The sequence below is a fragment of the Zingiber officinale genome, chromosome 1B (assembly GCF_018446385.1).
Source record: "Zingiber officinale cultivar Zhangliang chromosome 1B, Zo_v1.1, whole genome shotgun sequence".
NCBI lineage: Eukaryota > Viridiplantae > Streptophyta > Magnoliopsida > Zingiberales > Zingiberaceae > Zingiber > Zingiber officinale.
The window spans coordinates 51,997,967-52,070,055 of NC_055986.1; the positions used below are offsets into that span (position 1 = coordinate 51,997,967).

General features: G+C 40.5%; 1 protein-coding gene across 1 annotated transcript; it reads right to left on the reverse strand.

The window, feature by feature from the left end:
* Positions 1–26,233: 26,233 nt before the first annotated feature.
* On the reverse strand, positions 26,234–50,734 carry LOC122056501 (ubiquitin-conjugating enzyme E2 variant 1D-like). The gene is made up of 4 exons (XM_042618482.1): positions 50,537–50,734; positions 26,894–27,033; positions 26,691–26,816; positions 26,234–26,604 (listed from the first exon to the last, which is right to left on the reverse strand). The coding sequence occupies exons 1-4, from the start codon at positions 50,571–50,573 to the stop codon at positions 26,464–26,466; spliced, it is 444 nt and encodes a 147-aa protein (XP_042474416.1). The 5' UTR covers positions 50,574–50,734; the 3' UTR covers positions 26,234–26,463.
* Between the last annotated feature and the right edge of the window lie 21,355 nt (positions 50,735–72,089).

Sequence of the window (72,089 nt, forward strand, 5' to 3'; positions counted from 1 at the left end):
AAGGATGAGTGCATGAGAGATTGTACTCGGGATAAAATTCTAAGTTAAGGGGTCTACGGCAACAATTACTGTAGCAGTTACTGTAGCAGTTACTGTAGCAATCGACTGGTATTTTCATCAGTCGACTGCTAGCGAACAGAATATCTCTGTTCGCTCAATCCATATGGAGCAATCGACTGGTAGTTTTACCAATCAACTGTTATCGAGTCGTTGGTCTGTAACGGTCGAATTCCACTTAGTACTAGTCGACTTGTGGTGGGAAACACAGCTACGTGTTTCCTCCCAAGCTCTATTTAATAGAGCTTGGGATGTTTGGCCAAGGTTGACGAAAATAGAGGTGGTTAACCCCTATTAGAGTCTCCAAGGTCTTCTTGAGTGATCAAGAGCTTGTGCGAGTTTGTGGCAAGGTTTCTCCACCCACAAGGAGCTACTCGAGCTAGCCAGAGGTTTTTCGGGGAGTCATCTACCGATAGATCGGGATCGTCCACCTTAAGGACAGCCGTGGAGTAAGAGCCTCATCTCCGAACCACGTTAAACAACGTGTTAGGTTTGATTTCTTTTATTAGTATTTGTCTTGTATTTCCTCTGTGCACATTAACCATTATAGGAAGTTTTGGGTGAGAAGCTATTCACCCCCCCCCCCCCCCTCTAGCGGATGTCAAGGTCCCAAAAAACTTCCCATAAACAAGTTAGTTGATAATACTAGAAGAAAAGTAGCTTAATGGTGGTAGGACCCTTGGCGGCCAGCTCGGCCAGCTAGAGGGGGGGGGGGGGGGTGAATAGCCCCTGCACAAAATTAAACAAAAATACTTTCCTCAACTTATAACTTAAACAAACACTTGCATAAAAAAGAATAAGGAAACCAAAAAGATAGAGGCACAGAAGTTTTTACTTGGTTATAACCGGGGAAGTTGTTAATCCAAGGAAGTGGAGCACACTAATATCTCTTTCAGGCGGAGAAGCTTCTTTACAGCAATGATCGCACAAAAAGATGAAACTAAACGAAACTAGAAGCGTACAAGAGTTGTTATTTTTAACTTCTTGGACCAAGGTTGTATGTATAGCTTTGGTCGAGGTGCCTGGAAGGGTTCAAGGTGCCTGGAGGGTTCAAGGTTCCTGGAGGGGGATAAAATTTTATCCCCTTCGTAAAGAATCATGGTCAAACGTGATCCGGATAAAACTCCATTCTGGGTGCCCGGAAGGGTTCCGAGCGTTCGGACCAGGAAAGTCAACCATATTGACTTTTCCAGTCCAGGCCTTTCACTCCGATTCCACTTGCTTCGATTTGGGTCTTCCGCTCCGGCTCCACTCGCTTGGGTGATTTCGATCATCCGGAATAGGGCTCACCAGAACCCAACTTCCGACCTTCTCCTCGAGCAAGCTTCCGCTTCAACTTCTTGTCCCTCGGAAATGTCGCATGCCTCCTTCTCGTTTGCTCGCGTACTCTTCCGCAGTACCTCGTCCCTCAGACGCACCGAGCCCATCGTCTCTCTCCCGTGCTGTCCTTCTCACTAGCTTCATCTTTTGCTCGACATCCTATGCTCCTAAGTTCCTGCACACTTAAACACAGGATTAAACATAATAAAATCTAACTTAACTTGTTTGATCACATTAAAACAACCTTGGGGTACCAACAATCTCCCCCTTTTTGATATGAGCAACCTGAGTTAAGTTAGGGTAAACTAACATAAAGTAAAAGCTTTAAATTTGCAATTAAAGTGCAACAATTGAAAAAGGTTAAACTACCTCCTCCTAGACTTAATCTTCCCTTCTTCCCCTTTGATCACATAAAAAAATGAGATACCAAAAAAAATCTAAGGGTTAAATTTTTCAAAAAAAAATAGGAAAGTTTTTAGTAAAAAAAAACTAATTTTCAACATTTTGAAAAACTCTGAAACTTTTGAAAATTATTTTGATAGCACTTAAAATAATTTTTTTAAAAAAATCTAAGTAAAAAATAAATTGATATCATAAAAAAATATCAGTAATTTCCTAAGTTTACAAAAATTAATTTTGTAGAAATAATTTTGGAAAAGTAAAGTTGATACTTCCAAAAAAAATTTTAAGTTAAAATTTCTATGTTTAAAAAGAAAAAAAAATGAGTAACTATTTAAAGCATTTTTAATTATAATTAAATGTTTTATCAGTTAGTCAATTAAATATTTTATTTCATTAATCGACTTCCAGGCTATGGCGAGGCACTAGACCTTCTTGGTTATTGGAGCAACAACCACTTTCTAGACAAAGCCTCTTAAGGAAATTCAAACATTTAATTTTCTCGCTGAAAGCGCTAAGTCTAATTAAAATTCAAGTTAGATAAGACTTTAGAACTCAATATAAGTTTCAACTAACTGGATTAATTAAGAAATTTTTAGAAACATATTTCTTTGAAATTTTTCTAATTTGTCTCTTATGAAATCTAAGATGTCAGCTTAGTCTATTATAATTTTGGGTTCTAACATTCAAGCATGCATGATTTTTCAAGTTCTTTATTTCATTTTGTAAATTGTCATTTTTAATTTTATTTTATCAAATTCTTCTAATGGATAAGATTTTGCCAGAATTAATTTTAACTCTTTAATTTCTTTTTATATCTTGCAACAATTCTTTGATAAATATTTTATAAACTTAAATGACTTATCAGGAGGAAGATATCGTACCTGACTTACCTTGTCGATCCCGTTATCCGTAGCTCCCCCTGAAATGATGCTTTCTTCCAATGTCGCTCCCCCTTCATCTATGCTCTCGATGCTCATTTCGGATGAGCTTGCTTCGTTTTCATCGTCTTGATAGCTTGCCATTAACGCGGGTCCGGAGAAAGCCTCAATATCTGATTTGGATGACGTTTCGTCCCACGTCGCCTTCAGGTTTTTGTGTTTGTTCATTTGGACGGGTTTCTTATTCTTGCCTTTATCCTTGTTCTTCAATTTAGGGAAGTTGTCTTTAACGTACCCTTCTTCATTGTAGTGGTAGTATCTGATTTTTCTTCTCTTTCTACCCTGCAGATGGTTAGTTTTTCTAGATTTAAATAACTTTTTAAATTGATTTACCATCATAGTCATTTCCTCGTCGTCGAAAGAAGATTCTGGCTCTTATTCATCCTCCTCGCTTTGAGGGCAATATTGTGCTTTGGCTCCTTCTTTAAATCTGCACATCTCAATTCATGGACTTCAAACATTGAAAATAACTCTTCTAAGGTAACAGATTCTAAGTCCTTAGAGATATAGTAGGCATCTACTAATGATGCCCATTACGTATTTCTAGGGAAAGCATTTAGAGCGTACCTTAGCGAATCTCGGTTGCTTACCTTTTCTCTGAGATTCAAAAGTCCAGTGATGAGCTCCTTAATCCTCGAGTGAAGGTGTGCAATGGATTCGTCTTCTTTAAATCGAAGGTTGGTGAGCTGGTTGCGAAGTAAGTCCCGTCTCGCAAGCTTGGCTTCGAACGTCCCTTCGTGTACCTCAAGGAACTTCTTCCAAAGCTCCTTTGCTGAGTTGTAGGTGCTAATCTGGTTGACTTCTTATGGCGGTAGGATGCTCACTAGATGGAACTCTGCTTTGTCGTTTGTCACATAGTCCGCCTGCTCCTTCTTCATCCACTAGTATTCTTCCTTACATTCGAGTGCTACAAAACCAAACTTCATTATTAAAAGTAATTCAAAATCAGTTTTAAAGAATACATGCATTCTCTTTTTCCAACTCACAAACTCCCTCTTAAACTTCGGTGGGTATATACTCGGTCCAGCCATCAATTTGGTGCTTCGATCGGCGGTTAGTCTTCCTGAAGCGTCCTGGCTCTGATACCACTTGTTAGGACCCTTGGCGGTCGGCTAGAGGGGGGGGGGGGGGGGGGTAAATAACCCTTGCACAAAATCAAACAAAAATACTTTCCTCAGCTTATAACTTAAACAACCACTTGCATAAAAAAGAATAAGAAAACCAAAAAGACAGAGGCATAAATGTTTTTACTTGGTTACAAATGGGGAAGTTGTTAATCCAAGGAAGTGGAGGGCACTAATATCTCCTTCTGGCAGAGAAGCCTCTTTACAGCAATTATTACATAAAAAGATGAAGCTAAACGAAACTAGAAGTGTACAATTGTTGTTTCTCAAGATGTTTGTTATTTTTAGCTTCTTGGACCAAGGCTGTATTTATAGCCTTGGTCGGGGCGCTTGGAAGGGTTCCAGGCGCCTGGAGGGGGATAAAATTTTATCCCCTTCGCAATGGATCGCGGTCAAACGCGATCCAGATAAAACTCCATTCCGGGTGCCTAGACTAGGAAAGTCAATCATGTTGACTTTTTCCAGTCCAGGCCTTCCGCTCCGGTTCTACTTGCTTAGGTCCGGGTCTTTCACTCCGGCTCCACTCTCTTGGGCTATTTTGGTTATCCGAAATAGGGCTCACTCGAACCCAACTTCCCGCCTTCTCCTCGAGCAAGCTTCAACTCCGGCTTCTCATCCCTAAGAAATGTTGTGCGCCTCCTTCTCATCCGCTCGCGTACTCTTCAGCAGCACCTCGCCCCTTAGATGCACTGAGCCCGTCAACTCTCTCCCGTGTCATCCTTCTCGCTAGTTGTGTCTTTTGCTCGACATTCTATGCTCCTAAGTTCCTGCACACTTAGACACAGGATTAAACATAACAGGACATAATTTAACTTGTTTGATCACATCAAAATAATATTGGGGTACCAACAAATGGTTCTATAATTGGAGGGAGGAAAGCTTGAAATGGGAGGGTACTTTGACACCAAATGCTAGTATAGAACTGTATTCAAGGAGAGATAAAGTTAGACCATATAAAGTCTGCCTCTACTCTCAATCTGGGTGCTTCATACATTGTTGATTTGGAAAGAAAATATTGTAACTATGGAGAGTTTCAAAATTTCGGATTGCCTTGCTCATATGCTATTGTTGTAATCATTCATCGAAAATATGGATACACTCTCGTATTGTCAGCATTATTTTTATTTGCAAGATTGGAAAGCCACTTACATGGATCATATTTATCCTTATCGAAGCAAAGAATTTTGGCCTTATGGTATAAACAACTTTATATTTCTATGTCCCCATAGCCTTGTGCACCTCGATAGGCGAAAGAAGACACAGATCGAGTTAAAACATAACGAGAATGTAAAAATCAAATGCAGCCGCTGCAAAAAAAAACTTGGACATAATCAAAGGACTTATAGAATGCCTCCAGCCCTTGCTAATTGACTTACTGGTATATGTATGCAGAAATATTCTATAAACAAAAATATTATGCTTGATTTATATATTTTGTATGAAGGCAGAATGGATCTATATCTTTTGTATATAGTACATCCTAGAAAATTTTGTATATAGTACATCCATATATTTTTTTACTAGTATATATTTGCATGAATTTGAAGATAAATAGTTGTGTTGAGTTTTGTAAATTTTATATCTCTGATATGAGAAGTGGCAATTGTCTAGATATTTCAAAGTGGATGCCTGTAAATTGGGTTTCATCTATAAGTTATGGCTAAATTATAATAACTTTTAGCTAGAATGTTAGGCCCAAGTTGGGCCTAATATGGACAAATATTAGGCTCATATTGGGCCTGATATGGGATCATATCAAGCCCTTCGGTGAGCCTGATATGGAAAAATATTAGGCCCTTTTAAATCTTGATGTGAGAATTGTATAGTTGAATTATTTCTTGAATAACAAATAGGTTGTAAATTGAGTTTCAATGCTAAGTTATGACCTAAAAAATAGGGTTCTGTTGTGCTTGTAAATTAAAACTCGAAAGTGTGTGTTGTTCATTGAATTCCAACAACTGCACTGTATTGGTGCAGTTAGCACTAACGGTCTAGCAAGTTACCCCTTTGAGACTGAGTTAGGTTACTGAGGAAATGACTGCTTTATTTCTCTTAATATCGAGCACGCCTTTGAGACCTTGGGTAGATTGAGGAATATGAACCAAGTGTGTGGCAGGTAAGTGTCCATCACCGGGAACACTAGGAACTCAATTGGATGATGACTTGACTAGGACAAGATTGAAACTTGAAGAGTTTGGGCCACTTATTGCACTGTGCACAAGAAACTTATGCTTAGGTCATACTTGAGTTACTTCCATGATCATGCTCATCAATCAAACTCGTAGATAGAGTTAGGAAAGTGCACTAGGGATTATGACGCATTATAGAGCACATGAGTTTAGATTGCGGCATTTTGCTTGAGGACAAGCAAAGGTTTAAATCTGGGGGTATGATGTGCGTAGATTATATACGCTTATTATGCATATTTTGATGCACATTCATATACTTTACGCATGATTTGTCTATACACTTTTATACTCCTTGTCTTACTTTCAGCATAATTATTCTCTTTGTTCGAAGATCTGCTCTTTGTAAATTTTCTATTGACAACAGTCAAATGTGGAGAGAAAGCGATGTTCATTGTCAATCCAGATAGCAACCAAATGCAAACAGCACTAGCCATGTGATCCACATAGCCATGTCAAAGAAGCAAGGAGAAAAATGACTATAGCCATGTGGTGCACACTGCCCGTGTGGCTTCACCAGAGGGGGAGCAAGGCATGGTCGTGTGGCCTCCACACAGTCGTGTCACCCTAGGAGCATATCCAGAGCATGGTTGTGTAGATCCACACGACCATGTAATATCTCCAGAGAGCAAGCATAGGTTGGTCGTGTGACTGACACGGCCGTGCAACATCTCTAGAGAGCAAAAATGGCCAGGCCGTGTGAGACACACGATCGTGTAGGTCATCCAAAGACAAAGCAGAACACGGCTGTGTGACCTCCACACGGCCATGCCACCCTGGCCGAGAGCATAATACAGGAGGTCGTGTGAGAGCCACATGGGCGTGTCACGGGTTGTGTGGTGCCCGTGCCCCAGCTCTATAAAAGGGGGGTTCTTCCCCCTTTCTAGAGGGAGGAAGGCTCTCCCTTTGGGGAGATATATCTTGGTGCTATTCTCCATCATCTCCAGCCTTGATCAGGTGATCCGAGGTCGTCTCCTTCTCCACATCGACTCCAAAAGCTCAGGATTGGTTCCGATGATCACTCGTCGCCATTGGATAAGCATTTGTCTTCTCTTCTCTTGGATTTGGGATTAGAATGCTTGTAATATTTATGTCTTCGAATCTTATTTCTTGTGTCATGAAGTAGATCTATTGTTCTAGGATTAAGGGAGTAATTGTGATGTGACTCGATGTAAGAACTCATGGATATGCCAATTCCCTATCTCGATGATGTTTGCATGTTTTGTATCTATTTGATCTTGTGTAGATTCATGTGTGTGGACTTAATTACCATGTTTGATTGAATGTTTGTGATGCTTGTGGATCCCGTAGAGGGATACCCTAGATCGTATGACCGAGGGACGCTAGTGATAGACAGTCCCACTAACGGGCGTCTAGGGTGTCATCTTGAAAGGTAAAGCAAGTTTCTACAAGAAGGTGGGATGGATGAATGCAATTATTATCTTCATCATTATGTACATTAAGTAGAGATGTGTTTCTGTATTGTATGACTGAGGGATGCTAGTGACAGGCAGTCCCGCTAACGGACTTCATAGGAATCATATCTATTTAGTGGCTAATGATATAGATCAAAGCCCCTTGCCAGTTGTCTTCTGCAAGAGATAACCGGCAACTTCCTACAAATGCATGTTAATTAAAGATATTAGTTGATGAACCATCTTACATTGATGAATATCACAATGAAATCGAACTCCTAGAGCACCCGCAAAAACCAAAGTTCTCATTTACTTTCTTATTTCTATTTCTAGTTTCTTGCTCAACACAACTTTTATCCGATTGATTGTTTAGCTAATTCTTCGTGAGACATCTCTAATGCTTATAACCAGTCCCTATGTGATCAATATCTTTTTATTACTGACGACAAAATCGTGCACTTGCAGTGATGTAACAACGTGTTCCTCAGTTTTTGTTAATTTTTTATTTAAGCGGGAAATAATTTTAAAAATTTATGGTATAATCAAAAGTTACCACCCCAGTTAGTTCGTCCGAATTGGATGTTGATCCATTTCTTAACTCGTATTTAGGCTCTTCTTTTGGATTTGAGTCACCTCCGGTTGCCATCAGCGCGAGGTAGCTAGGTTGCTTCAGTTCGTCAGCCTCCAATCTGTCCAAAGAAGACTCATCCCAAGTCACCTTTAGTACTTTCTTTTGCTTTGTCTTCTTGATCTTATCTTCATTGGGGCATTCGTGTTTGAAGTGCCCCTTTTTGCTGCAGTCGTAGCATGTGATATTTGCCTTCGAGTTAGTGGATGTAGACTTGGACATCTTCATGTCGCATTTAGTAAAGCTTCTTTTACGTCTAGTGAACATCTTCCTTACCATGTTCACTAGTTGCTCTTCTTCATCTGATTCCAATTTAGATTTAATTTCTACTTCAAGTTTAGGTTCCTTCGAAGTTCTTGCAAGAAATGCAATTCCTTTCTCGACCTTTAGGCCATTAGTTTATTCATGCAACTCTAATTCACAAAATAATTTATCTAACTTTAATTTTGAGAGGTTCCTTGAAACCTTATAGGCATCTACGATCAATGCTCATAGTGAGTTTCGAGGGAACAAGTTTAGAGAGTACCTAATAACATCGTGATTCTCGAGTTAATGTCTGACATGTGCAGGTCATTGAGGATATCCTTGATCTTCATGTGTAGTTGGTCTACAATTTCACCGTCTTGCATTTTAATATTAAATAAAGAATTTAATAATAGATCACACTTTGTTACCCTTAAGTCGGTAGTTCCTTCATGTAGTTTGATAAGTTTGTCCCATAACTCCTTTGCATTCTCGTGTGGCCCGACTCGGTTGAGTTCTTCTTTTGTGAGTTTGCACCGGATCATGTTCAACTCTTTTGAGTCATTCTAGGCTTTCTTCTTATCTTTTGGACTCCATCTTTCTGAATCGAGTGGTACTTTTGTTACTTCATCTACAGGCGCCCAATAGCCTAGTCGGATGGTGAACCGTTGCTCAATTGTTGTCTTCAAGTAAACTTCCATCCTCTTCTTCTAATACGGAAAATCATTCCCATTAAAGAGAGTAGAATGAGCAGTGTTGAATCCCTCAAGTTGGGTCATTGATCACTGAAGATAGAAAACTAAAAAGAGGTACCGAGACTTGGTCTTGGATTATTAGTGCTTGAAAAAAATATATATGTCAACGACTCGAGTGGTATTGCACCAATTTCGAGTAAAAATCGAATGAAAAATAGTTATTTGAAGAGATAAATTTTACCAAGTTAAATAAATTGTGAAAAATCAAAATTCGAAAAGAGAAACAGTTCCCCCTACTTGATTGGTGGTTGCACCAATTTAGAGCAGAACTGGGCTCTAATAGCACTGGTTAGATCAAGATGCACGCGAGAGTAGGTGAATCACGTGGTTTTCAAAAAAAAATCTTTTCATTTTGAAATCAAAGTATGCAGCAGAAAAAACACAGAAACAAAAAGACAAGTAAAAGAACAAGTTCGGTTTTACTTGGTTCGGCGCCTTCAACGACTCCTACTCCAAGACTCAGGTCTCACAGACCTATCGACGGCCAATCCACTAAGTACCTCCTCCTGAACCACCAGAAGAGGGGATCGAGTATAAAAAGAATCGGAAGAGTATAACAAGCTACACTTTCCATTTGTAGAAATTAAGTATAAAACTTAAATTTTGTTACCAAACACTTTTGTAGACAGTCTGCTTGAACTCGGTGTTTGGATGCTTTTCAGCAACAGTCAGGCATAGTAGAGTCATAGCAGGGTAGTAGCAAGAAGCCGGAGCAGTTGGAAAGCCAATCCAAAGCGTAGAAGCTCGTATAGAAGTTGTTGAAGAATGCTTGATCGAGACACCCTTATAAAAAGTGTGGAAGGCGCCTTCCATAGGCTTGAAGACACCTTCCATAGCCTTGAAGGCACCTTCCATAGGCAAAACTTCATTTCAAATTTATATCTCCTTATCACTGACGAGGTCTGGATTTTATCCATTGGAAGACGTCTTCCATAGCACCGAAGGCACCTTCCATAAACAATACTGAAGGCACCCTCCAATTCTTGAAGGTGCCTTAGGTATTGTTCATCCAAGGCTTTTTTACTCCTTTTGCCTTACAAGTTAGGTTAGTCCAACATGATAATATTTAACCTACAAAGTAAAGTTAGCACAATAATAATATGATTTAATTTATGACTTAGACCCTATCCTCCAGACCAGGATCATGTCAAAGTCTCAATTTAGGTTTCCGAAATGGGCCTAACTTACAACAACGCTACTGTCCCCTCAATCGAGACGCACCCTCACTTAGTCACTCTCTTCTAGTGACTTACCTTCACTTATCGTGTGTCAAATTACCTCATTGACGTCAATTTGACCCACCAGGGCTTCCTGCCAGAATTGCACATCTGAACTTCCTTTCGGGAATCGAACATCCTAATCTTTTGCCAGAATCGTGTTGGATCGAGAAGCACTAGAGGGGGGGGGGGGGTGAATAGCGCTCGTGGCTATTTCGTTCGATTTAAAATGTATCGAGTATTAAAATGCAGCGGAAAAGAAAAGAATGAATGCTAACACAAGGTGGTTACTGTTAGGATCCTTCGTACGGCTAGAGAGGGGGTGTGAATAGCCGACCCCAAATCTCTCGCGTTTCTTCCTACAATTCGTTAGCGCAGCGGAAAATACAAAGAAACGAAAGAGAAGAAAACCAAACCTTAACACGAGGATGTAACGAGGTTCGGAGATTAGGGCTCCTACTCCTCGGCGTGTCCGTAAGGTGGACGAGTCCAGTCAATCCGTCGGTGGATGAGTCCCCGGAGAACCGGCTAATACAATATACTCCTTGTGGGTGGAGAAACCTCGCCACAAACGTTTGCAACAGCAAACAAAGAGTACAAGAACAAAGAGTAAGCAAGAAATACAATAAGAATACACAAGCACTCTACCAATCTTGCTTTCTCGTCGACTGGAGTCCGGATGAAGCAGCAGCTTCAAAAGCTCTAACAGCAGGAAGCTCACGCGAAGCTTTGGACGAGCTCAACAAAACTCAAGCACAACACAACAGGAAGGAGGAAGAAGAGTTGTCGCACGGAAGATGCCCTCGATCCTTTTATACTGCGAAGAAGCGGCGAGAAAACTAGCCGTTGCAATGCAGCTAGAACCGATCGGTCTGCGGGCCGATCGGTGTCGCGATCGGGACCTCGATCGGTGCGTGGACCGATCAGGCCCTGATCGGTCCCGACGATCAGCGATACATGCGTACTCGATCGATGCGTGGACCGATCGGGCTCATCTGATCGGTCCCCACCGATCCGGCTCTCTGGCGCTGGGGCGATGCCCACTGCGTCGTCCTTCGCCATCCCCTGTCGGGGCGGCCGGGGATCGACTCCGTGCTTCCCGCGATCGAGCGCGGGCGATCCGGGGGCGATGCCTTCACGATGATTACGATCGGTCACCGGACCGATCAGATGAACCAAGTATCTTTGGATCGGTCACAGACCGATCCAAACTTCTCGACCCTAAACCTAAGGCTTCCACACCAACATCCGGTCAACCTTGACTGTTGGTATATCATACCTAGCATCCGGTCACTCCCTTGACCTGCTAAGCACTCCCCCAAGTGTCGGTCAATCCCTTTGACCCACTTAGACTTTTCCACACCAGACGTCCGATCATCCCCGATCCATCTGGATTTTCCTCTTCGTGCCAAGTATCCGATCACTCTCTTGACCTACTTGGACTTTCCAACACCGTAAGTCCGATCATCCCAGATCCATCTGGATTTTCCTTGCTCGGTTTCACTCACCAGGACTTTCCAACCGCCTAACATCCAGTTAGGACTTTCCCCCTGGCTTCACTCACCGGGACTTTCCATCGCCTAACATCCAGTTAGGACTTTCCCACTGCCTGGCCTCACGGGACTTTCCCAATGCCTAACATCCAGTTAGGACTTTCCTCGTCAAGCTCCTGCTTGGACTTTTCCGTCAAGTCTCCATACTTGGACTTTTCCGTGCCAAGTCTCCATACTTGGACTTTTCTAGTGCCAAGCTCCTGCTTGGACTTTTGCCAAGTCTCCATACTTGGACTTTTTCCCGAATCAGGTCAACCAGGTCAACCTTGACCTACGGTTGCACCAATAATCTCCCAAACATCTATTCTTGTCCCATATCAAGAATAGAACTCTCTCACAAGAGTCAAACATCAACATGCAACTCAACTAGGTCAATCTTGACCTAAGGTTGCATCAACAATCTTCCCAAGTCAAACATCAAAATACAACTCGAGTCAAGTCAACTCGAGTCGGGTCAACCAGGTCAACCTTGACCTAAGGTTGCACCAACAATCTCCCCCTTTTTGATGTTTGACAAAACCATAATCAAGTTAGGTTAATCCGATAACCTAACTTAGGTTTTCCAACCATCTTCCAATGTCCAATGTTCTTTCCTTGAACATTCTCTGGACATTCTCCCCTTAGGTTAACCCGATAACCTAACTTGGGTTCTCCAATAATTCTCCCCCTTTTTGACACACATCAAAAAGTATTCCAATGTTCTTCCTCGAATATTCCTTGACATTCTTCCCTTAGCTTAGGTTAACCCGATAACCTAGCTTGGGTTCTCCAATAATTCTCCAATGAACACTCTCCCCTTTTTGACACACATCAAAAAGAACAAGGAGGGTATCAAGGTCAAGAGTTTCTTCCTAATGAAAGTCCCATACCTTTCATTTGAAACTCTTAATTTCCTCCTTGATACTAAACTCAACAATCAACTTAGTGATAATCTCATATCACTAATCCTTAAAAGTCTTTTGGAGTAAAAACTCCCCCTAAAAGTCAACTCCCCCTTGACAATTAGGTAAAACTCCCCCTCAAGGTCAACTCCCCCTTGACCATTGCACCAACAATGTCTTAGAGAGTTCCAAACCTTTAGAAATCCAAAAACACCACTTCCATAACTGAAATTTCAGACACCAGCTGAAAAATCAGAAATTCGGCACGCCCTGATCGGTCCCCAGACCGATCAGAAGCCCCCTGGATCGGTCCCCAGACCGATCCACGCTTCACGGATCGCACTCGGTCTGCAGACCGATCCACAACACTCTGGATCGGTCCGCAGACCGATCAGAGCTTCCCTGGATCGGTCCCCGGACCGATCCAGACACTGAAATCAGAATTTCTGATTTCCCCTTCCGGAAATTCAGAAACTCCTAATAAATTCAAGAAAATTCCAAAAATTACGAAACTTTGAGGATACATTCCTCATAACATACACTATCATGGAAAAATAGTTTTCTATGAAAATAGTTTCTATTTTCAAATCTTGATACAAAATTCGAAAACTTTGAAATAGTTCAAAGTTAAGTCAATTTTGTATCACAAAGTCCAATGATGAATGCTATCACTAGGAAAGCTTCATCAAGGTTTTTCAAATCAATTTTAAAATGCTTTTAAAATCATCTGAATTTAGGACCATAATCTTAGGGCTAGATGTACATGACTTGTACACAAGCTTTCCCTATGATCCTCCTTTTCTTGAATTAGGCTCATCTAGGTACAAAAAACTATGCACCTTGATCCTAACTCATGATCCTAATATCTCACACACATCTAAGGTGTATCAAACCACATTCAAGTCAATTTGATGTGAGATATGGATTAAGGTCAACTTAGGCTAAGTTCTCATGCATTTTCTAAACATCAATTTGATCTCAATATCAAATTATATGTTTGTCCTTAAATCAATTTTATTGATTATAATGCAAGAGATGATGACATGGCATATAATGATATCATAAGTAAAAACATGTGCCAATGTCATGATGTCATGGCATAAAGTTTGAATTTTAACTAAAGCATGACATATAAATAACCTAAGCATTATCATGACATTTCAAATGATCATAAATTAAATATGATGTCATGACATGGCATATGGCAACCAATCATGGTAAGTTAGCACAAATAAAATACCTAAATTCCCTATCTAAGTATCCTTAGCCTTAGCTAACTTAAAATCTAACCCTAGATTGCCCATATGTCCCTAAGAGAAAACCAAAATCCCAATTATGGTATTTCTCTAGGTTTTCTAAGATTGTGCCAAATAAGATTAAAATCGATATTTTTCAAATATGGCACAATTTACTCTTCAAGGAGTAAATAATAATTCTATTTCATTTTCAAAGGTTATCAAAACCTTGAAAATGCTCCTTGAGTGTCAATTTCCTCAAAGTTGGGTTAACTACCCTCCTTATTGGAGTTGACACTCTCTAACCCATCTATGGGGTAGAGAAAATGCTCCTAGGAACCCAATACCTACTTGAGCTCATTGGGTTCACTAAATATTCACTAGGGATAACTTCCCTAGAAACCCTCCTAATGACCCTCTTAGGCTTTGAAGCCTTGGTCATTTGGGTCTCATCAAGGTCAACTATAGGGGTGACTCCCCTTGTAACCTTGGTAATGGTCTTCCTAGCCCTAGGTTTTGTTCCATAATCGAATGGAACATTGTGATAAGTGGGCTTGACCATTTGGGACTTAGGTTTGTGACCCAAACCCTTTTTGTCCTTGGACATTGGTTTTTGACCCTTAAACCCTAGAGATGACTTCTCCATGTTTTTAAGAGCCTTTTCTAAATTATCAAGTCTTGACCTCAAGACTTGATTTTCCCTCTCTAATACCTCAAGTTTTAATTTGTCATTTTCTCTTGAGATATTCCTAGGCATGTGTCTAGTCTTCTTGGGATTTCTACCTAGGTTTTCCAAGGCCCACGTCTACTCCAAGGCCCACGATCTTTGATCGTTTCTGGTGGGCAACGACTATAATATCGAAAGTTTGGTACAATAAAGAGTTTACAATTAAGTGTACTAAAAGTAAATTATACCGACAACAAGATTAACAAAATTAAAGCTCTGGGTCATCGGGGTGTTGCTACAGCACTTCTGGGCGTCTCTTGAGCAGTAGGATGTAGAAAGGTTGCTTTGAAATTGAATGTTCTAACTTGCTGCACAAAACCCCCTTATATAGCCTGTTGGAGGTGCCTCAAAGCTCCTTGAGGGCGCCTCTAACGAGCGAAGTCAGCCGTGTGGATCAGCGCTGAACTTTTCTCCTCTAATCCACTTGAAGGCGACCCATGGCGACTCCAAGGCGCCTCCATGCCCAAGGCGCCTCCAAGCCCTGGTCCGAGACGCCTCCAGCTCCACTTCGCAGCTAGCTGACACTCTGCACCCGAGGCGCCTCCAAGCTCCATGGAGGCGCCTCGGATACTGTTCATCTGAGATGTGACTTGCTCCTTTGTTCCTGCAAAATGTGTTAGTCCCAAACACATACCCTGCAAAACAAAGTTAGCATATAATAGTCATAAATATAATATTGGCAGTCTCTGGATTATCCGGGTCTGAGTTTGGATTTCCTACCGGAAACCCTAGGTCGACCCGACGCCTACTATTCCCTCTGCGGGGAACGCGTCCTCACCTACTCCACTCGGGAGATTTACCTGATGTCAGCACGATCCTCCAGATCGACTGGACTTTTTCTTGGCGCTCGATGCTTCCGGACTTTCTGCTGGACGCTCGCTCCCCAACCCGTCCAGTCTTCCACCTGATTCGTAACACCAAGACTTTTCACCTAGGATTACTACCCCCTAGGACTTTTGCCTAAAGCCCTCGACTCGCCAAGACTTTCCGCATAGGGTTACCACCCCCTATGACCTAGGGTTACCACCCCCTAGGGTTTTCCACCTACCTAACCGCAGTTAGGACTTTTGCCTAAGTACATTTAGGATTTTCCTGTAATCTCATTCAAACTATTAGATCACAAAACAACTTAACTTTGAACCCTTTGCCATTATCAAAACACAGGTTCGATCGTCGGATGCTTCCCACACCAACAATATCCCCCTTTTTTATTATGACAACTGAAATTCAAAGTTAAGTAAGAACAGACATAAGTAAACAGATGCATAAGTAACAATTTTTAAAATTTTAGTATAAGCAAGCATAAGTAACCAATTTTAGACGCAAACAAAGCTTAAGCTAAAACTTTAAAGTGTAAGGCTCCCCCTTAATTAGAGCTTTCTTTTGAATTTTATGCTACTCTCCCCATTTGCCATATATCAAAATAAAAGGAGAGTAAAAAGAGAAACCAGAGTACTTAGGTATATTTGAAAAAGAAAAAGATGTTTAGTCATACCTTGAAAAATACTTATCTTTTTAGAAGAAATGTTCTTGTAAGACTTTTAAGTAAGTGAAAAAAATATTTGTCATAAATTATTTCAACTTTGAGAAATATCTTAGCTAATTTTGTGATATCAAAACACTTGGTCAAATTTGAAAAAGCTTTTTGCTTTTGAAAAAATACTTAGTTAAATTTAGAAGTACACAATCACTTAGAAGAAATTTTCTTTGTAAAACATTTAGCTAAGTAAATATAAAGGATTCAGAGAAGATCTTTTAAGATAGTTTTAAAGGATTAAGTTTGAAGAGTAACTTTAACTAAGGAAGATTATTTGGACTTTAAAAAGTAACTTAGCAAAATTCGGAAAAGTACTTAGGTAATTTTTGAAAAGCCTTTTTGAGATATCAAAACACTTTAAATTCTTAGTTTTTAAAGAGGGAGTTTAATAAACTCAGTAAAAACAAAATTTGATCAACACTTAGTTTAACTGAGATTTTTACTTTGAAAATACTTTTATCAAAGACTTAGCTAAACTTATGAAGATAATAGTTTTGTTAAGTATTTAACTTAAAAAGACTTGGTTTTTCAAAAAAGAATTGTTTTGATAAAATTTTGAAAATACTTTGGAAAATACTTAGCATTTTCAGCAACACTCAGCATTTGAAAACAATTGCTTTAAAAGACACTTAGCTAAATTCCTTTTTTCCTTTATTTTTTAAAAAAAAACCTTAAAAAGTACTTAGCTAAATGTTTTTGAAAAAATATTTAGCTAAATTTGAAAATACTTAGCTAAATTTGAAATACTTAGCTATATATTCAGCTTAAAAATGATTGCCTTGAGAAAACATCTTGCCAAATAGCTAAGTTTAGAGAATAATCTAACTAAGTTTCGTTAAAGAAGACTTGATTAAGTACTTAGCTTAAGGAGGTTTTACATAAAGGCTTAGCTTTGAAACCATTCTAGAAGAGTTGTAATTTAAAAGTCAGGTCATAAATAATTTTAATTTTAAAGCTAAGTTAAAAATAACCTGAATTTTCGAAGACAGATCAAAAATAGTTTTTAATTTTGAAGTCAAGTCAAATTTTTATTTTAAAGAGAAACTAATTTTAGAACCAACTCAAAATCACTCCCCCTTAATTAATGCCTTAATAAATTCTTTGGGTCCAGCCGTACAGGAGTCCAAGCATGAGAGGTTAAAAAATTATTTATTTTCCTAACTTTCCATCTCACTCATTCTAGATTAACAAACATGTTCAGCTTATGGGTGAGCATGAGATGAAGTTGTTTTTGCAGTTGATATAAAACATAAGTTTTGAATTTTAAATAATTTTTAAGATGATTGTCAAAAAAAATTTTAAAATTATTTTTAAAATTATTTTCAAGTGTTTTTTAAAATGATTTCCAAATATTTTTAAAATGATTTTCAAATCATTTCTAAAATGATTTTCAAATGCTTTTCAAATAATTTAAAATGATTTCCAAATATTTTTAAATAATTTAAAATGATTTTCAAATATTTTTAAAATGATTTTCAAAAAAATTTTAAAATGATTTTTAAAGGATTTTTAAAATAATTTTAAATTTATTTTTAAAGAATTTTTAAAATAATTTTTAAATTGATTTTTAAATAATTTTTTAAATAATTTTTAAAATGATTTTTAAAGGATTTTTTGAAATAATTTTTAAAGGATTTTTAAAATAATTTTAAATTTATTTTTAAAGAATTTTTAAATTGATTTTTAAATAATTTTAAAAATGATTTTTAAAGAATTTTTTCAAATAATTTTTAAAGGTTTTTTAAAATAATTTTTGAATTGATTTTTAAAGAATTTTTCAAATAATTTTTAAAATGATTTTTAAATAATTTTTGAAATAATTTTTAAAATGATTTTTAAAGAATTTTAAAATAATTTTTAAAATGTTTTTTAAAGAAAATTTCAAATAATTTTTAAATTTTTAAGGAATTTTTCAAATAATTTTTAAAATGATTTTTAAAGAATTTTTCAAATATTTTTTTTTTAAAAAAAAATTTAAAGAATTTTTCAAATAATTTTTAAGATTATTTTTAAAAAAAATTCAAATAATTTTTAAAACAAATTTCAACAGAAAATTATATATTTGACTTAGTTAAGTTTAAAAGATTGCATTAGATTAATTTGAATTGATTTTTAATTTAATCATTAGTCATCTCACCCGATCTAAATTTCAAATCAGGGAATCCTATAATTTTATGAGATGAATTGAGTTCAATTATAGGGTTTAGGTTAACTTTGTGTTAGATTCAGGTTTAGTTTTGGGCTCAACAAATAGACATTCTTTGGATAAACTTCTGGGCTATGGTGAGTCATTTGGACATCATTAAAGTAACCATGCCTTCAAGGTTTTCCAAATAGTCCTATCCACTGAACTTAATACAAAATCTTGGTCTAACTAGTTAGGGTCCATAAAGGGTAGCTTCGGTTAGTTCCACTTAGCCAAATGCACCAGGTCGAAACCATATCTTCCTAGACATGCATAGACTCAATTTCCCTAATGTACTATCATCCAAAATTTCACAGTACTATAGGTCAAGTTAAACTTATCCCCTTTCTAAATAGTTCTAATTACCCTGTCGGGTAGCTTGGTTTGGGTTACCCTGTCGGGTAGCTTGGTTTGGCTTACCCTGTCGGGTAGGTTAGTTTTGGTGGTGCCAGCTATTCCGGAGCCTCTCCCTACATGGTTGATTTACCTTTTATGATTTAATTTATAACTTAGAGTTTTAATTTAATTTAATTTAATTTAAATTTTTAATGATTTATCTTTTTATTAATACAATTTTTCTTTTGGCTCCCCCTGGATCATAGCCTCGATATGGTCTATCAAGGTAATAGAATTGATCCTTGGGGACCCAATATTGACCAAGTCCAATTTGATTGACCAAGTTGGACTTAGGTACCCATGCTTGGACTACCTTTCTATTTGATCTATTAACGAGTGATAAATATGAGTGGTATTTCCTTTTAGTCTTGAATCCAAGTCTGGATCGGTTGTAAACGGCTTTTTGTTTTCTGAGAATCAGATCAAGATTCTTGGAACCCAAAGTAAATTGTTCCAACATGTCCTTAAGTTCTTTAACTTGAGTTTTCAAATTGAAATTTTCTTCCTCAAGTTGTTGGACTTGGGTTGAATTTCCAATTTGAACTAGCTCAGTTAAAGGACTCGAGTTAGTCACTTCCTTAAGGACTGTTACCTCCTTTTGGAGTGACTTGACTCGGACGTTGGATTTAGCCAACTTCTTTAGTAAGGAACTAAATTTTCTGAATCATCTAAGTTAATACTAGAAATTAAAGAACTTACAGTGGGTTTAGAACCTTCGGAAACAGATACGGATCCGTGGCTTCACACGGACTTGGTTCCAGATTCGCTCTCGGTATCTGACTCATATTCAGACTCAGTGTCCGCTACAAATGTTAGTACTGGTAGAGCGATGAAGCTTGTCGATTCTTCTTCGTCGAACTCAGACTCATCTGATGACTCGGACCATATTGGTGCTTTCTTTGTCTTGCTTGTATCTGCAACTAACACAATACCTTTCTCAGCTGGAGTAGTATTAGTCCGCTCAGGTAATTCAAATAGTTTGGCTTTTAAATTATGCGTACTTACATTTGTTTCGTGTAGCTCCATCAGCTTCTGCCACAATTCTTTTGCACTTGCGAAGTGGCCGACGCGGTTCAGCTCCTCCTGGGTCAGACCGCACTGAAGTGTATACGTTGCTTTGGCATTGGCCTCGACCTTCTTGATTATGTTCGCATCCCAGTTCTCGCAAGGTAGTGGCTTTCCGGCGTCATCGGTTGGCAGCTCAAATCCAGTCTTGAGGATCATCCACATCTCGAACTGGATCTTCAGGAAATTCTTCATTCTGCCCTTCCAGTAACCGAAGTCTTCTCCAGTGAAGAGCGGGGGACGGACAGTATTGTAGCCTTCTTGTTGGCCCATTTAGAGGATATGCACAGAGAAAAAAAAAACAAAACGAATATCCCAGGACTTGATCCTGGATTAGTAGTGTGGGATAAAAATAGAAATAGTAATTCAGGAATTTTGAGAAAAAATAATAAAATAATAATAAAATATTATTAAAATAATATTAAAAAATATTACCACCAATTTTTGAAAACGCGATATTTCGCTAATACGCACTAGTGGTGAAAAGATGATAATGAAATTTTCGAAATTAATTTTGGAGGGAAAAAATGAAAGGCGTAAGGTTTTATTTTTACCTTAAATGAACGAAAAAGCGACGAAAAAAAATGCTCGAACGGTAGTTGTACCAATTCAGAGCAACCCCGCTCTGATACCAATTGTTAGATCGAGAAGCGCTAGAGGGGGGTGAATAGCGCTCGTGACTATTTCGTTCAATTTAAAACGTATCGAGTATTTAAACGCAGCGGAAAAGAAAAGAATGAATGTTAACACAAGGTGGTTACTTGGTTCGGAGCCTGTGGCGACTCCTACTCCAACGCCCGCGATCATTGATCGCTTCTGGTGGGCAACGACTATAATATCGAAGGTTTGGTACAATAAAGAGTTTACAATTAAGTGTACTAAAAGTAAATTATACCGACAACAAGATTAGCAAAATTAAAGCTCCGAGTCGTCGGGGTGTTGCTACAGCACTTCTGGGCATCTCTTGAGCAGTAGGATGTAGAAAGGTTACTTTGAAATCAAATGTTCTGACTTGCTACTCGAAACCCCCTTATATAGCCTGTTGGAGGCGCCTCAAAGCTCCTTGAGGGCGCCTCTAACGAGCCGAGTCAGCCGTGTGGATCAGCGCTGAACTTTTCTCCTCTGATCCACTTGAAGGCGCCTCCATGGCCACTCCAAGGCGCCTCTAAGCCCTGGTCCGAGACGCCTCCAACTCCTCTTCGCAGCCAGCTGACACTCTGCACGAGGTGCCTCCAAGCTCTATGGAGGCACCTCAGATACTATTCATTCGAGGTGTGACTTGCTCCTTTGTTCCTGCAAAATGTGTTAGTCTCAAACACATACCCTGCAAAACAAAGTTAGCATATAATAGTCATAAATAGAATATTGACAGTCTCTGGACTGTCCAGGTCTGACTTTGGATTTCCTACCAGAAACCCTAGGTCGACCCGACGCCTACTGTTCCCTCTGCGGGGAACGCGTCCTCACCTACTCCACTCAGGAGATTTACCTGATGCCAGCACGATCCTGCAGATCGACTGGACTTTTGCTTGGCGCTCGATGCTTCCGGACTTTCTACTGGACGCTCGCTCTCCGACCCGTCCAGCCTTCCACCTGGTTCGCGACACTAGGACTTTTCACCTAGGGTTACCACCCCCTATGACCTAGGGTTACCACCCCCTAGGGTTTTCCATTTGTCTAACCGCAGTTAGGACTTTTGCCTAAGTACACTTAAGACTTTCCTGTAATCTCATTCAAACTGTTAGATCACAAAACAACTTAACTTTGAACCCTTTGCCATTATCAAAATACGGGTTCGATCATCGGATGCTTCCCGCACCAACAAATCGCACATCCGGACTTCCCTCCTGCCAAAATCTCACATCTAGACTTTACTACTCAGGAATCACACATCCTGATTGGAGAAGCCTGATGTTTGGTTCTCTTGACCCGTCAAGTTAGTCAACCCTGTACACTCAGTAATAATGTTAGTTCATGATAACACATAACTTAACTCACTTGTCATTCATCAAAACCTGAGTTAGATCATTAGAACAAATTATACCAACAGAACTCACTTGAGAGTTCCTACCACAGAGTAAGAGTAGCATCTAGAGGCTCGTGGAGCTCTAGTGATAGGACTTTTAAAAAAAATGACCGCTAGTATGGCTACCATGAAAGTAGTTGTCGCTTTTGAGGTTTCATGATTTGTCATAAAACATAATTGGTTTTTTTCCAAATCCACTTTATTAGTTGTAATTAGGATAGACACATCGATGTTTTTGTGCTTTTCTTCACACCATAGACACATTCAATTAAATTTGGGTGAATCCCTTCATAATCTTACATCAAGATAAAAGGAATTGCATTCGTCAACATTCATCATAGTTAAACTAAAACTCTAGAATTTCCTTCCAAACTAGATTTTTGATCATTTTCATTGAATCGCTCTTTTTTTCTTCCAACAACACAACCTTTTTTGATTGTCTAGATAATCTACATCATGAATATTTTGGTACTCAACAACACGGTCCCAATAGATGATATTTTTATTACTTGACAACACCGTGCACTTGCGGTACAAGCACATCATATTTTTAGTGTTGTTGCTAGGGAATTGTGTCTTTGTTGATATTGAGTCATATTTATGATTTGGTTAATCTAGATCCTTTATTTTCCCTTTTTCTATAATTTTTCTTTCATTTTCTTTTTTCTAGTAATTTTCCATTTAACCCTAAAGACCAAAAATGAAACACCTTTTATTCGATTCAACTTATGATCAACAATCAATGAATTCTACCTTTTGTACTCTTATGGAATACCAAAAGTCATGGTGCCTTTTTGATCTTCCTTCATGAATTCAATTCATGAAGCCTCTTGATCTCCTTCATGAATTGACTCTTAGTCATCTTTTATGAAGAGTCTTTTGATCTTCCTTCTAGAATTCAAATTAACATTTTTGAAATTGACCTTTCATTTTCCATGGTGAATTCAAGTTCACCCACTCATTGATTCTCATGTAATTTTAAATTCAATGAATCATCATTTCATTAATTTGAATTGACTCAATGACTCTAGTTTGAATTAGACTCAATCCAATAATTAGATCAAATTGAGTCTAACTCAATAAGTACAATTCGGATTAAACTTAATCCAATGACCCATCATATGAATGCATCTCCAAATCTACTTGTTCTTTGTGTGTGACCCAATAGGTTCTCATAACGTTGGCAATGTATCCAAACCTTTCTATGGCTATTATCTTGTATGACTTGGTCCTTCTATCCTTGATATCTAGATTGATCAATGAGTTATAGACCATGTCATCCTCATATCAATATTTGTGTTTCATGATCTCTAAGTAGACACACTCAATCAAATAAACTTAATATCTCATATTAACTCATTTGAGCATGACCATGCTTTCTTTGTCCTACTAATCAAGGGGCCCACGGATATTACTTTCGTTATATGGAAGGGATAGATCTCATTTACATCACTCACATCCCTCCGCATAAGTTATTGCATACCAGTGATCGACTTTATAGTCCACCCTGTTACAGGTGACGTTTGCCGATACCAAAGTATACAACGCCATATGTAGAGAACCGTAGTGACTTCAGGTTTAAGAACTATTCATACCAATAGTCACATAAGAATATTTATGACACTCATATAATGATCTATGAAATATTCTCATGACGGGTCATTCAGCACATATTCTCTAATATTATATTCATATATCAACCTAATATCTCATATCCATGACTTGTGAGATTAAGTCATCTGATGAACTACATGCTAGTCTCAACACATTAATATTGTTCTTGCATATTAATGCTTGATTAGGAATAGTTAAGAGTAGTATTCTATGTATATCTATAATATCTCACTATCAATTAACTAATTAATATGTTGTAGATTAGAACCTCCTATTCTAAGATATTATTATACTTATTCATTCAACACTTAATTGAAGTAAATATAATAACCAACTTTATCTTTTATTAATAATGAAATAGATACAAAATGAAACTTTTTCAATCATCTCATAATTGGTATTAGGGCTCATATTAATAAATATTTTGGTACTCAACAATCTGGTCCCATTGGAAGATATTTTTATTACTCGACGATACTATGCATTTGTGGTATGAGCACATCAGTGCCTCGTATATTTTGACTATCTGTAAAATTATTGATTCTAATAAAAAAATGCAAATAAGAATTAACACAAAGGAAGTGAAGAGTGTAACCTGACAGAAGCTGTTTTTAGTTGTCTAGAATAACCGAGTGGCCTGGAATCCTTTCATTGTTCTTCAATAGAGGGATATAGAGCCATCAAGTTTATCCAAATCTTGCCCATCTAAACAAAGTATGTGAGAGAATTGAAAGCAACTCATCATCATGATAACTTCTCATGCTTAGGGACAGTGTGTGATCTGCAATATGTTGTTAATGTCTGACCCATGGTAGTAAAAAGGAATGTAAATTTCCAATAGCTGGCTATATGTGACATAATCATGAAATTAAATGTATGAACACCTAAGCACTTTTTTTCTTCTTTTAAAATATATGCTTGATATCATGTTGATGCAAGTTTTGTGTGATTGGCGACATTTAAGCCCTTTTATTCTAGTTAATTTTATGAGATAACAATCTAGATACATTAATTTGTAACTAAATTGATTAATAAAGAGGTTAACATTGTAATGTCAAATGATTCTTACAGAACATTATACCTGGGTGATACTTACCATTCCCCTTATCATGAAGATGCAATAGTGGTTATTGATGCTAAGGTTGAATAAATAGTTGATGAATTAAATCATTAGGAAGCATGGGTTGATGGATTAAAATTTTACTTTTCCTTCCGACAAATAATAAATTTGTGATATATAAAATGAGATATTATCTTGTTAAATTAAATGTTGATATGTGTGATTTGTACTTATTGTTGGTGGTTACATATGCACCTCATGTGGAAGTTTAAAACAAGATTTTCTAATAGTTTAATGCTTAGGAATCATTCCTACTAGTAGTTGCCTAGACAGTTACATCATAATTATGAGTTTTTCTATTACATTCCACTTCCTTTATATGAAACTTAAATCTTTTGGAAATAAATTTTTCATATCATATCCCAATTATATTCGGGTCTCTAGCAATTGATCTCAAATCATTTAATACCGAATGATCCAGAAGATTCGTATCTTCAAGAAATACTTAATCAATTATATTTGAAATTAATTGTAACATATATTTTTAATAACTATTACAAAATAACTATTACATGATTAGTAACCCATGAAGTAACAGTTTCACTATATATATATATGCTAAATTTGGTGTAGTGGAAGATGAGAATAATTAAGATTCACAATTCTTATGTTCGCTATAAATTAAGAATAATAATTTTGTAAATAATGCTGACTTAAATTATTATATATTTAAATACTATGATTTATATGAAACATACGTTGCATATGATTGCACAACAATTGAATAACACATATTGATGTCTTTTTTAATATTTCAATATTAAACTTAGTTGCAATGATCTTTTCAAGTACATAACTAGAGATGTTAAATGCATTTAATGCAAATATTGAGTCAATATTTATATCATCATTTTTTGACGATTAATTAAATCTTGTCTCTACATAATTTGCTAAATATAAAGAATAGAATGTCAAACATTCCTCAGCTAAATAACATTCAACAATAGATCCTTCTAACCTACTTTTATTTCGTCAAAAACACAATAATTTATATTATTATTAAATAAAATAACATCAATAAGACTTATATATTGACCGCCAAGTGGCTAGAGAATAGGGGAAGTTTTTTTTCGAGGACATGCAACTGTCGAAAATTGATCCCTTGTCCCATTATAGCAAATCTATCACCCTCTAACCAATTGGACATCCTGTGGGAACCTTACTTGAATGGGATCTTATTCCCATTTCTTATAAATCAAGGCATGATTTGAGTAAGGTCTACATATCATATTATCTTTCCAATGCCCAATATAAATTTAAAATTTTTTAACTCACTTATCATCATGTCTCCTAGTGGCAAAAGGCAACTATACTCACCCCAGCACCCCGCCAATCTATCCCAGGATCAACACTGAGAAGGTAAATCATAAATAACTATTAGCATTTGGAATAATGACTAACGCATGAAGAAGATATTTATAAAAAAAATACATGGACAGTGTTCCATACTCTTTTGTGCCATAAAAAAATTGAACAATTTTTAAAATACATTATCACTATTTTAAAACTTACAACAATATTTTCCACCATTTCCATTGTGGATGCACTTGAGAGTCTGTAAATTAAGATACTCTCAAGTGTATGCTTCTCCATCAAGACAACACAAAGCTAGCCAAAATTCGAAGCATCATTTCGTATTCCCCGAAAGAAAGAGAGATGTGCGCTATAAGAGAGATATAGACGATAAGCAATTCACTGCAATTGCAGTCAAAGAAGCAAACTCCACACTGGATATTATCTCCAAAAGTTCCGAACCAAGCATGAAAGAGTAGACTACAATAACTAATTGATACATGGGTAGTCCCCTTCAATCTAAAGTCACAACTGAGCCCGCCCGTCTCAAAAGTGTGTACCCTCTGGTGGTTGAACCAATTTGCGATTATGTGATGTGGCCATTTCCTTCTTAAGCTGTGTCAAGATATGCTCCATCGTGTAGTCACGTTGCCAGTTCCCTAGAACTGAAAATTTTCTTGGATCAACCTGTTTATTTATCAAACATGAGTATGAAGGAGAACGATTTGACCATCATGAATATGTTTTACTCTACGAACAAGATACAGGCTTACCACTCCGGAATCATGATTAACGCAAGTCATATTAACACGGGAATGGAACCGAACACTAGGTGGTTTCTCTGGATAGTCCTTGTCGCAAAACAACTTCAGCTGATAAATGCGGCCCTCGTGGACAGTCTGTGAGAGTGATAACGGAAAAAATGAGTATGGTATAAATATGGGAAGATGTTACAGTTGAAACTGGAGTTGCTTACATTATGAGGACCAATAATTGTTCCCGTCCAAGATCTCATATAAATATCATCTCCATCATCCATACCATAGCTTACAGTGCCATCTCCTATGCCCTTTTCTCCTCGTTCGAGTTCTTCAAGCAATCTGAAGTTCCGAGGAACTACAAGAGAAACAAGCGAAGGCCCATGGTAATGAGTTCTAATGGCTACCAATCCAACTAATTGACTGTATTTACTCGGGAAAAGAAAAAAGATGTATTATCACTAAGATATCTGGGCAAAATTTGCAACATTATACCACTATTTAAGAACATATCTACTGTCCTAAGGCGTAGCACAGACGGTAGGCACATAACATTTCTAGCTTAATGGCTAGAGGTCGATTCTCAAGAACTGACAACATGAGTTTATCCAACCATGCGCCTAACGTTGTGTACCTGCATTTACCTTCTTCCGTATCCATAGGGCCGGTACAAGAGTGGTCGTTAAGGTAGAGGATCTGCCTTTTTTTTTAAGAACATATCTACTTTGTTACATTATAGGAATAGAAAACACACCAATTGCTCAGTGCACAAGAACAGAACTGAGAAGATGAAAGAATGCCCATAAAGGGCAACTCGGTGCACGAAGCTTCCGTTATGCGGGTCTCGGGGAAGGATCCATTGTACGCAGCCTTACCCTACTCTTTGCAAGAGACTGTTTCCAGGATTCGAACCCGTGACCTTTTGGTCACAAAGTAACAATTTTACCGTTGCGACAAGGCTCCCCTTCAGATGAAAGAATGCCCATGAAGAAAGAAATTAGAACTACAACAATAAGTTAAAAAATAAAGCAAGAATGTTCTCTTTCTATGAAAAATCATTAAATATTTGCAGCATTGGCAGTATGGTGAGAGTTCAATGATTTAATGTAAGACAACGATGCCCTGTATTGTGACCCAAAAAAGTATTAGGGAAGCCAAGAAAATTTTACACTTTCATTTCATGTCAAATGGACCAAATGACAGGATAATTAGGCTAGTGATTGGAGCAAGCCACATTATTAAATGTTCTAAATGATCACAGCATCAAAATGTCAGATGAACAGTGATGCATGCACGGATCTCTGTTTGCCAAACATCAAAATTTCAGATGAACGGAGATGCATGCACGGATTTGTTTGCCAAACATCAACATTTCAGATGAACACTTATGCATGCACGAATCTGTGTTTGCCAAACATTAAAATGTTCAACCTCATGAGAATTTTACTGGTGAATACTATTTTTATCCAGTCGATTAGTTTAAATTTTTTAAATTAATACATGAAAAAAAAATATTATCATATGCATAATATCTTTGGTTTGACCTAATCATTATTGATCATATCATATTTCATAGAATACTTTCATTATTCAAAAAAAAAATGCATATATTCATACTCTTGTTTAGTTTAGCCATCATACATCACTCAAGAAAATATTTCTTCTTTAATCATGTTAAAGTAGGAAGGGGAGCCTTGGCACAACGGTAAACTTATTGTCATGTGACCAAAAGACCACGGGTTCGAATCCTAGAAATAACCTCTTGCAAAAAATAAAATAAGACTGCGTACAATGGATCCTTTCCCGAGACCCCGTATGGCGGGAGTTTCGTGCATCGGACTGCCTTTTTTTTTTTTTAATCATGCTGAAGTAGAACCAAGAACAACTTACCTCACCAAAAGAGAAAAATATTATTAACTGAAAGACAATCCAATACAAGGGAGTTACTACAAGATTATTAACTTCTTTTGTTTTTTGTAAAAATATGACTTCATTACCCAAAAGCTTTAACAAATTCTCAAATAAATTGAAACATACTCCTAAATAAATATAAACAACATTCTTAAAATTTAAAATAAGAATTAAAACCATAAATACACCACATGTTCTAGTGCATCATACTTTTCTATTCTACTGGTAAATTTCTCAAAAACACACCTAAAGTTAAGAATTTGCAAAAGGGTGCACGTGATTTCAGAAATTCCTAAAGGGCCGACTTCACTTTTTTTTCTTTTACGTACCTAAATACCCTTTAGTTTAATTATCTGGTCATGATATGAACCATGAAAATGGTCAAATCACCTTCATGGACCTAAAGATGTTAAAATGCAAAAGTGAGCACCATATACGAAATCAATTTCATGCTTGGGGATGCACATGCTCTTCTACATTTCATGCATGAAAACGCCATATTTGAAATTAATATTGTTCCAAGAAAATATCCATGCCCTTATTTTTGTATTTCATGCACAAGAATATCATCAGAGTGATTTGGCCAATCATCTTGATTGTTTAAAAACAATTTAAAAATAAATAAGTTTCACTCTTATGAATTAAATAATAGTTTCATTTGTCCAAAATAATGATGTTTAGACCAAAAAAAAACAAAATCTAGAAAGAAAAATATTTAGGTGGCGTTTGGTTCTCTCCTAGGAATCGGAATGGGAATCATAGTATTGTGGAATGGGAATGGGTATGAGCTTGGGTATCATTCCTAAAAATAATATTTGGTTAGTTGAATATTTTCAATCAGAATGAACTTAAATTTCCTTTTTTACTCTTAGAGGAAAATAAGAGAAAAATTAGATGGAAGATAAAGTTGAATGTGAGAGAAACATATGATGAGAGAGAATGATGAGAGAGAAAGTGTGATGGGAAAAAATGAAGAGATGAAAAGTGTGATGAGAGAAAATGAAGAGAGAAAGCATGATAGGAGAGATTGAGAAGAGAAAAAGTATGATGAGAGAGAAAGAGTGATGGGAAAAAATGAAGAGAGAGAGTGTGATGGGAGAAAATGAAAGATTGAGAAGAGAAAGTATGATGAGAGAGAGTGTGATGGAAAAAATGAAGAGAGAGAAAGTGTGATGAGAGAAAATGAGGAGAGAGTGTGTGATGGAAGAGAATGAAGAGAGAGAAAGTGTGATGAGAGAAAATATGGAGACAGAGTATGGTAAGAGAGATTGAGGAGAGAAAAAGTATGATGAAAAAATGTGGAGAGAATAAAGAGAGAAAAATAATGAAAGTGTGTGATGAGAGAGAATACAGAGAGAAAATGGTAGAGAATGTGTGATGAGAGAGAATGGGGAGAGAGAGTATGATGGAAGAGAATGAAGGGAGAAAAAGTGTGATGAGATAAAATATAGAGAGGGTGTATGGTAAGAGAGATTGAAGAGAAAGAAAGTATGATGAAAAAATGAAGAGAATGAAGAGAGAGAAAATAATGAAAGAGTGTATGTGATGAGAGAAAATACAGAGAGAAAATGGTAGAGAATGTGTGATGAGAGAGAAAAAGGAAAGAGAAAGTATATTGAGAGAGAAAATATGATGAGAGAGAACAAGGAGAGAGAGTGAAATGAAAGAAAAATTGAACAAATATACTAAGGATATTTTCGTCCAAAACTTAATTTTATTCTCATTCCATCAAAACCCAAGGGAGGGGGTGAGTTTCATCCATATCTAAATTTTTAGGTTTCATTCCAAAATATTGATTCCATTCCCATCAACCAAACACAAGGTTTGGGAATGAATCCATTCCCTCATTCCCAAACCTCTAAACCAAACGTCACCTTAATGTTTATATCATTAAAGGTATTTTGGATATCAAAAACAGGTGAGAGCAAGTGTGCCCTTGGGGCTACTGAATCTAGGTGTGCCCATTGAAAATTTGTCAATTTTGGATGCAGGCATTTAGGAAATTTGATTAATTTAGAAGCATATTAGTTATGGATAATATTAAATTCACAAATAAGAGAAATAGAACCACTGATAAAAGATACAAATGCGAGTAGTAAATGTCCTAAAATTAAAACACAAGAACAGCTTGGAACATCCACATTAGTTTTTCCCTAAACACAGAATTTATCTTAAATTTTACATTTTATGTAAAAAAAACTTTTGTATCAGCTATCCTATTCATTCCCTAAATTTAAATATCATGAATAATACTTCTCTAACATTAAAATATTATTTCATTTGGGAGAGAAAATAAAGAGAATAGATTAGATAATGAAAAGTAGATATTACATAGGGAGAAAGAAAAAATAATAAAAAAGTGGAAGAGAGAATAATAAAAAATAAAGATAATAGAAATTTTAGGATAGCTAATATAGTGTTTAGTGAAAAATAATTTTCTAAATTTAATAAAGTGGACAATTTATCCTAAATTTTAGAAATATTATAGAGAAACTGATATAGATGTCCTTAGATTTAGTAGAACTAAATTGGACAACCAAACTAGAAGGAATGAACATAAAGATTACTCTTTAAATGAAATATTAAAGATAGATAAAATTATAAAATATTTAATGATGTTATATATATTCACCCACGTTTTCATTAGATAACACATAGAAGAACACTAACATTTTTTTTTAATACCTATGCAATATACAAAACCAAAACATGCAAAATCATTATTTACATGCAAAATCATTATAAATAGTGGAAGTTAATCCAATCAATACCAAAACTTCACCCAAGCCATTATAAGATTGCATGGATATACTGAGCATCGTCAATCATAAAGAGATGCCTAGTTTTTATCCAGATGGGTCTTTATACTAATAAGCATCACACATGTCATCATTGGTAGACTGTTGTTTTACAATTTCTGTGTCATTGACGTTTATATTTTAAAATTTAGGGGAAAGAATTTCATCCTTAGATTTAATGCCATCCTTACAAATCTAAACCTAAGCGACAAATAACAAAAGGGAGCCCTCAATCACTGATTGAAAAGGAAGCAAGGAAGGATTTAGAAGTAGTGTCAACTTTCCAACATCCCAAGGACAATCTAAAAAAATCACATAATGAGTTACCACACCCTCAACTTTATGAGAAAATTAGAGGTAGTTAATGCAATCTTAGCACAGTAGGAGTTATTTCCTACCTCACCTGATGGTTCCCTTCATGAAACCAAAATACCCAAAATTGAGCCTCAATAAGAGCTCATTAAGAAACAGTTAATATACTTTTAAAATTGAAACTTTTATCTCACTGAGTGATTCATTCCCTAAGGCCAATACTCTCAAGCAATCCCCAATACTTGTCCCCAAAAGAGACTCTTGACAAACTGCCCCCTTCCAAAAGAATCTATTATTACAACACTAACCTTTCAAAAGAGCCTCTTGACAAACTACTAGAATTCTTGTCACACAAAGTGAGCTGTATCTAAAAGTTGATAATATTCAAACCTCTTAAAGATCAAGTACTTCTAAAGGAGGCTTTGGTAAACATTTATTGAATCTTCAAGAGAGCCCCTAACAACTTACCACAGTTAAGGAACATTCACATGCATTAACCATGACATAGGCCTATAATTATCACACTATCTTAAGGAATTAAGAGAGTCAACTAATTTAGAAGAACAAATAACAAAGGTACAAGTAAGGAATAAAAATTGATAAAATTGATTTTAAGAGATAGTAAAACATCTCATCTATACTCACTAAAGCTTGAATGGGATTTTTTTTTGCTATTTCTATCCACCAAACTAAGATCTCTACTATGCACATAAGAGACGCATTGATAGAGGGATTGAATAAAATAATAGTTATTATAAAGAATAAGCTAATGCACTCCATCGACTCAAAGATTTATAGGGTACGCTTATACATCCACTAACTCAAGCAAAATCCCATATTCTCCTTAAAAGGAATTTAAGTTCATTCCACCACATCTTTCGCTCCACCACTTATTAACTTATTTTAACATTAGTCAATTTTTAAATTAAAGGATATGTTATTTAGTGAGAGAGCCTTTGTTTGACTATTATATAGAAGAGCCACAAAAAGAATTTCCACCTCTGGATCATTTCTAGTGTTTCCCTTACTCATTGAAGAGGCGAACAAAACTGAAGAAAATCATAATGAAAAAGAAATTATATTAGTTTCTGACTCATTGGAAGACTCGAACAAAAAAACATAATAAAGAAAGTATACTTAGCAAAGTAAGTGAAGCAATTGTAATGCAGGAGCATCTAGCTCGTGTCGGATTTATATTAGTTTCTGACTCATTGGAAGACTCGAACAAAAAAAACATAATAAAGAAAGTATACATAGCAAAGTGAGTGAAGCAATTGTAATGCAAGAGCATCTAGCTTGTGTCATCCGACACGATCATGCTCCTTCCTATGTCTTGACAAGGACCAACCAAAGCTTTCATGCTCCCTTTTAAGCTTTGAAGAAGAACGATCGAGGCTACCAGTAAGGAATACGACCAAGTTGTGGCCTCTTGACACGGGTGTGCTTCATTCGATGTTCTAGCGAGGTGTATTAGAGGCTTCCAGCAGCCAACACGACTAACCTGTGCCCTCTGGCACGGGCTTCTTCATTCTCAGCCCTGGTGAGGTGAAATTGAGTTTTCCAGCAACCAACACACTCAGGTTGTGTTCTATGACACGGCTATGTTGCATTCTGCTTCTTTACGAACCGAAGTGCATCGTTGTAGAGAGGAACAAGTCGTGCCCTAAGGCACGGCCTGTCCGAAAACGGAGATGGCAGCAAACTGGGGATGTGGCTGGAAGTTTGACACGATAAAGCTCCCCGTAGTCCTGCAACACAAAAACGCCAATACCGAGCCGAGAAGAGGTTCCCGGTATTAGCCCTCCGACGCTCAAGTTAGTTTCGTCGAAATGGAAAACTGTAGCTCAAGCGTGTAAAAAACGAAGTTGTGCATACCTCCGCCTGTAGATGGGTACCTCCTTTTATAGTGTCACTGTAGTGTTCGTGCACGCCTCTCAAAGCTTAGGCATGTTTTCCTAGGCGCCCTAAGAAAAGACAAATCAAAAAACGTCCCTGGCACCATTCCTTAAGCAGCCATGAAACTCTCTGATGTAACAGCCTGGAAGTTTCTAAAGTACGATTTGCCTACTAAACATGCTCTGCTATTAACGGCACAAACTCCTAAAAAGATATGACAAGATAGTTAATGGACCCACACGTGGTCGGTCAGTTGTTGCTCGGCTGGGTAGTCCTCGCTCGGACGTAATGCACAGAGTATTGTCCTGCTTTCCGTTCAGCTGCACTATTGTCAGAGGGTTGCCCTTTGTCTGACTAGACATGTCTCCCGCTTGGGGGTAGTGGTTCAGAGGAGTTGTTGCTTGGCTATTAGTCGTAATTGCGAGCTTTCCCAGAGCAGCCGTTCAGACACGGCTTGGGTCGACCGGGTGGTCACGCCCATCCGAACAGACGATGCGTCACTCGGCTTAATTGGTTTGCTTCCCGGGCCGGGACCTTTGACTGCTCTGACTTTGACCTCCACGTCCGCTGCTCTTCTTCTACTTTGACCTACTGGTAGAGTACCCTTTCATCACCGCATCACAAATCTTCCCTTCAAGTCTAGTCGAAGGAAGCTGCAAGTCCGACTAACTGGACATTCAGTGTGGCCCATCATTCTTTCTCCCCGACTGGTTGTGCTCAGGCTCGGAGTTGTTATTCGGTCGTGAGGTTTGTTGTTCCAGGGTTTACAAGCATCATTCGGCTTCAATGTTCTTTGACTCAAGGGTTTATAGCCGTTGTTCGGCTTCGATGTTATTTGACTCTAGGGTTTATAGTCGTCGTTCGTCTGTCGATGCAGACCACAAACGGTTTTATAGCCGTCGTTCGGCTGTCGATGAAGACCACAAACGGTTTTATAACTGTCGTTCGACTATCAATGAAGATCGTAAACAGTTTTATTGTCGTCGTTTAGCTGGGTTGTCCACACTTAGCCAATTTTCTAACTTTTTGCTGATCTCTGCCTTGATTGTAACGCCTTTTAATTGTTGTTGATGTCACCCTAGCCAATTTTCTAACTTTTTGTTGATCTCTGCCTTTGATAGTAATGTCTTTTAATTGTCGCTGATGTCACCCTAATTTCTTGAAAATCATTCAAATCTTCACCCATTAATGCAAAGCACGCTTGGCCATGCCTTGTAATCATACTTTCTGCCGTATTATTAATGTCACTTGTAACCGAATGTCACGTGTCACCTTTACATGTCGCTGCATAAGTGATGTGACAAACCGCTATTTGGGCTTGATGTGACAACATCCTTTTCGAATTCAACGGTCGCGATGAATCCCCATTTTTCAAAACCCTCGATAAAATGGCTCAGAGCAGCCGCCCCCTAGGTTTTTAAGTTCCCAGCCTTTTCTTTTGCCCTATCATCTTTCTCGCGCTCCCCATCATCTTCTCTACTTCTCTGCTTCTCCGCCCACAGCCTTCACCGCGATTTTCTTCACGTAAGCCCTTTTTTCCCTTCTCTCTTGGAATCCTTGTTTTCCTTCCCTTTCTCTGCTTTATGATTGAATCTCCTCGTCCTCCCCCGGTTGTCCCCGGGCTCTAGTACACTTCCACCGAATCTAAGTTCATCGGCGACGAGGTCGACCAGATGCAGCTAACATATCGTTTCCCAGAGAGCTATAAGATTGTCATCCCATCTGCCTACGACTGGCCTCATACACCTCCTGATAGTTTTCTGCCCTTTTTTAAGGATCAGTTCCTAGCCGGTCTGCGCTTTCCCACTCACTCCTTTTTCTCCAAAGTTTGTAAATGTTTACATATTTCTTTGTATTAATTAGTATCCAACTCCTTTAGACTGTTATGCGGGGTAGTCATATTATTCTGCCTACACGGCATTCCTTTGGTACCCTATATGTTTCATTATTTCTACTACCCTAAACTATCCAAACCGGACACCTTTCTATTTCAAGCTCGAGTGGGCGTCGTTTACTTCAATAAAATGTCTTCCTCCAATAAGCACTGGAGGGAGCATTACTTCTACGTCTGTCTCCCCGTCCGGCCCGAATTCTCGACCGATTGGCAGATAGAGTTAGCGAAGTCTCCTCCGATCAGCCAATATCAAGGCCGGTCGGACTACCTTCAAGCAGCCGCGATCTTGGCCGATTAGGAATATCACATACATCGGTTGTTATTAGAGGGGTCCTATATGTGTTGAGGCTAAGCGCTATTCAAACGTGGTTGTCCCTCCCCCTAGGTATGTCCTTTTTCTTCCTACCGTCCTTGAATCTAACTGATTTTTCATCCTTTCTTGTAATCATAATCATGCTGAGCAACAAGAGCAAGCTTGCCGATGCGGAGATCAACGCCAAAAGCATCGCCGAGCTGGAGAGTTAGGGCTTGTTGTCGGTCGAGCACTCAAGAGGAGTTGACCGGCGAAGCCGAGGGAAGCAAGGTGGCGGCTAGTGACGCAGTGGCCACAACTAGCAAGCTGCCCCCCGAACGGCCCTCCATGGCACCGATCTCGGTGACTTCGGAGTCGGCCACTTCTGGCGAGCCGCTCATCTAACGCCGCAAGAAGCACCAAGCGGAGACTTCTTCCCGTTCGGCAAATTCAGTCCTACAACCCTCTGCTCCATCAACTTCCCGGCATCCATCCAAGCGGGGTGAAACTTCCTCCTCAGCTGTTCCTGAGAGGGAGGCTTCCCTACCTACTCCTCCGATCGGACACCTTCCTTGTCAGCGCTGCCAGCCGGGACAATATGTACATCGTCGGTCACCTTCTTGCCGCCTCCGCCCACCAACCCAGCTAGCCAAGTATCTATAATCCAATCCTCCCCCATATCAAGTCCAAGGGCTCGACCACTTCAGAGCCATCAACCCCAAGCGGTCGACGAAGCATCAAGGGCATCCTTCGCTTATCCACTGACGAGTGGCATCACCCGGATGGTGCCGAGCCGTGCTCCCCTCGACACTAAATAACCATCCAAGGTCCATCCATCCGAGCGGGGTAAAACTTCCTCCTCAGCTGTTCCTGAGAGGGAGGCTTCCGTACCTACTCCTCCGATCGGACACCTTCCTTGTCAGCGCTGCCGGCCGGGACAATATGTACATCGTCGGTCACCTTCTTGCCACCTCCGCCCACCAACCCAGCTAGCCAAGTATCTATAATCCAATCCTCCCCCATATCAAGTCCAAGGGCTCGACCACTTCAGAGCCATCAACCCCGAGCGGTCGACGAAGCATCAAGGTCATCCTTCGCTTGTCCACTGACGAGTGGCATCACCTGGATGGTGCCGAGCCGTGCTCCCCTCGACACTAAATAACCATCCAAGGTCCTCTTGCCCAAACATGGGCAGATGCCAGTGCCAGAGCGACGACCCTTCCGCCTAGGCAGTTAGCTGACGACTTTACTCTGAAATCCACTTGGATAAATTTTAACATAGTCTTTTCTCTGCATTTCTCGATCGGAACTAATTAGCTCTTTTGTCTTGCAGTTCTGGGTAGAGAGCTTGGTAATCTGCCAACGGCTAGCATGTTTGGAGCATGAGAACCAACAGTTGCGAGCCCCGTCCGGCCAAACATACACCTTGTTAGGGGTGTAAATGAACTAAGCCACTCATGAGCTATTCGAAGCTCGATTCGATAAAAGCTCGTTTGAGTTTGTATATTGAGGCTCGTTAAGATAAACAAACCAAGCTCAAACTTCACAATACTCAACTCGTTAGCTCGTGAACATGTTCATTAGTAAGCTCATGAATCAACTTTTAAATGAAAAAAAAAAAAGAAAGTTTTGATATTGAATTTATAGATTTTATACTCTACTTATGAAAAATATAGACAAATATATGAAATTTATTTATTATAATAAAATTATAAATTTTAATAAGAATATTATAATTTTTTCTAAATATATAATTTAATTTTTAATAAATATTTAAATTTATATTTATTAAACTCGTTTAGACTCGATAAAAGCTCGAATAAGTTCGTGAGTCATGAATATATTCGTTAAATAAAGCTCGAGTTCGGCTCGACTATAAACGAGCAAAACTCAAACATTCAAGAGTTCGGCTCGGTTCGGCTCGATTACATCCCTACACCTCGTGGGCTCAGGTTGAGCAACTCACGACAGAGGTTGCCTAACTGAAAAAAAAAAAAAAAAAAGACTTGGAGCATAGCTCCGAGTAGCTGCTGGGCTTCGAACGGGCGCTCAACGTGGAGAAGAACAAGAATCACGAGCAGACCCTCCAACTCAACCAGCTAACCAAGCAAGCTCATAATTTTGAATCGAAGATAAATTCCGCCAACGCCAGGAAACTCCGAGCCATCGAAGACCTTAACATGAAAAGCAAAGAGGCTCAAGTTTTGGCCTAGAATCTTAAAGAGGCAGAAGCTGCTCTGGTAGCCGAGCAAGTTAGCCGAACGACAGAGTAGGCAACAAGCAAGGTCTAGCTTGATGAGAAAGATGTCGAGCTGACTGCACTTAAGGCTGAGTTGGAGGCGTCCAAGTCGACCTTTGACAAGTATAAAGAGGAGGAGCTCGGGCGGTTGGAATCTTTCAGAGTAAACTATCTCTGCTCTGACGCTTTCAACGAGATGTTTACCAACCGGACTCTCCGCCTCTTCAACTATGGCATCGACGACACCCTCCGCCAGCTGAAGGACGACGACTACCTTTCCCCTAATCTGCCAAGCCACATTATAAACAGGGAGCAGATCACCAAGTCGCTTCCGGACGACGTGCTCGATTATCTTGCTTAGTTTCTTTTTCGATCTTCTTATCAATTTTTTGTATTCTCCACGAGCAGCTTGTTAAAAATTTCTAAGTATCAATAATGCATGCTCGTTTGGCACTTTAGCATTCTTTCTCTCCTAACACGTACCCCTAGCCGAGCGGCTCAAGAGTCTCGAGATGTGAGAATTAAGTTCACTTATAACACTGCTGAGCGACTCATGGGCCTTTGACACTTAGGCGCGAGGGCTTCGCTCGCTTAACACGGTCGAGCGGCTCATGAGTCTTTGACACTTAGGTGCGAGGACTTCGCTCGCTTATAACATGGCCGAGCGGCTCATGAGTCATTGACGCGCCCTGTCTGAACCCCGTGGCTATTAATCTTAAGGCACGAAAGTATACTCGCTTATAACTTGTCCGATTAGGTCTAGAGCCTTTAACACTTAGGAACAAGGGTTTTGCTCGCTTATAACACGGTCAAGCAACTCGTGAGTCTTTGACGCACCCGGTCTGAACCCCGTAGCTATTAATCTCGAGGCACGAGATCATGTTCACTTATAACTCACCCGATCGGGTCGAGAGTCTTTGATACTTAGGCGCGAGGACTTTGCTCGCTTATAACACGGTCGAACGGCTCGTGAGTCTTTGACGCACCCGGTCTAAACCCTATGGCTATTGATCTCGAGGCGCGAGAGCATGCTCATTTATAACTCGTCCGATTGGGTCGAGAGTCTTTGACGCTTACGCGCGAGGGCTTTGCTCGCTTATAACACGGCCGAACAGCTAGTGAGTCTTTAACACGCCCGATCTGAACCTCGTGGCTATTAATCTCAACGCGCGAGAGCATGCTCTCTTATAACTCGTCCGATCGAGTCAAGAATCTTTGAGACTTAGGCGCGAGAGCTTTACTCGCTTATAACACGGTCGAGCGGCTCGTGAGTCTTTAGCGCGCTTGGTCTAAACCCAGTGGCTATTAATCTTGAGGCGCAAGAGCATACTCACTTACAACTTGCCCGATCGGGTCGAGAATCTTTGATACGCCCGGTCTGAACCTCGTGGCTATTGATCTTAAGACGCGAGAGCATGCTCGATGATAACTCGCCCGATTGGGTCGAGAGTCTTTGACACTTAACAAATCTTTGCTTAAGATTCCCTATATTCATAGAATAAATGGCTTTATAATCTACATCAATTTTATTGCACGCTTACTAGCCCGCCCTATAGGGATATAGGTGGTTTGTGCTCCATGGCCGATCGAGCTTCCTTCCGATCTTGTCCTACAAATAGTATGACCCCGAGTTAAGCTTCTGTATCACTTTGTAGGGCCCTCCCCATGGCGTCTCCAGCTTGGTCACGTCGTCGACTAGCTTCACTCTTTTCCAGACTAAGTCACCGACCTGGAACGATCTAGGAATAGCTCATCGATTGTAGTTTTGCTTCATCCTCTCATCCTTTGCTGATACATCATCAGCCGGGCAATGGCTTTATCTCTGACTTCATCTATCAAATCTAGCTCCATAAGTCACTATTGAGATTATCCTCATCGTACAGTTGTTGCCGATCGAACTCTATGCCGACCTCGATTGGCATCACTGCTTCTCCTCCGTACACCAAGTGGAATGGAATAATGCAATGGCTTCTCAAGGAGTGGTGCGATAAGACCATATTATCCTTGACAGCTCGTCCACCCAGCTTCCTCTCATGTGATCTAGCCGAGCCCTGAGCCTCTGAGAATTTCTCTGTTGGTGACTTCCACCTGCCCATTGCTTTGGGAGTAAGCCACTGAAGTGAAGACCTATGTAATACCATAACTGGCACACCACTCTATGAGCCTTCGTACCTGAAATTGTCTTCCATTGTTAGAGACTAGTTTAAGAGGGACGTCGAACCGACATACGATATTTTGTCACAAAAACTTGATAACCATTTGTTCGATTATCTTGGCGAGCAGTTCAGCTTCTACCCATTTGGAAAAACTAGTCAACTGCCACAAGCAAAAATCTCCTCTAACCGGTAGCCATGGGGAAAGGTCCTACAAAGTTCATGCTCTACTGATCGAACAGACATGACACGATGAATGCTTTCAATTCTTCAATCGGCCGGTGCGGTATATTCTGGTACTTTTGACAAGGGAGGCTAGTATTTTTGATAAGGGAGGCAGGTGGACACTGTCCAGGCAACATCCGCCTGCAAGGTAGGCCCAAAATACCCTGCCAGTAGGATTTTTCTTGCCAAAGAGCATCCGCCCGAATGATTGCCACAGGAGCCTTAGTGAACTTCCTATAAGATGTACTGGATGTCCTCCGATCCAACACACTTGAGCAGTGGACTCAAAAAGACTCTTATACAAGTGGTCTCCTATTAATGTGAACCGTCCGGCCCTCTTTTTTAGTAGTCAAGCCTACTCCCGGTCAGCTGGTGTATTGCCCGACCGGAGGAACTCCATCAAAGGCATCCTCCAATCGTTCGAGATCCCTCCTTCAGCTGGTCTCTCGATATGAGCCAACAATACCTGCTCGACTGGCCCATCCAGCACTAGAGGGGTTAAGGAACTTGCTAATTTTGCCAGCTCGTCCGCATACTAATTCTCTGCTCGAGGAATTTTTTGGATAATTACTTCTTGAAATCTGGCCTTCAACTTCACAAACGCCTCGACGTTTAACCTTAGCCTTGCATTGTTTATTTCAAAAGTCCCCGACAACTACTGTGCCGTCATTTGAGATTCCAAGTGGATAAGAACTCGAGTAGCTCCAACGCGCCGAGCCACTTGCAACCCGACGATCAATGCTTCATACTTTGCCTTGTTGTTCATGACCCGATAGTCCAGCCAAACGGACAACTGCATTCGATATTCACGTGGTGATATCAGAAGTATACCCATGCTGCTGCCCTGCCTGGTGGACTGTCCGTCCACATAGATCTTCCAAGTTGCTTCCAGCTCAGCATTCTATACCTCCATCACAAAATCGGCTAAGGCTTACGCCTTGATCGCCCATCTGGGCTGGTACTGTATGTCAAATTCGCTTAGCTTTGTAGTCCACTTGATAAGCCGACCGGATGCCTCAGTGTTGAGAAGAACCTGCCCTAGAGTGTTATTGGTCAGTACAATTATAGAATGCGACAAAAAGTATGGGCGTAACCTTTAAGCGACGAGGACCAGCTCGTACGCCAGCTTCTCGAGATAGGTGTAGCAGGATTCGACATCTTTTAATATATGGCTCAAAAAATTCATCGGCTGTTGTTCAACGTCATTCTGTCACACCAACGCTGAGCCAACTGTCTACTCTGTGGACGACAAGTACATTCAGAGCAGCTCGTGATGGGCTTTGTCAATACAGGTAAGGAGGTTAGATAACTCTTGAGCAACTCCAACGCTTTATCACACTCGGCGTCTCATTAAAATTTTGTAGCTTGGTGTAGAACCTTGAAGAACGGGTGGCTCCGGTCGGACGATTTGGAGATGAACCTCGCCAACGCTATTATTCGTTCGGTCAGCCGCTGAGCCTCCTTGAGGTTGCGGCGAGGGGGCGTATCTCAGAGCGCCTTCACTTTGCTTGGATTCGCCTCGATTCCCCGCTCGGTCACGATGTAACCAAGGAAGCATCCGATCCTTGCTTCGAACAGGTACTTATTTGGATTGAGCTTGATTTCATACCTCCTTAGCGTTCGGCAGGTCTCCTCAATATTTACACAGAGATCAGTGGCTCGGAGGGATTTTATCAAAATGTCATCGACTTATACCTCCATGTTCCGACCGATCAGCCCCCAGAACACCTTATTCATCAGCCTCTGGTATGGCTCCCGCGTTCTTCAATCCGAACGGCATCACATTGTAACAGAAGATCCTGTCGCCCGTGATAAAACTGACATTCTCCTGATCTTCTTTAGCGAGCGAGACTTGGTGGTAACCCTAGTACACGTCCAGCATACAGATCAGCTCGCAGCCTATCGTGGAGTTCACCATCTGATCAATACGCAGTAGCGGATAATAGTCCTTAAAGCAGGCTTTGTTTAGATCGCAAAGTCGATACAGACTCGCCATTTATTGCATGGCTTAGAGAATAGCACCACATTAGCTAGCCAGCTCGGAAATTGTACTTCATGTACATGGTCGGCCTCTAGCATCTTGTCTACTTCCACTCAGATTATCTAATTTTGCTCTGAACTGAAGTCTCTTTTCTTTTGTTTCACCGGCCTTGCGTCCAACCGAACATGTAGCTCATGCTAGGCGATGGTCGATGAAATGCCCGAGAGTTCGTGCATCACCCATGCGAACATATCGTATTTTTGCCTCAGATAGGCAACAGCTCCTTCTGTTCCGCTTACAAGTCGGTCGTGATGAAAGTCGTGGCTTCCAGCCGACTGGGATGCACCTGGACTTCTCTTTCTCATTATAAACTAGGGCGGGAGGCTCCTCCTGAATTGCATTTACCTCCAGCCGTTGAGCCTTCCGCGCGTCTCGTGACTCCATTTTCACCATTTTCGATGTAGCAACGCTGAGCCACCAACTGGTCGCCCTTGACCTCTCCGACCAAGTTATCTACGGGGAATTTGATCTTCTGGTAGAACGTGGACACGACCGCTCGGAACTCGTTCAACGTCAGTCGGCCTAAAATGACATTGTAGGCGGATGGGGCGTCCACCACAATGAAGTTTATCGTCCTTGTCCTCTTGAGCGGCTCCTCTCCGAGGGATATGTCCAGCCTAGCTAGGCCGATCGGCAATATCTCATTGCTCGTGAACCCGTACAAGGGAATCGTCATAGGCTACAGCTCACCGCGATCAATTTACAGTTGGTCGAACGCCTTCTTAAAAATAATATTTACTGAGCTGCCTGTATCCACAAAATGTGGTGAATAGGGTAATTAACAATTACAACTTTGATGATCAAGGCATCGTCGTGAAGGACTTCCACTCCCTCCAAGTCTTGTCTGGTCCCTTTGTCGCTGCTCTACTGCATCCGACGGCATGAATCTCTAACCGTCGGGCGTGCGATTTTCGAGCCCGGTTAGAGTCACCGTCGGTCGAGCCTCTTGCAACCATTCCAATATCGCCCCGAGCGACATTGCTGAAAATTTATCTCCTCCCGAGCAGACGGGTGTTCTCGTTAGGCAGATGATCAGGCAGACCTCTAATAATTTTTGTGATGATACTGTTGTCAGTGCTCTTCAATCGCCGACCTCCTTTCTTCATGCGCTCTCCCGCTCGTGGGTGACGTTGTCTATCAGGAAAGTGGGATTGGCGGTGGAATCTCGATGAAGCCACTCGGCGGCGCTTCGATTTGAAACTGTAGCAATCTCTGGTGTTGTGCACTGCTATCCGATGATAAGAGCAAAAAAGTTGGGTCCACGATCGAGGCTTAGTGGGTCGCCCCCGCTCAGCCTCCATATGTTTGGCTGCATGGGTCCGAGGCTCTTGGTGTTGCTGCGCTGTTCCCACTTGGGGCCCCTTTGGTTGTTGATGTGCATGAGTCGCTCGGCGCTCCGGGACAACGGTTGGCTCGGAGATTACTTCCTTCCTCCGAGCTACTTGGGCTTCTTCGACATTAATGTACTCGGTAGCCCACCTGAGCAGGTGATTGAAGTCTCTCGAGAGCCTCCAAATGAGTGACCGAAAGAACTCGTCCTCTACAAGTCCTTGGGAGAAAGAGCTTATCAAGATCTCCGGTGTGGCCGATGGAACTTCTATGGTCACTTGGTTAAACCTTTTGATATAAGCCCGCAGTGCTTCCTTGGGCCCTTGCTTGGCTGCAAATAAGTTGACATTTGTCTTCCGACGGCAGCGACTGCTTGCAAAATGTTGTAGGAACGTCGATCGGAAATCTTTGAAGCTACGGATGGATCCGATCAGCAGCCTCTTGAACCACCTCTGCGTTGATCCAAAGGGTGTAGTGAGGAACACCCGACACTTGACTCCATCGATATATTGGTGAAGCGTGGCAACATTATCAAATTTGATCAAATGATCTTTGGAGTCAGTTGCCCCCGTGTATTCCCCGATCGTCAAAGGCCTATAATGGTGTGGCAATTTGTTGTCGAAGATCTCTTGGGAGAACTACCGGTTAATCTGCTCGGGAGAGGTATCGAGCCGAGGTGATTTACCTTTTCACTCATCCGAGACGAGAGCGTCATTTGATGAGGAACTAGGTGTCCACTCCGCTCGGCTCTGCTCTTCTGACGGTGTGCTGAACAACACGCGGTGGTAAGGGATGGGTGCATTCAATGAGTCTCGAGAGACGCTAGTCGACTTGTCGCTTTGCTTCTGGCCGACTTGATCTTCCACTTGGGCGCTAGGTTCAGTGTGTTGGCTCGTTCCTAATGCGGCAGGGTCGTCCGCTCAACGGTCAAACACTATCTACTGCTAGTCCATCATCTTCGCTGCTCAAGCTTGTATCAGCAACTCCAAGTCTTTTTGCGTTAGTGTTATCGTAGTAAGTCGTCCGACATCATCCATCTTTACGCTTCGGATTGAGGTAAAAATTTCCACAGACAGCGCCAAATGTGATCCTGTCCGAAAACGGAGATAGCGACAAACTAGGGATGGGGCTGGAAGTTTAACATGGCAATGACTCCCCATAGTCTTGCACCACAAAAGTATTAGTGTCGGGCCAGGAAGAGGTTTCCGATGTTGGACTTTCAACGTTCAAGTAAAATTTATGGCGAGAGAAATGGAAAATTGTAGCTAAAGTGTGTAGAAAACGAAGTTACGCATACCTTTGCCTGTAAATGGGAACCTCCTTTTATAATGTCACTGTAGTGTTCGTGCGCGCCTCTCAAAGCCTAGACATGTTTTCCTAGACGTCCTAGGAAAAAACAAGTCAAAAAGTATCTCTAACACCATTCCTTAAGTAGTCATGCAACTCTCTGATATGACAGCCTGAAAGTTTCTAAAGTACGATTTGCCTACTAGACATGCTCTACTGTCAACGGCACAAACTCCAAAAAGGATATGACAAGATAGTTAGTGAGTCCACACGTGGTCGGCCAACTGTTGCTCGGCCAGGTAGTCCCCGCTCGGACATAATGCACAGAGTACTATCTTGCTTTCCGTTCAGCTGTACTATTATCGAAGGGTTGCCCTTTGTCTGACCAGGCATGTCTCCCACTCAGGGGTAGTGGTCTAAGAGAGTTACTGCTTGGCTATTAGTCGTAATTACGGGCTTTCCAGAGCGCCAGTTCGGACACAGCTTGAACCAACCTGGTGGTCACGCCCGTCCGGACAAACGATGTGTCGACTTAATTGGTTTGCTTCTGAGGCCGAGACTTTGACTGCTCTGACTTTAACCTCTATGTCCGCTGCTCTTCTTCTACTTTGGCCTACTGGTGGGGTCCCCTTTCATCACCGCATCAGCCGCATTTCAAGTAAACTAGGTTGTCGCGAGCCCTAGTTTGGGGTTTTGAAAGTTTCTTTTGTTAGTTTTGAATTTTTAAGTGTTTTAGGCAATTTAAACACTTGTTTGGGTTGATGTAGAGGAAGTTGTCGATGAATAATATTTTTAGTCATGTCGTTTATTATTTTTTCCCTATTTCCTGATATTCTTCTGAATCAACAAGTTTTAGAAGATTGTTTCTAGTATTTATAGTCAAATCAACTGAATCAAGACTACTCACAAAATAATCGTTGTTCTGATCAGCGTCAATTAGTATAAGAACTCTAGATCTCATGAATTAGTACAAGCAGGTTCCACTGAGGAAACCTTGCACCATGATTGTAGCATCCCAAAACGAGATACTTGAAGATCTACAAAGACAAGTCGCAAGATTAACTCTGCATCTAGCAACGCGAGATCTTAAAGATTGTAAGTTCTCTTATCGTATCTCTGCTTCCACTCTTGAAAACTCCAATTGCAATCATAAAAGTCGTGAAGATATCGGGTTTCAGTTGAACTTTACGAGTTTTCTGGTGTGGTACGGCTTAAGGAATTAGTTGATTGGCTTAACAAAGTAAAGAGAATTTTTTATTACAAAAAATACTGGATTATGTAAAAGTGAAATTGGTTGTCGTCAAGATCAAGGGCCACGCATCCACATGATGGGAGCAATTGCAATGCTCACAAGGGAGGCAAGCAAGGCCCCGATCATTGATTGAAAGAAGATAGAGAAAAAAATAAAAGGTCACTTTCTTCCCTTCGATTACCCTTAAATCTTGTTTTAGTGGGCTATATTCATTTAGGCAAAATGCAAGTTCCCAACATTCCTAGTTGGTAAAAAGCTACAGATCGAGAAACAAATGATTAGGGGTGATTAGGGGCGACCAAAACTGTTGGCCTGCTCACCCTCAAGATTCACATTCTATCAAAAAAGTCTCACACCGTGATTGTAGCACCCAAGATGAGATACTTGAAGATCTACATAGACAAGTCGCACAAATAACTCGGTGTCTAACGGCGCGAGATCTTAAAGGTCGTAAATTTTCTTATTGTAACTCTGCTTCTACTTTTGAAAACTCCTATCGCAAGTGTGAAAATCGTGGTCGAGAGGAACAGTATGTAGATATTGAGTTTCCCGTTGAACTTCTTGAGTTTTCTAGTGTGGAGCGACCCAAGGACTTCGTTGATTGGCTTAATAAAATGGAGATCATTTTTTATTACAAAAAAAATACCATATCATGTTAAGTGAAATTAGTTGTCATCAAGCTCAGGAGCTAAGCATCCATATGGTGGGAGCAATTGGAATACTCACCACATAGGTAGGGCAAAGCCAATATCACTGATTGGGGGTAGATGAAGAAAAAAATAAAAGGTCACTTTCTCCCTTCGATTACCCTCAAAACTTGTTTCAGCGGCTACATACAATGAGGAAAGATGCAAACTCCCAACGTGCCCTAGTTGGTGAAAAGTCACAGATCCGAAAACCAATGATTAGGGGCAACCAAAATTGTCGGCCAGCTCGCCCTCAGGATTCGTATTTTATCCGGCTGTCATCACAAGGCAACAATTTATTAATTGAGGAAGACATGGAAGGTGAGATCGAGGCAACTAATGATCCATTTTATGATGATGATAAGGTTGACAAGGTGTTTTATGGTGATGACCCTGAGATCTTCGTGGTTCACGAGAGTCTATTGATTCCCAAGGATGACTCAAAGGAGATGCTCGGGTTGGAGAGTAGTCATCATATTGATACTCATAAGGTGCAAGAAACTCCTACTAATAAGCCAAGCGACAAGAAGAAGATTACTCAAAAGATAGGAAGTGTTATCGGAAACAAAGTTCGAATGACAAATTTTATTGTGGAAGAAGATGTCGATAAAATTGGTTACCTTGCAACATGGAAAAGGTTAACAAAGAAGAAACCACACAAATTGCCAAGCATTTCATCATCTGCTTTACAAGAAGCAAAAGAGATATTTGGTGATGTTGATGTGCTTCTCATGCTACAGAAGCAAGGTCTTGCATAAAGTGTTAGTGATGGCAGTACAACTGGAAAAGGATTGAAGGATGAGTTTAAATTTGTTCTTTCCGAGAAATATATGACACTAAAGGATGAGGTTAAAAAAGAAACAGATAAATCCTAGAGAATTCAGTTGTTTAAGGATTTTACCTATCCACCCCCAACAGATTTTGAGAACATAGAAGAGGAAAGTCACTGGATTTATGATATGCTTACTCATGGCAGTATCTCACCTTCAGTTGGTGCTAGTTCTGAAACACTTGGGATGCTTCTCTCGTTGGAAAAGATATCTAACGAAATCAAAGACACTAAAGAACTACCTGAAGAAGTGACTGCAAATTATTTATGCTCAAAGTTTCAAACCTATAAAGACATGCTTAGTAGGGCCAAACATGTGGCATCAGTGAGAATTGCTTATGAACCAAAGCAACATGTGAGAGCAGCATCTTCATAGAGAAGGTTGTTGTATCAACCAGTCCTACTCATTAAGGAAATGTACAAATTGATGCTTATCATCAGCTTAGAGGTGTAAAATGGCTAAAGAATACACCTTTGTCAAAGTTTGTGGATGGTCACTGGCTGCTTAATCAGAAGTTGGAAGGAATTAGAAAACAGAATTTTGAATCGCATTCAGCAGCAGTTTTTGCCGATTTTGCCTTGATCTTGGACTTACCCCACACCCAACGAATCTCAGATTCTATCCTCATTGTGTTTGGCAAGTTTTCAAAGATGATCCAATTTGCAACTTTAAATCGTGATACCAAGTTTATCAATCATTCCTCGAGACTATGGGGAAAATTAAGCACACAGCTAAATTTCAATAGCCCCTATCACCTCCAAATAGATAATCAAACCGAGGTGGTAACTCGGAGTTTGGGTAATCTTTTGAAGTGTTTGACCGGAACTAACCTAAAATAATGGGATTTGAAACTACCTAAAGTAGAGTTTGTCTGCAATAGATCGAAACTCGATCCTATTCCAAACTCAAGCACGAGTTCATTTCAACCCAGGGCGACTAATGTAGAAGGATCAAGGAGCACATTGTGTTTCCCTTGTCGCTTGAATCGCTTGAAGACTTCTGATCTTGATGACTCTGCTCTGAACTCGAGGATGAGTTGTTTTCAACCAAGAGTTTCCAAAGATACGATCAGCTCAGTGTCATCCGACACGATCATGCTCCTTCCTATGCTTTGATAAGGAGAGACTGAAGCTACCATGCTCTCTTTTGAGCCTCGAAGAAGGATGATTGAAGCTACCAAGTAAGGAATATGACCAACCCATGGCCCCCGACATGGATGTGCTTCATTCGGTGTCCTAATGAGGGGTATTGGAGGGTTACAGCAACCAGCACGACTAGCCTGTGGCCTCTAGCACGGACATGCTTCATTCTTAGCCCTGGCAAGGTGGAATCGAGCTTTCCAACAACCAACACGGTCAAACTGTGTCCGCTGACACGGCTATGTTGCATTTTAATAAACCTTTTTCTCTTTGTATGATTTCTTATTCTGAGATTTGTTCCCTATGTGGATAGTTATTCACCGGTATCATATCAATTTGGTATAAATTCTACATGAATTTGAATTCGATTATGGTGTTGCATTAAAACTCTTCCCAATCTTTTCCTATTTTACCCATAACCATGCCACTACAATAAGAAAAAAAATTATAAAACATAGAGAATGAGAAGAAAATAACAAGTGATACTCGGCGATAAATTTGCTTGCGAGCAAATTTTACAACACCACAAAGTAAGTAACATATGAATCAAAATAAGAGGTAGAGAAAAGTTTTAGGAAGTGTTATTAAAATCACCTCTTTTAATGCAAAAGTACTTTGATCCATTTTACATGGAAAGGAAAGAAAAAAAAAATATTAGCAAAAAATGGGGAATTGAGTTCAAAAGGTTGTTTAATTTAAAACAAGATTATGGATTAAAAAGTAGAGAGATGAAAGTGAGACATTTTCATCAGGGACAAATATGAAAACATTCCAAACAATTTCAATGTTGCCATAAGTTGATGTAGAAGAAGAAAGAAATGAGTTTTTTTCTTACCTATATTTTATTCTTTTCTTTTCCTAGCATTCATTTGAATTTACTATAAGGTTTGGTCAATAACAGAGTTTCCTCTGAGAATCTGTTCCATGAGACCAGTTTCAGCCATATAAAGTAGTAGTATATGAGCAGTGAGAGGGGTTTCAGGCATATAAAATGGTATATGAACAATTATGATGCTAACATTTAGATGAGATTATACAATACGGCACAACATCAAATCTAATAAGACAACACATGAGTTCTTTTTCTATATGACAAACTTTCATCTGCAAGGAAGACCAAAATTACTTGTTTAGCAGCATAAATGAAATAGTGCTACAGAGGATAAGGTAGAGATCTCGAAATAGTATTGATGGAGGGTCTTTCAGATCTCTCTGAAAATACATGAAAGATGATTATTTTTGCTCCGTACCAGTTGTTAGCCTTAGCGATCCGTCTCTTACAAAGCTATACACCCCGCACAACTTGTAAAATCATCAACGTGATACCATAATATCCAACGCTGGATTGAAAATTCTACCTAACGCTAAAAATCTACTAGGCAAGCAATAATTATAAAGAGCAGAAATCGTGCCTACGTTGACAAATCCATCAAATTATGATCCGGATCACAAACCAAATCCTACGATCGAGAATATATGATAAAGCCCTCGAAGGAGAGTCCCAAAAACAACATATACCCGCCGATCGAGATGAAAATCCTAATCTATTAGTTTAGGATAAAGGGAGGAAGACTGACCGACGACGCTAGATCCACCGGAACCACCGAGCGGCATCCCTAGCAACTTGTTCTCCGGCGACGGATGATTCGACCCCGAGCTTCTTCGTCTCCTCGCGCCACGGCCTCGGGAGATGGTATGGCAGGAGCCAGGAAGAACCCCAAAGGAGGATGCGTTGGAGTGCTCTGCGGATCTTGGGCTTTTAATGCACGCAGCGCGTGATATCGGAATTGTATCGCAATCGTGAATCAAATAAACCGTGTTGGAGCCGCTCGATTTAAATTTTTTTTTTTTATTGTCGATGTGAAAGGTAAAACTTCTATTCACGCACGTCACGTCTAGATATCGGCCACATCAGGTGAGTTACCCATATGGAATTGTACGATGGATTGGTGTATGTATAGAAATATCAACCTATTTGCCCGCATAATCACCCATCTGATTCAATCACAAACACGATCGTATATACAATTGATCCTGTCTAAGACTAGAGAGATGATGTTCTGGCTTCGATAGATGATTTGTTGATCAGTGAGATATTTCTTCAGTTTGGAACGGAACTTTCCTCCGATTATGCATACAATCCGACGATCCGATAAAATATTAGCGCCAAAGATCAGGGAAGGGGTTCCTGCTAAGGTCCTCTGACGCTTAAGTAAATATAATTTCCAGCCTAGAGGATACACGCAAGCGTAAAGTTTAGATAATGTTAATTGCATACCTTGCCAACAAAAAAGATCCCCTTTATATACCACCTCTCATAATCTCCATGATCATGAGATAGCCTAAGTTGTTAGAGTTTGTTAGGTGATGAAAAGTGTACAGCTTGGACAGTACAAAATAATTATACGAGGAATCTTTCATCTACCCATTGATGTACCTCTTTTGTCATTTATGTTTCATGTCATTATTGAGGTAGTTAAAGAAATATACTGTCATGATTAACTGACTTATGAGAGACATAATAACTTTCGAAAAAAGGTTCAAAGGAATATTCCCCAATAAATTCTGGTAAGCTATTATAATATTGTCAGAAGTTGTCTACTGAGTATATTTCGACAGATCTCCGAGGTCGGTCGTATTCATATCTACCTTTGTATTAATTTGCCCCGTCGTGTATTAAATACTATAAAAATCTATTTAGAAACTAATATGTTGCCCAAAGTATACTCAAAATCCATTTAAGGAGTTACACGATCAATTGTATATTAAAGCAATATTTAAGAGACGATATAATATCAGGTAATCTTAAACCCGGCCAGCCTTTACCCGGCCGACCATTCATGTGAAGCCTCCAAAGGATGGGTGCCTTTAAGCCCGGTTGGCCTTTCCCCAATCGAGTGTATATTGAGAGATTTATGAGGCTGAGTATCTTTGAACCCGGTCGGCCTTTTCCGGGTCAGGCGGACATAGAGAAACTTATGTTCGACCCGCCTTTATCCAGTCGATCGAATATTAAGAGCTTTATGAGGCTAAGTGTGTTAAACTTGGCTGGCTTTTGCCTGACCAGATGTACCCGAAAACCTTATGTTCGACCAGCTTTTATCCAGTCGATCGTGTAGTAAGAACCTTATGAGGTTAAGGGTGATAAGCCCGACCAACCTTTGCTCGGTCAGGCATATACAAAAAGCCTTATATTCGACCGACCTTTATTAGATTGATCGTATATTAAGAGCCTTATGAGGCTAAATGTATTGAGCCCGACCAACCTTTGCCCGGCCAAGCATGCACAAAAAGCCTTATATTCGACCGACTTTTATCTGACCAATCATATATTGAGAGCTTTATAAGGCTACGTGTCTTTGAACCCAGTGTGCCTTTATTCGACCGATTGTATATTAACAGCCTTGTGAGGCTAAGGGTGCTAAGCTCGACCAGCTTTTGCCCGTGTGGTTTATACCCTGATCAGGTCGAGCTTAACGCTTTGATGTCTAGTGGGTGGCGGGACTAGATGGGAAGTACACCCTTATCCTAACTTTGACCACCACGTCACCTTGACTTTGACCGCCTTGTTATCTTCTCGGTTCATAAATTATTACCCATATCAATAGCCTCCTATTTAAGTCTAGTCCAAGGAAGGGTAGCCGACTGACTGGACCCGAGTTCTAGTCTCGCTCGCTCGTCCTTTGTACTTAATGATTTTCAAAAATTTCCTCACCTTCTCCTTGCCCCAGTATCGAGAACATGTGGAAGACATTTTGTTTACAAAATGCTTCGCTTATTACATCTATCATAAATGTCTATTTATGTGTGAGTGCCACGTGACACCACTGCTCATTCTCTGCAACGTCTTCTGACACCCATCTCTTCGTATGACACAAGGGCACGTCTAACTTTACATATCAACGATCCCCTTAAATATGTCATTTCAATCTAACGGTGGCAATTAAATTCCTCGTTATAAAACCCTAAATGTTATGTTCCCTCTGCACTTTGCCTTGCATCTTTCCCGATCTTTTCCTCCGACAACCTTCCTTCTTCCACATTCTCACCTTTTCAAGCTTCAGATAATCCAATAAGTTACTCATCCTCTATCTAAGTTTTGTTCTATCATGTCCCAGGAGTCTTTCGTCGCTTGGTACTTCTCTACCTCTTCAAGTTTTGATGCCTCTGACCGGGCTTACCTCTACTCCAAATATGAAATTCCTCATAATTATTGTATCCATCTTCCTTTCCTGAATGATCGTCCTCACCTTCCTCCCGATAAGCATATCACTTTCTTTTCCAATCAATTAGTGGTGCATCTGCATTTCCCTGTTCACCCATTTCTATCAGAAGTAAGTCAGTATTTCCATATCTCCTTACAACAATTTGTTTCGAACGCTTTCCGATATATGTGTGGTATATTTATGTTGTTCCGTCTATTTAGCATTCCTCCTACCCCCACAATCTATACTTATTTGCTTATCCCAAAAAATCAAAACCCAGGGCTTTCTTTTTTTAATCTCGCCCAAAAGTGGTCTTCTTCAAGGACATGCCGTCCTTGAACAAGAGCTAAAAATCTCATTTCTTCTTACTAGAAATGCCTGATTCTATCACTTAGTTAACTGCTTGGCAATTTTCTTTTCCTCCTCTTCTAGACCCTACAAAGATTAAGCAAGATCCTATCTTTGTTTCTTATCTTCCTAAGCTGAGTAGCCAATGGTTTAAAATTCATCGGTGGTTGCAAGAGGGTTTTTTTTTATCTATTTGGCTTAAGCCCCATCCAAAAGAAGTTATCCTGCTCTTTTGGTAAGTTTTAATAATTTGATTTTTATGTTATCACTAATTGAGATGTTTCTATTATGTATAGTGGACGTTGTTTTAAAAGCCCTGATTTTTAAAGAAATTACCCTGGCCAAGGGAGAGCTCCTTACTAAGGAGCAGGAGTTGTTGATCGAGCGAGGTCTGCCATCAACCGTCCCCGCCAGTGGGACCTCCACAAATCACATAGCTGAAACTAGTGTAGCTACTATTTCTGGAGAGCTACCACATGCTCCACCTTCAATATCTGACGTTGTTCCTTTGGAGTAAGAGGTTCTCCTACAGAAAAAGCGTAAGGGGTGGAAACTCACCCTCGTCCCTACTTCCAAGAGACAAGCACTCTCTGCTCCTCCCCTTCTTTGGCTCCAGTAATCTTTTCTTTTCAAAAATGGTGGAGAGTCACGAGTGGTATGCACAATATTCTTCTAGTTTCACCCTCGACAATGCCTATGACCTCAATATCAACTATGATCTTCCTACATAGTCATTCCCACTTCGGAAGACCGTCCTCATTGCCCCCTAACAGAGAGCATCACCTTCTTTAGGGAACAAGTTGTATCAAGATTTCGTTTTCCCTTCTATCCTTTCTTTGTTGATGTCAGCCGATATTTCAACATTCCGCTACACTAACTTATTCCCCAATCCCTTAGCATCTTATGTAGTGTCGTTGTTGTCTTTCATTTACTTTACGTTCCCTTATCTTCTCGCCTATTTCACTATTATTTCTGTCTTTGCCAAGTAGCGAATGATCTATTCAAATTTCAGGCTCACCATAAGGCAATTTTGTTTAACAGAGTTCCAGCCCAAGAGGAATGGAGAAATAAATATTTCTTCATACATCTCCCAACTCCTCTGTTAGGATCCTTCGTACGGCTAGAGAGGGGGGGGTGTGAATAGCCGACCCCAAATTCTCGAGTTTCTTCCTACAATTTGTCAGCGCAGCGGAAAAACAAACAAGGAAACGAAAACAAGAAGATCAAACCTCAACGCGTCGATGTAACGAGGTTCGGAGATGATACTCCTACTCCTCGGCGTGTCCGTAAGGTGGACGAAGCCTCTCAATCCGTCGGTGGATGAGTCCCCGGAAAACCGGCTAATACAATATACTCCTTGTGGGTGGAGAAACCTCGCCACAATATTCTTGCAACAGCAAGAAAGGAATACAACAAGAAATACAAGAAGACAAGAACAATGAATGTAAAAACACAGGTTTTCTTGCCTCCTCGCCGACTGGATTTCGTTGAAGCAGCAGCTCCTCAGAACACCTACAACAGCAGGATATCCCAGTCGAGAAGCTCACGCGAAGCTTGCGAAGAAGAGCTCAACAAAGCTCAAGCACCAGAACAGCAGCTCTGTAGCAGAAGAGAAGAGGAAGAAGTTGTCGCGCAGCAGCAGCCCTCGACCCCTTTATACCGAAAACTAGCCGTTGCGTCGCAACGGCTAGAACCTCGATCGATCTACGGACCGATCAGGGCCTTGATCGGTCCCTCGATCGACGTTAGTGCACGAACCTTCATGCAGTACTCGTCGATGCGTGGACCGATCAGCTGATGGATCGGTCCACGCACCGATCCCAACTCGGCCGCTTCCGCGACATCGTCTCCTGATCGGTCCCCAGACCGATCAGAGGCTCTTCTGATCGGTCCGTGGACCGATCAGCCTGCCTTCTTTTCGCCTCTGTTCGCTGTCGACGGTCACGCATCGATTAGTAACCAACGAGAGTTTTTGACGATGTCGATCGGTCACGGGACCGATCGAGCAAACATAGATCATCCGATCGGTCGGTGACCGATCCAGCTTGAATTTTGCCCAAACCAAGTTCCAAGACTTCAAACCAATATCCGGTCAACCTTGACCTATTGGTACTTCATCCCAAGCATCTGGTCACTCCCTTGACCTGAACTCCTCTGCCAAGTGTCAGGTCAATCCTTTGACCTACTTGGACTTTCCAACACAATCTCGATCATTCTGATCCATCTGGATTTTCCTTGCCAGCTTCACTCACTGGGACTTTCACGGCTTCACTCACCAGATTTCCACACCGCCTAACATCCGATTAGGACTTTCTCATCGCCTCGCTTCACTCACGGGACTTTCCCACCGCCTCGGCTTCACTCACAAGGACTTTCCACACCAACATCCCAGTTAGGACTTTCTCATTCACCTAGCTTCACTCACTAGGATTTTCACCGGCCAACCAGGATTTTCCCGAATGCCCGGCTTCACTCACCGGGACTTCCACCTTCACCTAGCTTCACTCACTAGGATTTTTCCCCGTGCCAAACTCCTGTTTGGACTTTCCCTGCCAAGTCTCCATACTTGGACTTTTCCAGTGCCAAGTCTCCATACTTGGACTTTTCGCGTGCCAAGCTCCCTGCTTGGACTTTTCCGTGCCAAGTCTTCATACTTGGACTTTTCCCGAATCAGGTCAACCAGGTCAACCTTGACCTACGGTTGCATCAATAATCTCCCAAACATCTATTCTTGTCCCACATCAAGAATAGAACTCTCTCACGAGTGTCAAACATCAACATGCAACACAACTAGGTCAACCTTGACCTAAGGTTGCACCGACAATCTTCCCAAGTCAAACATCAAAATACAACTCGAGTCACGTCAACTCGAGTCGGGTCAACCAGGTCAACCTTGACCTAAGGTTGCACCAACAATCTCCCCCTTTTTGATGTTTGACAAAACCATAATCAAGTTAGGTTAACCCGATAACCTAACTTAGGTTTTCAATCATCTTCCAATGTCCAATGTTCTTTCCTTGAACATTCTCTGGACATTCTCCCCTTAGGTTAACCCGATAACCTAACTTGGGTTCTCCAATAATTCTCCCCTTTTGACATACATCAAAGAATTCCAATGTTCTTCCTTGAACATTCCTTGACATTCTTCCCTAGCTTAGGTTAACCCGATAACCTAACTTGGGTTCTCCAATAATTCTCCAATGAACACTCTCCCTTTTGACACACATCAAAAGAACAAGGAGGGTATCAAGGTCAAGAGTTTCTTCCTAATGAAAGTCCCATACCTTTCATTTGAAACTCTTAATTTCCCCTTGATACTAAACTCAACAATCAACTTAGCGATAATCTCATATCACTAATCCTCAAGAGTCTTAAGGAGTACAAACTCCCCTAAAAGTCAACTCTCTCTTGACAAACTCCCTAGAGGTCAACTCCCCTTGACCATTGCACCAACAATGTCTTTGAGAGTTCCAAACCTTTAGAAATCCAAAACACCACTTCCATAACTGAAATTTCGAACAACGGTGAAAAATCGAAATTGACGCCTTGATCGGTCCCGGACCAATCACCCTTCACCGATCGCACTTCGTACTCTGGAACTCACCGGATCGGTTTCGGACCGATCCACAACTCTGGATCGGTCCAGCACCGATCGAGCTTCTGGATCGGTCCCCGGACCGATCCAGACACTATCAATTTCGATTCTTCTCCTAAATCGAAACTCCTAATAAATTCAAGAAAATTCCAAAAATTACGAAACTTTGAGGATACATTCCTCATATCATACACTATCATGGAAAAATAGTTTTCTATGAAAATAACTTCCATTTTCAAATCTTGATACAAAATTCAAAAACTTTGAAATAGTTCAAAGTTAAGTCCAACTTTGTATCACTTTGGTCAATGATGAATGCTATCACTAGGAAAGCTTCATCAAGGTTTTTCAAAACAATTTTGAAATGATTTCAAACTCTTTAATTTGGGACCACAATCTTAGGGCTATATGCACATGACTTGTACACAAGCTTTCCCTATGATCCCCATTTTCTTGAATTAGGCTCATCTAGGTACAAAAACTATGCACCTTGATCCTAACTCATGATCCTAATATCTCACACACATCTAAAGTGCATCAAACACATCCAAGTCAATTTTGATGTGAGATATGGGTTTAGATATCTTAGACTAAGGTCTCATGCATTTTCTAAACACAAATTTGATCTCAATATCAAAGTGTGTTTTTCATCCTTAAATCAATTCAATTGATTACTAATGCAAGAGATGATGACATGGCATAAAATGGTATCATAAATGAAAACATGTGCCAATGTCATGATGTCATGGCATAAAGTTTGAAACTTAAATAAACATGACATAAAACTAGCCTAAGCATTATCATGACATTTCAAATGATAATAAAATAAATATGATGTCATGGCATGGCATATGACAACCAATCATGGTAAGTTAGCACAAATAAAATACCTAAATTCCCTATCTAAGTATCCTTAGCCTTAGCTAACTTAGAATCTAACCCTAGATTGCCCATATATCCCTAAGAGAAAACCAAAATCCCAATTATGGTATTTCTCTAGGTTTTCTTAAATTATGCCAAATAAGATTGAAATCGATATTTTTCAAATATGGCACAATTTACTCTTTAAGGAGTAAATAATAATTCTTTTTCATTTTCAAAGGTTATCAAAACCTTGAAAATGCTCCTTGAGTGTCAATTTCCTCAAAGTTGGGTTAACTACCCTTCTTATTGGAGTTGACACTCTCTAACCCATCTATGGGGTAGAGAAAATGCTCCTAGGAACCCAATACCTACTTGAGCTCATTGGGTTCACTAAATATTCACTAGGGATAACTTCCCTAGCAACCCTCCTAATGACCCTCTTAGGCTTTAAAGCCTTGGCCATTTGGGACTCATCAAGATCAACTCTAGGGGTGACTCCCCTTGTGACCTTGGTGTTGGTCTTCCTAGCCCTAGGTTTTGTTCCATAATCGAATGGAACATCATGATATGTGGGCTTGACCATTTGGGACTTAGGTTTGTGACTCAAACCTTTCTTGTCCTTGGACTTTTGACCCTTAGGCCCTAGAGTTGACTTCTCTAAATTTTTAAGGGCCTTTTCTAGGGTATCAAGCCTTGACCTCAAGACTTGATTCTCCTTTTCTAATACCTCAATTTTTGATTTATCACTCTTCCTTGAGGTATTCCTAGGCATATGTCTAGTTGATTTAGGGTTTCTACCTAGGTTTTCCTTAACCTTAGAAGTGTTAATCCTAGGGTTAGCATTCCTAGTAGTATCCCTATCTAGGCTAACATGTTTAGCTCCTAAGCACATGTATTGGTTCCTAAAGTTAACATGCTTATCATTATTAACAATTGCAACAAAACTACTAGCATGAGTTTTATTAGAATTGCAATAATGAACCTTAGAGGTTACCTTAGGGTTTGCCTTAGCTCCCCCTATCGATGTGCATCCCTTGTCCTTGTGAGGTTTCCTCCTCTTCGGACATTGGCTCCTATAGTGTCCCTGTTGCTTGCATTGAAAGCACACCATGTGCTTCTTGCCTTTGCGTGTTGGGACTCCGGCTTCCTTGACCTTTGGTGCCGGTGGAGTCTTCCTAACTCTCTTTGGACATTTGCTCTTGTAATGTCCACACTCCCTACACTCAAAGCATATTATATGTAACTTATTTGAAATTGAGATGCTTGAGTTACCTAGGTTTGGGGATGGGTGTGAGCTTTCTTCTTCAACCCTTCCGGAGGTGGAAACTTCTTCTTCTTGCTCCGAACTTGAACAAGAGGAACTCTCCTCCTCTTCTTCCTTGGATATTGAGTAGCCCTCAACTTCCAATTCGCTCCCTCCATGATGTGAGCTACTTGGCTCACTAGGCTCCTCTTCATGTCTTGAGGTGGAGCTCTCCTCATGGTACTTGGCCAAGTTGTTCCACAACTCCTTGGCATTGTTGTATCCTATCTTACACAAAATGTTAGTAGGCAATGAAAATTCAATTATTCTCGTTACCTCTTCGTTGATTTCGGATTTGTGAATTTGTTCTCTTGTCCACTCCTTCTTCTCAAGTGGTTTTCCTTCTTCATCCACCGGAGGAGTAAAACCTTCTTGTACACAAAATCAATTCATTATGTTAGTCATAAGAAAATACTTCATCCTTACCTTCCAATACGCGAAGTCGCCGCATTCGTAGAAAGGTGGAATGGTGACATCTTCTCCATAGAGATCCATTCTCTAGCTTTGCTCCCACGGGTGTTGATCCGTCGAAGAGCGGCCTCGCTCTGATACCACTTGTTAGGATCCTTCGTACGGCTAGAGAGGGGGGGGTGTGAATAGCCGCCCCAAATCGATCGCGTTTCTTCCTACAATTCGTTAGCGCAGCAGAAAAACAAACAAGGAAACGAAAACAAGAAGATCAAACCTCAACGCGTCGATGTAACGAGGTTCGGAGATGATACTCCTACTCCTCGGCGTGTCCGTAAGGTGGACGAAGCCTCTCAATCCGTCGGTGGATGAGTCCCCGGAAAACCGGCTAATACAATATACTCCTTGTGGGTGGAGAAACCTCGCCACAATATTCTTGCAACAGCAAGAAAGGAATACAACAAGAAATACAAGAAGACAAGAACAATGAATGTAAAAACACAGGTTTTCTTGCCTCCTCGCCGACTGGATTTCGTTGAAGCAGCAGCTCCTCAGAACACCTACAACAGCAGGATATCCCAGTCGAGAAGCTCACGCGAAGCTTGCGAAGAAGAGCTCAACAAAGCTCAAGCACAAGAACAGCAGCTCTGTAGCAGAAGAGAAGAGGAAGAAGTTGTCGCGCAGCAGATGCCCTCGACCCCTTTATACCTGCGAAGAAGAAACTGAAGAAACTAGCCGTTGCGTCGCAACGGCTAGAACTCTGATCGATCTACGGACCGATCCAGGCCGATCGGTCCCCCGATCGACGGTTAGTGCACGTAACCTTCATGCGTACTACGATCGATGCTGGACCGATCAGCTGATCGGTCCACGCACCGATCCCAACTGCTTCCGCGACATCGCTCTCGATCGGTCCCGGACCGATCAGATATGGCCTCGATCGGTCCGTGGACCGATCAGCCTGCCTTTCTTTTCGCCTCTGTTCGCTGGCGATCGGTCACCGATCGATTAGTAACCGAAAGAGTTTCGCCGTATCCGATCGGTCACCGGACCGATCGTAGCAAACAGACACCGATCGGTCGGTGACCGATCCGAGCTTAATTTTGCCCAAACCAAGTTCCAAGACTTCAAACCAATATCCGGTCAACCTTGACCTATTGGTACTTCATCCCAAGCATCGGTCACTCCCTTGACCTGCTAGAACTCCCTGCCAAGTGTCCGGTCAATCCTTTGACCTACTTGGACTTTCCAACACCGAGTCCGATCATTCCCGATCCATCTGGATTTTCCTTCGGCTTCACTCACGGGACTTTCACCGGCTTCACTCACCAGATTTCCACACCGCCTAACATCCCGCTTAGGACTTTCTCACCGCCGCTTCACTCACGGGACTTTCCCACCGCCGGCTTCACTCACAAGGACTTTCCACACCGCCTAACATCCCGTTAGGACTTTCTCATTCACCTAGCTTCACTCACTAGGATTTTCACCGGCTTCACTCAGGATTTTCCCGAATGCCCGGCTTCACTCACCGGGACTTCCACCTTCACCTAGCTTTACTCACTAGGATTTTTCCCGTGCCAAACTCCCTGTTTGGACTTTCCCCGTGCCAAGTCTCCATACTTGGACTTTTCCAGTGCCAAGTCTCCATACTTGGACTTTTCGCGTGCCAAGCTCCCTGCTTGGACTTTTCCGTGCCAAGTCTTCATACTTGGACTTTTCCCGAATCAGGTCAACCAGGTCAACCTTGACCTACGGTTGCATCAATAATCTCCCAAACATCTATTCTTGTCCCACATCAAGAATAGAACTCTCTCACGAGTGTCAAACATCAACATGCAACACAACTAGGTCAACCTTGACCTAAGGTTGCACCGACAATCTTCCCAAGTCAAACATCAAAATACAACTCGAGTCACGTCAACTCGAGTCGGGTCAACCAGGTCAACCTTGACCTAAGGTTGCACCAACATCCTCCACCTTACCTTGTGACTTGACAACAAGATCTCCCCCCTCTCCCTAATTTAAGTAACATCTTCGTAGATCCAACCCTTGTGAAGCTCTAGAAAGGTTAAAGGGTGCAAAGTTCAACTTACCCGTATTGACCATAGAAGGCCTATTATTAATTTTTGGGCTCACTCCGATCGAGTTGGAGCTAAGTGCCACCTTTGGTAAGCAAAAATCCTTGTTTTCCTTATAATTAATTATTTGTTATTCCTTTACCATTTGTTTTAAAAGTTTCTAACATTCACTTATTTTTGTAGCGGAGGTCATTCTCCCTACTTTCCTGTACAAAAACACTCGGCTAACAAGAGCAGTCATAAACATGATAGGGAGGATTTACTGCAGGAGTGTCAACTCGAGCAAGCTTCCATGTCTATTGGTCCACTCCCCTCAGTTGAACCTACTCATGAGTCTCCTTTCAACTCCTCAAATTCGGATGCCCCTCTCATAATCAAACGCCAAAGGTGTCAATCCTCCACCTTGGAACCATCAAAGCTCCCCTCAGTTGAGCAAGCTTCCTTTGATGTAACTGAGGATACCTTCGCTCAAGGGAAAGAGCATGCTCCCTTGGTACATCATTGATATATACAACCTCAAGCTTGCTATGATGCGACTAAGTAGATTGATCTCTGCATCTTGCAAGGCAACACATGCTTCCGAACCGACCGAGCTAGATATAGAGACGACCAGGGCATCTTCAAAACCAACCAAGATAATTCCTGGACCTTCTACCCTAGAAATTTCAAATTTAAACTTGCCCGAGCTCCCCTCATATATACTGGTTTCCCTAGATGCATCGATAACCTCTTTTACTTAGGGGACAGGACCTAAACCTGTCAAACGCACGCAATCTCACACCAAATCAACTAACAGGTGATCAATACTACACCGTCTTTTAGTGATCCTACACAAGCCCTCAAGCTGCCCAAGATGATTCTCGGGCGTTCCAATGCCCTTTTTATCAGGGTCCACTTCTCCAACAGGTCTCCAATGTCGTTTCAAACAATCTTACATACTACTGTCTGTAGGACCGTTACAGCCGGCTAGAAGTGGGTTGTTGGTTAGTTCTGTAAAGACAAAAGGCAAACAACCCTTCTCGAAATCTTTAAGCTAACACTTGCATAAATAATAAGCAGAAAGTAAATAGAACATTAAAAAGAACGAGGCACAGGGATTTACTTGGTTATAATCGATGTGGTTGTTAATCCAAGTAAGATTAAGCACTAAAACTCCTTCAGGCGGAGAAGTCTCTTACAACGTTGAAGCGCAGAAATAGAAGCTTAACTACAATTAAAGCGTACAAGTGTTTGGAAATGAAATGCTCGTGATTGTTGAAAAGCTTCTGGACCAAAGCTATATTTATAGCCTTGGTCGGGGCGCCTGGAAGGGTTCCGGGTGCCCTAGAAGGATAAAACTTTATCCCCCAATGTTCAGAACGCGAATGACGCATTCTGGTCAACAATACTGGTCCGGGCGCCCAGGAGCAAAAGTCAACAGTTGTCGACTTTTTGTCCGGGACCTCTTCTCTGGTTCAGTCCCGCCTCGGTCCGGGTCTTCTGCTCCGGATCCGCTCGCTTGGGTGATTTCTGTCATCTGGAATAGGGATCACCCGAACCTAACTTCCGGTCTTCTCGAGCAGGCTTCCGCTCCGACTCCTCGTGCCTCGGAGTCGTCGCATGATTCCTTCTCGTCTGCAAGCGTACTCGTCCACAGTCTTCGTCCCTCAGTTACACCGAGCCCGTCGGCTCTCTCCCGTGCCGACCTTCTCGCTAGTTGCGTCTCTTGCTCCCCGAGCAATCTTCCGCTCCGGCTTCTCATCCCTTAAAACCAGTGCACGCTTCCTTCTAGTCCACCGGGGTACTCTTCCGCCGCACCTCGTCCCTCGGACGCACCGAGCTCGTCGGCTCTCTCCCCGTGCCGTCCTTCTCGCTAGCCGCGTCTTCCGCTTGAGTACCTGTGCTCCTAAGCTCCTGTACACTTAGACACAAGGTTAAAACAACACAGGACCTAACTTAACGTGTTGATCACACCAAAACAACCTTGGGGTTTCAACAATCTCTCCCTTTTTGATGTGATCAACCCAAGTTAAGCTAGGGACAAAACTAGATATAAAAATTAAACATTTTAATATTGCAATCATGTGCAACAAGATAGAAAAAAATTAAATTCCATTTTTAATTTTTCAATTTCTACCTCCTCCTAGACTTATACTTTTTCTTCTCCCCCTTTAATCACATAAAAAAATTAGGGTTGCAAGAAAAATCTAAGGTTTGACACTTAGAAACTTTATAACGATCTATTTCACTGATTTTCTGGACAATATTTCTAAGTCAAAGAGAATTTTTAGAAAATTTTGAGAACTTTGAAAATTTTGTAATAATTTCCATAAAAGTAATCTCAAAATATCAGAGAAAATTTCTAAGTTAAAAATAACTTTTGGAAAATTTCTAAGTTTTCGTCATGAAAATTAAGAATTTTCTCGGTAGAAAAGTTTATGTATAATTTTTTTTTTTTGGAACATGTAGAAATTAAAAAAAAAATCTATGTATTTATTTTTAATTTTATTTCATCATTTTTTTTTATGCTTTTATCAGGAGGTTTTAAATTTCCATTTTAACTTATTACAATTTCTCAAATTTGAAGTAAGAAAATTTGAACATGCGAAGAATTGTATCATGTTAATATCTGTTAATAGTTTGTCGAGATACTTTAATCGACAGGCTATTTCTTTCAACTTTAAAGCAACAAATATTAAACATGCAAGAAATTGTATCGACAAAATAATTGGTAAAACTTCGTTTGACAATTTTTCTAATTTGCAAGATTCATTCGACAAAATATTTTGTAACTTGCAAGAATCTTTTGGCAATATTTCTGATTTGAAAAATTCTTTTGACAAAATAATTTATAATTCGCAAGAATCTTTCGTCAAAACTTTTTGTAATTCGAAAAATTCTTTCGATAATATTGGTAACAAAACAACTTTTTCGATGATTGAATTTTTTATTCGCAAAAATTTTCAGGCAACTTTTCAATTGATTGTGCCAATTGTTCAAAAGGCCATACCTGACTTACTTTTTCGGCAGTTGATTCTCCCCCTGTCGAGTTGCTTTCTTCCGAAGTCTCTCCCTCTTCAACGATGCTTATCTGGGGTGAGCTTTCTGTGACTTCGGGATGGAATTCGGTTGTTGGGGCTATTGTGGTACTTATCTCGGTTTCAGACTCTTCAGATGGCGGATCGGTGTTGGATTCATCCTCGACTTCAGCTGGTTCATCGTGGAGCTTCAAGAACTTTTTCTAAAATTCTTTTGCGCTTTTGTATTCGCTGATTCTGTCGAGATCTTCATTTGGTATTACGGTTAGAAGATGAAATTCTACCCGTCCGTTTGCCATCGATTCGTTACGTTGTTTGTTGGTTTAGAGGCATAAATCGATTTCTTCTCCATTCGCGTTCTTCGGTTCTTTATAACCAAATTCCATTATTGAAAAAAATACCAGAATCAGAGTTTAGATATACCTTCATTTGTTTCTTCCATGAAGAAAACTCCCCCTCAAATGCTGGTGGATATTCACTAGCTCCGGCCATCGTTTTGTTGCTTTAGACGATGGTTAGTCCTTCTGAGGCGTTTCGGCTCTGATACAACTTGTAGGACAATTGCAGCTGGCTAGAAGGGGGTTGTTGGTTAGTTCTGTAAAGACAAAAGGCAAACAACCCTTCTCGAAATCTTTAAGCTAACACTTGCATAAATAATAAGCAGAAAGTAAATAGAACATTAAAAAGAACGAGGCACAGGGATTTACTTGGTTACAACTGATGTGGTTGTTAATCCAAGGAAGATTAAGCACTAAAACTCCTTCAGGCGGAGAAGCCTCTTACAACGTTGAAGCGCAGAAATAGAAGCTTAACTACAACTAAAGCGTATAAGTGTTTGGAAATGAAATGCTTGTGATTGTTGAAAAGCTTCTAGACTAAGACTATATTTATAGCCTTTGTCGGGGCGCCTGGAAGGGTTCCGGGCGCCCTAGTGGGGATAAAATTTTATCCCCCAACGTTCAGAACGCGAATGACGTGTTCTGGTCAACAATACTGGTCCGGGCGCTCGGAGGCATTTCGGGCGCCCCGGACTGCTCCGGGTGCCCCGGAGCAAAAAGTCAACAGTTGTTGACTTTTTGTCTGGGACCTCTTCTCTGGTTCAATCTTGCCTCAGTCCGAGTCTTCTGCTCCGGATCCCCTCACTTGGGTGAACTTGAGTTTGGTGCCTAGTGCATTCTAAACACACTCCCAAAAATGAGAGGTAAAGCGCCCATCTCTATCAGACACAATAGATTTTGGAACTCCATGAAGTCTGATCACTTCCTTAACATACAGTTGTGCCAACTGCTCTATAGAGTGGGACACCTTGATGGCTAGAAAATGAGTAGACTTAGTCAATCGGTCCACTATTACCCATATCGCATCATATCCATTCGTGGTTCTTGGAAGACCTGTTATAAAGTCCATGGATATGTCTTCCCACTTCCACTCTGGTATTGGAAGGGGTTGCACGACTCCTCCTGGTCTCTGGTGCTCTTCTTTGACTCTCTGGCATGTCAGGCAGGTACTGACATATTTAGCAATATCTCTTTTGAGTCCAGACCACCAGAACCTCTATTTCACGTCTTGGTGGAACCAGGATGCATGGAGTAAGGTGTACTATGAGCTTCTTCTAAAATTTTCTTTCTCAACTCTTCATTATTGGGGACACAAAGGCGGCTCCCCTGATAAAGAATTCCACTGTATGATACTCGAAACTCCAAATTTTCCACTTTTTGTACCCCTTGCTTGATTTTTTGGATATCTGTATCTTCACTTTGCTTTCTCTGTATATCCTCAAGCAGGGTTGACTCTAAGGTCAATGCAGAGAGTTGCCCATAAATAATTTCCATTCCAAAATCTGACAACTCCTTCTGCAGTGGTAGGGCTAATGATGACAAAGACATCATGACAGGGCTAATGATGACAAAGACATCAGGGATGCACTGGATTTTCTGCTTAGTGCATTTGCTACTTTGTTAGCTTTGCCTGGGTGGTAGAGGATTTCACAGTCATAGTCTTTGACCAACTCCAGCCACCTGCGCTGTCTCATGTTTAAGTCTTTCTTTGTGAAGAAATACTTTAAACTCTGATGGTCTGTGAAGATTCTGCACTGGACTCCATACAAGTAGTGTCGCCAGAGTTTCAGTGCAAAGACCACAGCTGTCAGCTCAAGATCATGAGTGGGGTAGTTCTTCTCATAGTCTTTGAGTTGTCTGGAAGCATAAGCTATAACTTTTCCTTCTTGCATGAGTACAGCTCCTAGGCCCATCTTGGAAGCATCACTGTAGATGTCAAAACTCTTGTCACTTTCTGGAACTATCAGGATGGGAGCACTGGTCAGTCTCTTCTTTAGCTCTTGGAAACTCTGCTCACATTTGTCTGACCATTCAAACTTCTTGTTCTTCCTAGTGAGGGCTGTTAGTGGAGAGGCTATTCTGGAAAAGTCCTCCACGAATTTTCTGTAGTACCCAGCTAAACCAAGGAAGCTTCTGATCTCCCTGGCGTTCTTGGGTCTACTCCAGTTGCTGACCGCTTCTATTTTGGCTGGATCCACTTAGATGTCTTCTTTAGAAATGATGTGACCTAGAAACGCCACCTGATTTAACCAGAACTCGCACTTCGAGAATTTGGCATAAAGTTGTTTCTACTGTAGGGTCTGCAGGACTATTCTCAAGTTCATGTCATGCTCCTCTGGGGTTCTGGAATAGACTAGAATGTCGTCGATGAACACGATGACAAATTTGTCAAGGTATTCTCTGAACACTCTGTTCATCAAGTCCATGAAGACTGCAGGTGCATTAGTCACACCAAAAGGCATGATTATAAACTCATAGTATCCGTATCTGGTCCTGAAAGCTGTTCTGGGTATATCACTTTCCTTCACTTTCAACTGATGGTACCCAGAGCGCAGGTCTATCTTGGAGAACACTGTTGCCCCTTTCAATTGATCAAATAAGTCGTCGATTCTGGGCAGTGCGTACTTGTTCTTGATTGTCACTTGATTCAGAGCCCTATAATCTATGCACATCCGCATAGATCCATCCTTCTTCTTGACAAACAACACAGGAGCTCCCCATGGTGAATGACTAGGGCGGATGAATCCTTTGTCAAGCAGCTCCTGAAGTTGTTCTTGTAACTCTTTCAGCTCTGTTGGAGACATGCGGTATGGAGCTTTTGAAATTGGACCGGTACCAGGAACCAATTCAATTTTAAACTCCACTTCTCTATTGGGAGGTAGTCTAGGTAGCTTTTCTGGAAATACCTCTGGATACTCGCAGACTATCCGAACTTCCTCCTGCTTGGGTCTTTCTTATTCTTCTGTACTCGCAATGAATGCAAGAAAACTAGCACACCCTTTAGCTAACATCTGGTGAGCTGTCAGAGAAGAGAGAAGCTTCTGGGTCCTCCTCCTTGGCACTCCTGTGGATTCAAAGGTTGGTTCACCCTCCGGACTAAAGATCACTTTCCTTCTACGGCAGTCCACTGAAGCACTGTACTTGCTGAGGAAATCCATACCCAAAATTATATTGAAATCCTACATGGCGAGGACTACCAGATTAACATATAGTTCTTGGTCTGCAATTCTGACTGGTACAGCCCGAAGCCACTAGTTGGATTCCATGACTTTCCCAGAAGGTAGGGTCGTCAGGAACTTGGAGTTCATACTTTCTGTAGGTACCTGTAATTCTTTGGCAAAGGGTACTGATACAAAAGAATGGGTCGCCCCAGTATCAAATAGTGCAGTAGCTAAATGTTGAAAAATAACTACTTGACCTGTCACGACCGTGGAGGCACTAGTAGCTTCCTCTTTAGTGAGGGAGAATACTCTGGCACTGGCTGGAACTGGTGGGGCTTCCAACCTTCCTTGACTGAGCTGAGGTCCTTCCAGAGTTGCAGGCATATAATGTAACTGAGGCTTGCCTCCATATTGTATTGGCTGTGACTGAGGTGCTTTGAGCTTGTTAGGGCATTTTTTAGTCATGTGTCCTTCCTGCCCACACGAATAACATCCCGTCTTACCCAAAAGACAGGCTCCTAGATGAGTTCTCCCACATTTAGACAGGGAGGGATCTTGGTCTGCTTGTTTGCTGATCCTCCCTTCTGGTTACCTCTTGAGTTCCACTGCTTTCTCTTGTGACCCTTGCCCTTCCAGTTCTGATTACTTGACTGAGGTTTCTGGCTCCCCACTGTCTTGTCTTCGATCTTGACTGACTTGTGTTGCGCTCGTTGTGCCTTGATGCTGTCCAGATAGTGCTCCGTGACTAATGCTCTGCTGACCAGCTCTTCGCCAATCTGGGGCTGGTGAGTTCCACTACTCACATTAAGTGTTATCACTGGTCTCAGCATCCTGAACATCAGTCTGACTCGTTCCTTCTCCGTACTTACTAGCTCTGGGCAGAGATGAGCTAGCCTATTGAATCTCTTTACTGCTTCTTTCACTGATACGTCACCTTGTCTGAATTCTATAAACTCCTCATAATGCTTATTGGTGATCCGCTGGCGGAAGAATTCTTCATAGAACTCTGTCTCGAAGTCAGCCCAACTCATCTGATTGACTGCTCTCTTGCTCTTCACCCTCTCCCACCACATACGGGCATCTCCAGATAAGCAGAAAGAAGCACACTTGACCTTCTCGACCTCTGGCCAGTCAAGAAGCTCCATTGTGCTCTCTAGTGTCTTGAACCAAACTTGGGCATCCCAAGGCTCAGTCGTGCCTGAGAAGTTTTCTGGCTTCAGCTTCAGCCACTATATCAGGTATGCTTCTTGTCTTCTAGGTGCTGTGGGGATTTCCAGGGCGGCTGGTGGAACCTCAGTCACCACTGGAGTCTCCACATTGATAGTTGGAGGAGTGGGAGGGACCGGCTGCTGGTTTGCCATCAGATTGACGATCACTTATTGCTGCCCCATCACTTGTATCTAGAGTTGAGCAACAACTTCAGAGAGATTTGGTTCAGCTGTTCTGTGCTCTTCGTTCTCCTGAGCTCAGTCCTCAGTACGAGCGGTACGGGGACGTCCTCTTCTTGACATCTAATTATATGGAAAGAGAAAAAACTAAAATCGTTTCTATTCTTCCTAGACATATATATAAATCAAAGAGAAACAGGAACTTCTATCTTACTTAAGCATATCTAAGCAAATACTCTATACTGCAAATAATAAGAAAAGCATAAAAGAAAACTTAAATACTTTCTTACTTGAAGACGGCAAGGTTGGTGCTGATGTGTGATGCTGGAGAATAGGAACTGCTCTGATACCAACTGTAACGATCACCCTTCTTACTGCTACTCTCTAAAGGTGCCCGTTACATAACTACTATAGATTCTCACTTGACTAGTACAGCAAACTGTACATTAAAATTTCCAGAAAACTTAAAATTTCGACAGGACTAAAATACAATACGATACTCTAAATTCAGAACATGCACATATAACTCATAATAACAGAAACATATGAAACTATATCTCAATGCAAACATAACGTATCTAATTACTAAACAAAACTCATCTTAGCATGCGATCTAAAACAAGAATAATCTTAAATGACATGAATATAAGATACAATCTTAAATGTTTCTTAACCACTAAAACATGGAAACTTAATAATGCCCAAGTCTCTCCCATAGTCCTGGCATCACACATCCTTCTGCACCTCCTTGTCGCCTTCCTTTTCTATAGCTTTTCCTTTCCTTTATCTGCAGTAAGAGGAAATGCAATCTATAAGCAAAATTACTTAGTAAGCGCTATCTAACTCACAAAAACTCGAATATGCATGTAAGCTGAAAGAAATTTGAAAACTAAATACTCAAAGGAAAATTCTACTCATGCTCATCTACTAGTAAAAGAAACATATTGAAATACTAAACATGTAAAGCAAATCTATACAATCATGCTAGCATAAAGGACTAAACTTGCTGAATTTTAAACACTTTCTGAATCTTATTTCACTTGTTTGAAAACTTATACTTTAATACTTTAAAATAATAATCAACTTCTCTTGAGCCCAGGCGTAGTACCAAAGCGCGCTCCCTAATAGAGACTGTGGTAGCTAGTCACAAGTCCTACGAGGGTAAAGACATTGGTCTTACCAGGGCTAAGACCTTGGAATTGGTCACCTGGATTTGTTTAACGACAACCTTGGAAGTCGGGTACTAGCCTCTTCAAAGTAAAATATCTTAATTACTTCTTCTTTAAATGTCTTGACATTTTAACAAGCACCTTGTATACCAAAATCCCTAAAGTCTTGACTTTGGGATCTACTTAAGGCCTTGGCCTTTTTCTTTCTTTTCTTTATCTTTCTTATACTTGTTAATACCTCTAATAAAAGGATGTCTCATACCAAAACTGTACTAAAATGCTTATTAACATTGCACTAAAATTCTTAACAGAATTGCACGAAAATACTTAATAAAACTGTACTGAAATGCTTAACAGAATTACATGAAAATACTTAATAAAACTGTACTGAAATGCTCAATAAAACTGCATACTATGCTAATCAAAATTCTGCATATTCAGCTAGCAGAAATCTGCATACTGTGCTAACAAAACTGCACTATAAGCTTAACGAAACTGCACTTGAATGTTAACTAAAATCTGCACTTGAAATGCTTAATAAAATCTGCTCTAAGATTGGAGTTCTGCATATAATACATATCAAAATCTGCAAGCAATACTTATAAAAATCTGCATACCATACAAGCTTAAACTAAATCTAAAACTTGTTGGAATTAAAACCTATATAACTTGTTTCGTTTTAACATAAACTTGCGGCAGAAATGTTATACCACATCTAATGAATCCAAGGGTTCCATATATAAGAAAACTAATAGCGAAAGATCCATAGCAAAACTAAACAAACTGGTTTGTGATACACGACAGTAAGGAAAAATCTAAAACTGAGGTGTTACTTAATGAAGCTAAACTACATGCTCCAAATTCAAACCATTTCATGCTTACTACCTAGCAACAAACCAAAAACTGCAAGACCAATTACAAGCCGAGCATACACATTAAGGCTACACTGCTTATCAATTCCAAGCCAATCATGTACAAAAGAAATAAATCTGTTACGGCAGGTTCCAAAAACAAGGAAGAAGGACTAAATCCCTAGCAACCATAATCTGTTACAGCAGGTTCCAAAAGCAAGGAAGAACTAAAATCCCTAACTATTCCAGTTCTGTATAACATGATCCGAAACCAATTTGGTAAAATATATTCTGTACAACATGATCCTAAACAAGAAGGAACTAAATCCCTAGCAAGCATAAATTCGGCTCAAACACAATCTGAAACAAAGAACATGCTGTGGATGGTAAGAAATGAAACAA

Coding starts and splice junctions, on each gene's coding strand:
- LOC122056501 (XM_042618482.1), bottom strand. CDS start 50,573: ATGCCGCTCGGTGGTTCCGGTGGATCTAGCGTCGTCG. Junction 27,034..50,536: donor CGGTGGATCTAGCGTCGTCG/GTCAGTCTTCCT, acceptor TTTCTCTTGTAG/TTCCTCGGAACTTCAGATTG. Junction 26,605..26,690: donor TTAATCATGATTCCGGAGTG/GTAAGCCTGTAT, acceptor ATAAATAAACAG/GTTGATCCAAGAAAATTTTC.